General features: G+C 43.5%; 4 protein-coding genes across 5 annotated transcripts in view; 3 read left to right on the forward strand and 1 right to left on the reverse strand.

Moving 5' to 3' along the window:
* Positions 1–9455: 9455 nt before the first annotated feature.
* Positions 9456–19637, forward strand: LOC311108204 (fermitin family homolog 1-like). Its single transcript, XM_084150826.1, has 15 exons — positions 9456–9873; positions 12235–12393; positions 13319–13552; positions 13907–14044; positions 15045–15231; positions 15414–15516; positions 15648–15755; positions 16503–16634; positions 16861–16910; positions 17208–17439; positions 17550–17626; positions 17721–17868; positions 18124–18248; positions 18439–18580; positions 18738–19637. The coding sequence occupies exons 2-15, from the start codon at positions 12243–12245 to the stop codon at positions 18909–18911; spliced, it is 2001 nt and encodes a 666-aa protein (XP_084006952.1). The 5' UTR covers positions 9456–9873; positions 12235–12242; the 3' UTR covers positions 18912–19637.
* Positions 19638–20103: 466 nt separating this feature from the next.
* On the forward strand, positions 20104–39552 carry LOC311108206 (tRNA (adenine(58)-N(1))-methyltransferase non-catalytic subunit TRM6-like). The gene is made up of 12 exons (XM_084150827.1): positions 20104–20389; positions 20755–20885; positions 20996–21105; positions 22519–22610; positions 22713–22796; positions 22971–23095; positions 36978–37148; positions 37252–37424; positions 37564–37649; positions 38387–38489; positions 38892–38978; positions 39085–39552. Exons 1-12 carry the CDS (start codon positions 20283–20285, stop codon positions 39244–39246), a joined length of 1431 nt encoding a protein of 476 aa, XP_084006953.1. The 5' UTR covers positions 20104–20282; the 3' UTR covers positions 39247–39552.
* Positions 39553–43437: 3885 nt separating this feature from the next.
* Positions 43438–48220, reverse strand: LOC311108411 (uncharacterized protein; the record flags this gene model as incomplete). Its single annotated transcript, XM_084151036.1, has 3 exons — positions 43438–43461; positions 44972–45950; positions 48204–48220. 3 exons carry the CDS (start codon positions 48218–48220, stop codon positions 43438–43440), a joined length of 1020 nt encoding a protein of 339 aa, XP_084007162.1.
* A 23687-nt stretch (positions 48221–71907) lies between these two features.
* The window catches only part of LOC311108203 (glycerophosphocholine phosphodiesterase GPCPD1-like), a 21631-nt gene continuing 21449 nt past the window's right edge, over positions 71908–72089 (forward strand). The window contains exon 1 of one of the 2 annotated variants that reach the window (XM_084150824.1): positions 71908–72008. The gene's annotated coding sequence lies outside the window, so the exon portion shown is untranslated. The remainder of the gene's footprint in view (positions 72009–72089) is intronic. The other variant, XM_084150825.1, reaches the window with a different exon arrangement.

The following is a 72089-nucleotide window of genomic DNA, read 5'->3' on the forward strand; positions in this document are numbered from 1 at the left end:
TGGTGTTCTTTGGATGCAACTCAGCATTCTTTGTCCTCCAAACACGACGAGTTGAGTTTTTACCAAAAAGTTCTATTTTGGTTTCATCTGACCATATGACATTCTCCCAATCCTCTTCTGGATCATCCAAATGCACTCTAGCAAACTTCAGACGGGCCTGGACATGTACTGGCTTAAGCAGGGGGACACGTCTGGCACTGCAGGATTTGAGTCCCTGGCGGCGTAGTGTGTTACTGATGGTAGGCTTTGTTACTTTGGTCCCAGCTCTCTGCAGGTCATTCACTAGGTCCCCCCGTGTGGTTCTGGGATTTTTGCTCACCGTTCTTGTGATCATTTTGACCCCACGGGGTGAGATCTTGCGTGGAGCCCCAGATCGAGGGAGATTATCAGTGGTCTTGTATGTCTTCCATTTCCTAATAATTGCTCCCACAGTTGATTTCTTCAAACCAAGCTGCTTACCTATTGCAGATTCAGTCTTCCCAGCCTGGTGCAGGTCTACAATTTTGTTTCTAGTGTCCTTTGACAGCTCTTTGGTCTTGGCCATAGTGGAGTTTGGAGTGTGACTGTTTGAGGTTGTGGACAGGTGTCTTTTATACTGATAACAAGTTCAAACAGGTGCCATTAATACAGGTAACGAGTGGAGGACAGAGGAGCCTCTTAAAGTAGAAGTTACAGGTCTGTGAGAGCCAGAAATATTGCTTGTTTGTAGGTGACCAAATACTTATTTTCCACCATAATTTGCAAATAAATTCATAAAAAATCCTACAATGTGATTTTCTGGATTTTTTTCCCTCAATTTGTCTGTCATAGTTGACGTGTACCTATGATGAAAATTACAGGCCTCTCTCATCTTTTTAAGTGGGAGAACTTGCACAATTGGTGGCTGACTAAATACTTTTTTCCCCCACTGTACCCAAATCTAACTGCCTGTAGCTCAGGACCTGAAGCAAGGATATGCATATTCTTGATATCATTTGAAAGGAAACACTTCGAAGTTTGTGGAAATGTGAAATTAATGTAGGAGAATATAACACATTAGATCTGGTAAAAGATAATACAAACAAAAAAACATGCGTTTTCTATTATTTGTTTTGTTGCATCATCTTTGAAATGCAAGAGAAAGGCCAGACAGTGATGTACGATTCTATATGTAATTTAGATGTTGTCCACCAGAAGGCAGGAGTGTGTGTGCAAAGTTTCAGACTGATCCAGTGAAGAATTACATCACTACACAATATTTTGTATAATGTCCGCCAGGAGTTTTCCCAAATGTGCCGAATTGGTTTTCAAGTACATAACTATAGAGAACATACAAAAATGCTATGTTAATACAACATTTAAGTTTGCACACTCCCAGGAATGTCATAAATGATGGATCATTAGCTTCCCTACAGAAAATACACTAACCGTCACACATCTAGAGGGCCAGGCGGGGTGGTTGTGGAGTCATAGGTCAAACTGTAGAACCCAGTTCCTACATTTGAATATAAACATTTATTTTTCAAACTACACTACATTTTATCTCTGGGACCCTCAGGATGACAAATCAGAGGGGAATGTACCAAACCAGTTGCCGTGATAAAAGTGTTTTGTTGTTGTGCAATAGCATGGTATTTCTTAGCTGTAATAGCTACTGTAAATTGGGCACTGCAGTTAGATTAACAAGAATTTAAGCTTTCTGCCCATATAAGACAAGTTGGCTGTTGTTTACAACCCCATTCTAGTCACATATCGCATATTGAGCAACAACTGTCCCGTATAAGGGACACCGATCCCGTAGAGGTTAATGGAAGTATACAGTATGTGGAGACCGTTTAGTGACAAAAAATAAGGGGTTACATACATGTAAAAAATAAATAAAAAATGTTTCCTAATCTTTCGTATATCTCTCAGATATAGGATTGACACTTCAGGACAAACTTCCTTTAGATTATTTTGGGGGGGACTATCTGTTGTTCCATGTAGTGAATCTGTTATTCAATGCGTTTGTATGGGCTAATCGCAGTAAGACCCAACATTATTTTTCATCAAATTATTATTACTATTATTTGTTTATACTTCAAGGGGTCTTAAAATGTAAAATCAGATAGCTAAATGATCCTTGGTATGACCTTCTTAAAACAATTCCATATAGCTTAGTAGTACCCCATCCCCCTCACTCAGCTTAGACAGGGCTTAGACTGTTTAGTGCCAAAAATAAGAGGTTAAATACATGTAAAAAATAAAATAAATATTTTTCCCTAATCTTTTGTATATCGCTGAGATATAAGATAGACAGTTCAGAACAAACTTCCTTTAGATTTTTTGGTGAGGGACTATCTGTTGTTCCATGTGTTTGTAAGGGCTAATAGCAGTAAGGCCAAAAATAATTTTTCATCAAATCTTTTTTAAATATATTTTGTTGATACTTCAAGGGGTCTTAAAATTTTTAATCAAATAGCTAAATTATCCTTGGTATGACCTTCTTAAAACAATTCCATATAGCTTAGTAGTACCCCATCCCCCCACCCCTCCCCCCTCCCCCGGCTTAGACAGGGGCTTAGACTCTTATGGGTTAACACCCTCTCTGGAACAGGGCCATGGCAGGGAGTGGACAATAGAGCCTTTGTGACTTCCTGATTGGACTATCTGATCATAACAAACACACTAAGGGTTAAGTCAATGTGGGGGTTAAAGAAAAAGGCTCTCAGTTCCAACTGAAAGTTTTTTTGGCTTCATGTCGAGCTGTCGGTTTTCAGAATTTAAAGTAGATGTTGTTTGAGTTTAAAACAGGGTTTAGTATTGTACAAGCAAGTTACAACTCTGTAACAGTTGATTAATCCTTAATTTAGTCAGATAAATCATTGAGAACAAGTTCTCTTTTACATTTACCACCTGGTAAAAGTTAGATGATTGTCAGTATTGTTGTAATGACCATGGAACTTTGGCTCCAGTGGGTCCGGGATCCTTCAGGGTCGTATTCAATAGGCACTAAACAGCTAAATAAAAAATTAAGCAGTGTGAAACGGGGAGGTATTACCTGATCTTGTCCAATAAAAAATCATATTTTTTGTTTTCCTTTGGAAAGATTTTGCTACATTGTGCCGTACTGAACAATGATCCTGTTGACATGATTTGAACCAACCAGACATACAGACCCTAGTCATCTTGGGAGGGTTAGTAATGATGCAGATATAGTTATTTTCTGACAAGGCCCTGACACTTGATATGTTGGTCAACTCCCCGATCGCTCCGTGTTAGGTTTACCAAACCATAAACATTGTGTCCGTAGGGACTTGTTGCACTATGAGAAAGCCCAGGACATAGACTGGCAGCCAGGCTGCTGGTATACTGCTATGGACCTTCAGCTACAGGTTTTCACGGGTCCGGCTGAACCCGATATATCTGAGACGCAACACGGGCCCGATTGCGTTGAGGTCTGAAATTCTAACCTGTCCCTGGGTCTGAGTCTGGTCCTGTTTGATTGTCATCAGGTCTCAGGTCTATGTAACTACAGCTGATAGATGCGAGTGGACCCAAATGGATCCGACCACGGCTCTACATAGCCTATAGCATATTTATTTTACGCTAATAAGGTGCATTTATTTACTAATTGAAGGCCTAGCCAACAGATACATTCTTAAACATTAATCAGAAGAGCAACATGGCTGATAAACATAATTTGTAGGTCACTCTGGTCCATTCGGGTCAGGTCTGATTATTCTTGGGTCCGTCCGGGTCCAACTTTTTGGACCCATGAAGACCTCTAGTTTAGCCCCATCAACTGTTGTACTACACACTACCGGGTAGAGGCTGGACTTAAGCACAGATCTAGGATTAGGTCATGATCCAGAAATCTAACCTGAAACCATAAGGTAAGGAAACAACAAACTGACCTTAGATCAATGTGTAGGATCAACTGTTTTAAACCAGAGCAGAATGTGTTTATTGAGAGGCATCATGCAGCAGAGCAGCAGAGCACCATTTCCGTGAGCCACGCGACGTCACCATAGTTGTGCTAACCAGGGTTGGGGTCAATATCATTTCAATTCCAGTTAATTCAGACACTAATTCCAACCAAGCAGCCAGCCAAACAACTAACTAACCAACTAACCAACCAACCAACCAAGCAGCCAGCCAACCAACTGAGCCAAACAACCAACCAAGCAGCCAGCCAGCCAGCCAACCAGCCAATGAAGCAGCCAGCCAGCCAGCCAACCAGCCAATGAAGCAGCCAGCCAGCCAACCAGCCAATCAAGCAGCCAGCCAGCCAGCCAATTAGGCCACATATAAGCCTTCCTTCCACTGGCCTAGGTGGGAAAATACAACCCATAACCATGTGGCTAACTGGGTCCTCTCTGACGTAAAGGGCAATCTGGGATTCAAACAATAACAAAATGGGTGTACCAATCTCAGATTTACCCTGTACGTAGAGGAACGAAACCAATCTGCATGAAAAAAGTCCTCCACACAACAACCAGACACATTCTTCTAGGTTACAATTCTATGCTACTATTTGTAAAGTGAAATAAGTAAGTGGCGCTGTTTTATTCTCCTATTATGAGATTGTTGATTACGTCAGAAAGCAGAGAGTGAAACTCCCACAGCTGCGGCTGTCCCAGGCCAGGAGAGTGTCTCCAGGACAGGTATGTACTGTATCGTACTCTGGCTAGAGGTCTGTCTGTTTGCGTCAGGATGTAGCCGTGAAAGACCTCTGTGTGATCTGAGAGTTTCACTACCTCAGGGGCACTTCCTATCTTTAGATACATGTGCGTATCTTGGGACTTCAGGGCAAATTATTTACTCATTGAAGTCAATTGAAGATCTTACAGCTGCTAAGATGTGTGAAAATGTGCATGTGTAACATAGCAGGAAGTTGAATACTGTGAGTATGCCCCCCCAAAAGCCTAAATACTTGATTACTTGAATGCATGATTGACTTTATGCCCTAACATTCTATTGAAATTACACACACAGATTTCAGCTTGGATTGGTCCCTCATAGAGTTGAACAGTAACAGTCCCAGCTCCCTGTACCTATGAGCTGAGCAGTGTAACCTGAGTTAGTCACAGGTCAGAGGTCAGTTATGGAACTTGAAATATAGGGATCGGCCCTCTGCCTTCCTTCCACTACGCTGTAGGATTGTTTGTTTTCTCTCTCTCAAAGTGGTGTTCAGGCCCTCTTAATGACTACTAATAATACACACCCTCACACATCTCCCTCTGTTTATACGGCCTGTAACAGCATGGACTGACTGAATGAGACCTGTGTGTGTGTGTGTATGTGTGTGTTCTCCATGTGTTCCCTTTCATTCCTTCTCACATCCCCTATTTTCTTCTGTTCTGAAGTCTATAGCCTGAAGGTAAGAACACCTGCCTGTTTTTTTCTCTGTAAATCCGAGATAAGACAATAGGATCTGTAGAGGTGTCTTGTTACAGAGGCACAGCAGGGATCCAGACACTGTAAAACCTCTACAGGTCGCCTCCGCACTCCAGGTGTGAAAAAGGTCGCCTCCACACTCCAGGTGCGAAAAACGCTACAAAAACATTCAGTCTTTCATGCCAGCAGAATTGGGGGCCTGAAAAGTTTCAGCATTTGCCTCGAACTCATAATTTCACTTGAACTGTGGCGGGTTGGTTGCAGCTCTGCAAGCTGTTAAGTTTTCGACATATCGTTTTCAAGTGCACATGTTCCATGTTATGCTAGTCACTGTGGAGGAATGTGGAGTGAATGGACAATGAAGTTATTGAACTGAGAGAGAGAAAGAAAAAGAGGAAGAAAGAAAGAAAGAGAGAGATGAGGCATAATATTAAGCAGGGGGCTTTCCCAGTTTGTTTCAGAGTGATACAATAGCTCCCTCTGCTGGTTCCACCACCACATTGTCACACACATGACAAGACACGGAACTCCTCACTTGAAAGCCTTGTTCTTTTTATAGGCTCAACCACATCCCTCATGGCTTTGAACTGCACATATTCACTAAGTAGTAGTTTGGCCTACCCGGGCCTGCCCGGCCTGGCCCTACCCGGGTTGACAGACTGATTGACTGACTGACTCACTTCTTTATATGTATGAGGGGGAGAGAAACTCTTTGATCCACACCCATTGAGGATCCTCCGACACACTGACGGCTTTATAATACAGTAGTAACTAGTACATGGATTCCATCTGAGTGACTGTAGATTCTCCACCTGGGTGAACAGGCTTTTGCTCCAGCCCTGCTCTAACACATTTGACTCAGCTAATCACGGTCTAGATGTGCAATCATAAGAAGTATCAGGTGTATTTTTATTTTTATTTTATTTAACCTTTATTTAACCAGGTAAGCCAGTTGAGAACAAGTTCTCATTTACAACTGCGACCTGGCCAAGATAAAGCAAAGCAGTGCGATAAACAACAACAACAACACAGAGTTACATATGGGATAAACAAAACGTACAGTCAACAAAATAACACAATAGAAAATCTATATACAGTGTGTGCAAATGTAGTAAGTTATGGAGGTAAGGCAATAAATAGGCCATAGTGCAAAATAATTACAATTATAATTTAGTATTAACACTGGAGTGATAGATGTGCAGAAGATGATGTGCAAATAGAGATAAAAACTGGGGTGCAAATGAGCAAAATAAATAACAATGTAAATAATAATATGGGGATGAGGTAGTTGGGTGGGCTAATTACAGATGGGCTGTGTACAGGTGCAGTGATCGGTAAGCTGCTCTGACAACTGATGCTTAAAGATAGTGAGGGAGATAAGTGTCTCCAGCTTCAGAGATTTTTGCAGTTCGTTCCAGTCATTTGCAGCAGAGAACTGGAAGGAATGGCGACCAAAGGAGGTGTTGGCTTTGGGGATGACCAGTGAGATATACCTGCTGGAACGCATACTACGGGTGGGTGTTGCTATGGTGACCAATGAGCTAAGATAAGGCGGGGATTTGCCTAGAAGGGATTTATAGATTACCTGGAGCCAGTGGGTTTGGCGACAAATATGTAGTGAGGGCCAGCCAATGAGAGCGTACAGGTCACAATGGTGGGTAGTATATGGGGCTTTGGTGACAAAACGGATGGCACTGTGATAGACTACATCCAATTTGCTGAGTAGAGTGTTGGAAGCTATTTTGTAAATGACATCGCCGAAGTCAAGGATCGGTAGGATAGTCAGATTTACGAGGGCATGTTTAGCAGCATGAGTGAAGGAGGCTTTGTTGCGAAATAGGAAGCCGATTCTAGATTTAACTTTGGATTGGAGATGCTTAATGTGAGTCTGGAAGGAGAGTTTACAGTCTAACCAGACACCTAGGTATTTGTAGTTGTCCACATATTCTAAATCAGAGCCGCCGAGAGTAGTGATTCTAGTCGGGCAGGCGGGTGCAAGCAGCGTTCGATTGAAGAGCATGCATTTAGTTTTACTAGCGTTTAAGAGCAGTTGGAGGCCACGGAAGGAGTGTTGTATGACATTGAAGCTCGTTTGGAGGTTTGTTAACACAGTGTCCAATGAAGGGCAAGATGTATACAAAATGGTGTCGTCTGCGTAGAGGTGGATCTGAGAGTCACCAGCAGCAAGAGCAACATCATTGATATACACAGAGAATAGAGTTGGCCCGAGAATTGAACCCTGTGGCACCCCCATAGAGACTGCCAGAGGTCCAGACAACATGCCCTCCGATTTGACACATTGAACTCTATCTGAGAAGTAGTTGGTGAACCAGGCGAGGCAGTCATTTGAGAAACCAAGGCTATTTAGTCTGCCAATAAGAATGCGGTGATTGACAGAGTCAAAAGCCTTGGCCAGGTCAATGAAGACGGCTGCACAGTACTGTCTTTTATCGATCGCGGTTATTATATCCTTTAGGACCTTGAGCGTGGCTGAGGTACACCCATGACCAGCTCGGAAACCAGAGAAGGTACGGTGGGATTCTAAATGGTCGGTGATCTGTTTGTTAACTTGGCTTTCAAATACTTTCGAAAGGCAGGGCAGGATGGATATAGGTCTGTAACAGTTTGGATCTAGAGTGTCACCCCCTTTGAAGAGGGGGATGACCGCGGCAGCTTTCCAATCTTGGGGATAGGGCTTGCGACAATTTTGGCGGCTAATTTTAGAAAGAAAGGGTCCAGATTGTCTAGCCCAGCTGATTTGTAGGGGTCCAGAATTTTTTTTTGGGGGGGGCATGGGCAAGTTGCAGCGGAGGGTGTATAAGAGCATGGCTGGAGCAAAAGCATGCATTCCCCATTAGTTCTGTAGGAGGAGGGTTGGCCTTGCCTGGCTACCCAAACTCCTTGCTCCGGCCAAACGCTACACCACGCTATGCCCACGGACGTTTGTTTCTTACATTTTACATTTTAGTCATTTAGCAGACACTCTTATCCAGAGCGACTTACAGTTAGTGAATGCATACATGTTTTTTTTCGTTTTTTTTTTTCATACTGGCCCCCCGTGGGAAACGAACCCACATCCCTGCCGGCCAAACCCTCCCCTACCTTGGACGACGCTGGACCAATTGTGCACTGCCCATGGGTCTCCCAGTCGTGGCCGGCTGCGACAGAGCCTGGACTCGAACCAGGATCTCTAGTGGCACTGCGATGCAGTGCCTTAGATCACTGCACCACTCGGGAGTTCTTCTCTGCAATGAGTTGGGATCTGAGTACTTCCCTGACGATTTCTAGAACACAAACACATTCTAACGGTTCTGATTGGTTCCAGAAACCGATGGGTTTGGCCAGAGCCAGAACACGCGTGGTTAAAGTGGCGTTTTGAAAATGCCTCAATACTCTGATTGGTTAGAGATGATCCAATCGCTGAGGACTTTGTTTTGTACAACACCTCTCATTTGCCTAGTCACTTTACCCCTACCTATATGTACATAGCTACCTCAATTACCTCATACCCCTGCACATCGACTCGGTACTGGTACTCCCTGTATATAGCCATGCTATATTTACTTGTTATGGTTATTCGTTATTTCTGTGTATTTATTCCTCTTGTCACTATTTCTATTTTTTATTGTATTTTTTATCTTTATCTTTAACTCTGCATTGTTGGAAAATGACCCATAAGTAGCCTAAGCAGTTCACTGTTGTTTACAAGGCATTTTGACATCACCACAAGACTTAAATGATGGCAGTCTCAGACTGAACTCTTATATGCTCTGTCCACCACTAGTATCCAGTGGGTGGCAGGCTTGAGTCATTGTTGCCTCTGTAGGTCTATATTCAATTACTATTCTGTGTTTCAATTAATGGAGTTTCTAAATGTTTAATTTCCTATGTAGCCTAACATGTTGAAAAGTAACTCAAATTATATTTGATCTTTAGTTTTATGAATGCATGTGTAATGCCACTACATCAATAAATACACAAATAGGCCACATTACATAAGTGCAACTTTCGTGACTACACATTGAATCAGTGTTATGATTCATACGGACTTACACATGGAGACAGGATGTTTGTGGGTATGACGGTGTTAAAATTAAAGTAAGGAAGGTGCGCTGACTGACTGGTTCATAAAACTCAAGACTAGCCTAAATAGGAAGGTTACCTGTTCTTCTCCCTCACACCCATTCCAAATTATAGTTAGCCTTCTATAAGTAAACAAGACTATAAAATACGTGTACAGTCTACACCACATGATAGTTTCGTGAGTAGGCTAATACAGGCAGGAGAACTTCATGCTACTGAGACATTTTACAAGGCAAGGCTGAAACTTCAGTTGCCGTTAATAAGTAGGGTTATTTTGTGAACGTGGACTGGACAAAGCTATTTCCTTACCTGTGTGAACGGGGCGGGTACCTGAGCGAACGGGACAGCAGACCGCACCACACACAACAGAAGAAGAAGAAAAAAGAAACTCGATTTCAGAGAAGGAATATTAATAAAAATACTTTGATCAAGGTGAGTTTTCTATCTTACATGTGTTCTGTTAAAGTCAATATGGGTTTAGCGTGCTACCTGCGATGAAAGCGTGAGAATAGAAATTGTAGCCTATACACCTGGCTGAGGTTCGGGTTTTATCCGCGATGGGTTGCGGCTCTATTTGCAGTTGGTAAAGTTGTAGCTTTGTAGGCCTACATGCAGTGGGCTAGTATACAGTCAATACTGTAGCTCTACATAACACATTTGCTATGGCATATGCTAATCTACTAGGGGGCTCTCATTATGGTCTAAAAAGTGGGGTAATTTGAGACATTTTTACATTCAGCATCACTCCCTCAAGGGAAATTTGACTTGGTAAAAATCTTTTTTTTGGACCTAACTTGTTGACAACTTTTTCCATGAAATGATGACCTCTTCCTAAATATTTGGTCAAATTAAAATTTGATGTATGGTTTCCTAGAAACAAGGGTGGCTCAACTTACCCCTTTGGTTCAACTTACCTCACTCTCCTCTAACTTATAAATCTATATTATAGTCATGTTTTTTTAAATTAATATTTCACCATAGAGGAGTCTCAGAACATTTTTATGAGAGCTAGAGATGGTTATTTTCTTCCAGATTTCCTCATGTGAATAAAAATAATAATAATTTATAGCAGCAAAAACAAACATGGAATCTTGGTTCTCTACTGCCCTTGATTTGTGTTTTCATGTGTGAAGTAGTCTACACTGTATCTCATTCGGTGTTTTGAATACTGTAGGATACTGTAGCCTAGAGCGTCTGCTAAATGATGTTAATAAATAAATAAAAAACTATTGATTGACTTTCCCAAGTCCTGGCTATAAATGCAAACAGTGTTTTTCCATCACGCTTTGCTCTGTGTTTATGCTCCATATTTTTGTCCTGGTGGTCTATTTATTAATGCGTGCTGCACAGTAGGCCTATGATGGCTGTCTCTCTGTGAGGGTATGAATGTACACCACACCCTCTCTGTACCCTGCAGACACTAGTATTGACAGGTTCAGACCCCACATCTATGTGAAGTGGGTGAGAGGATCCCGATGACACATTGTGAACACTATTAACTCTATAATAAATATCCACAATAACTTTTGTAGTATCAACGCTTTAACAAGTATCAACCATAAAACCATAGGCTATTTTTAAACTTTAAATACATTTTTCAAAACACTTAGCAAAAGTCCCTCTCTATAGCTGTCAAGCCGGCATACTTTAGGTATTCATACCATCTAAAGATAAATAATGGGACAGGTATTTCTACTTAGCCCTGGGCGACATAATCTGACTGAGAATCTGAGTGGCTCGGTATGTTTCTGCCATTGTTCTGTGTGTGTGTGTCCCATTGTTTACCAGGAATTAAGACAGGGATGAGAGAGAGAGAGAGAGAGAGAGAGAGAGAGAGAGAGAGAGAGGGACGGATCTAGGTTGTGTGGTTATTTTGCATGCTCTCTCCTGCGCCAGATTCGTGTCCCTGCTCGTCACACATTCCATGGATGGAACCCATAGTCCTCCCTCCTTCCCTATCTCCTCTTCTTCTCCCTTGGTTCCTCTCTACCACTCGTTCATGGAGTGGGAGATATGTGTGTGTGGATGGGGGGTGGCTTACTTTAGTCTTAGAAAACGTCTACATTTTACATTTTACATTTTTAGTCATTTAGCAGACGCTCTTATCCAGAGCGACTTACAGGAGCAATTACGGTTAAGTGCCTTGCTCAAGGGCACATCGACAGATTTTTCACCTAGTCGGCTCGGGGATTAGAACCAGCGACTTTTCGGTTACTGGCACTACGCTCTTAACCACTAAGCTACCTGCCGCCCCGTCTAACTTGCAGAGTCTCTCTCTCCCGCCTCTCTTTCTTCATTACTCTCTGTCCAAGAAGTGTATTTTGCTCTATCCCTCTCTCTCTAACCTCCTCTCTTTCTTTCTTCCTCTTTGATCTCATCTGTTTGCAGAAGCCCTTCAGAACAACTTTAATTACATGTAGTGCAGTAGTGTTTTTTTTTCCTCCAGACCAGCTGTGGCAGACATTCTACTAGGAAACCAAAGTGTTTTACTGTAGGTAACGCTGTTTTGCTTTACCTCTGGCAGTAGCCGAATGGTTTCTACACATGGATCTATGTGTGAATGGATGTTTTATTCATAAATGTAGAACCACCTCAGACACTGCTTTCAGTCAGCCAGTACAGCAGATGACATGTCCTTTCATTCACTGACCTGTCTTCAGTCAGTGTTTTGGGGAAGCCACAGCAGGATCAGTCGCTCAATCATATTTTCATTCATTCAGCACTTTTCACCAATACATTTGCTATTAAGTCCTTTATCTCTCTCCTAACCTCCCTCTCTCCCCTCCTCTCCAGGCAGGGCCATGTTATCCACGGCGGAGTATGGCAAAACGTCGTGGGAGCTGTCAGTCCAGGTGAACCAGAGAGATGGAGATGAGGGCATGAGGTTTAAACTCAGAGTCAAGGGAGACCTGCACATCGGAGGACTCATGCTCAAACTGGTGGAGAAGATCAGTGAGTCTCTCTCTCTCTCGCTCTCTCTCTCTCTCTCTCTCTCTCTCTCTCTCTTTCGCTCTCTTTCGCTCTCTCTCTCTCTCTCTCTCTCTCTCTCTCTCTCTCTCTCTCTCTCTCTCTCTCTCTCTCTCTCTCTCTCTCTCTCTCTCTCTCTCTCTCTCTCTCTCTCAGCCACAATACTAGACTGGAGAACACACCCTGGTTTTCCCTACATTCCTCTAGACTGCTGAGTAGTATTATTTTCACAAAATGCTCCAGCACCACAGCCTGAAAGGCTGAAGTTCACCACTTTATCTCATATTTATTCACCTGGGAGGAATCTCCAAAGACCCTATTCCCTGTGTATTGCACTACCTTTGACGGTTATTATGTTTACAAAATAAGTGCACTCTATGGGGAATAGGGTGTGATTAAAGACACAGCCTGTGTTCATCCAGGAGGATTAGACATTAGGGACTTCCCCAATGGAAGACAGTATGAAAGTGGCAAGGTGTGTTGTGTTTGTTACAGCAGAGTTAAGTAACCGTATGACTACATGTATATAAATAAGCCATATATGACTCAGTGGCCAGTCATCAGATTGGACTAACAGTGGTCTGGGTTTAGCCATAACGCCACAACATGATATCTTACAGAATCACGCCACACCCATCTGCTTCCTGTGGGGACTTTTATGCCTGCTGCAGGTGGTTTGTTTGGAGAGAACTTATGGGCAGAAGCTTTCTCATATAGTCAGAAACCTACACATGCTCCATGCTGAAATTGTCAAGTTCTTAGACAGTTGAATATCAATTTTAATTGTGGATGAAAGATAAAATGATACATGTTTAATGGCAATGTTTGTACTTTGAGAAAATTCTGTCCTTTTATCCAACCATAACCCCTCTCTTTCTCTTTCTTTCCCTCCTCTCCCTCTCTCCGCCAGAGGCCCCTCAGGACTGGTCAGACCATGCTCTGTGGTGGGAGCAGAGGAGCTGTTGGCTGCTGAAGACCCACTGGACCCTGGACAAGTATGGTGTCCAGGCAGATGCTGACCTGAGCTACACCCCCCAGCACAAACCCCTGTGCCTGCAACTGCCCAACATGAAAACGGTCAAACTCACTGTCAGCTACTCTGCCGTCGTCTTCAAGACCGTCGCTGAGATCTGCAGAGCGCTCAGTGAGTACCCTACCCGGGCAATAGTGCAGATCTGAAAGGATTAGATCAGTGTCTAATATGGTGAAGTTCCCAATACGGGAAATGTTCGCCATATTGTTCATACTTCTCCAGTCCTCTCACATCTTCACCAGGGCTGAGGGGGTTAGGGGCTAGGGGAAAGGACCTATGGGGTGGGGGTTTAAATCTAGATATAAGGATATAGAGGTCTAGGATCTAGGAGTCAGATAGGGTGCAGTGCCTCTCCTTGACCTGGTCTTCCTTTTTCCAGGCATCAGGAGGCCATAGGAGAGGGTAGGGGTTAGGGTGTAGAGTCTAGTGGTAGGATCTCTCCTTGATGTCCTCACTCTCCTCCAGACATCAGGAGGCCAGAGGAGCTGTCCCTGCTGAAGCCTCCAGATGACCCGTCCAAGAAGAAGAAGAAGAAAGACAAGAACCCAGCACTGGACGACATCTTAGACATGGACATCATCAGCGGAGGCTCTGGGGGAACAGGTGAGAGTCACAGTGTTATTAGCGTGTTATAAGCATATTAATACAATGTTAATGATATGTTATTAGATATACTGTATCTTCAATGGTCAGATTCTTCCAATCTGTTTTCATGTGACGATTTTTCAACTAAGTTAGCCAGTTAGCCATATCCTGGTGACAGCCTGTTTCTTCTTTAGCCAACCCCTTTGTTGTCGTCTCTCTGTCAATATAGCTTTGTTGAATCATAGAAACCATCAGGCGCTCAGGCTAAGTTATCCTCATTGAGAAGTTAGCCTGGCTCGAACTCTACTCATATTGCGATGGTCAGCTTCAATCACGCTGTGAAGGGATTTAATATATCACCATGGCAACACAGTCAAGGTTTCAAACCTCTGGCTAATTCAATGTGGCTAGTTACTGACACCACTACCAGATTCCGCCCACATGGTGGCTTCTGTAGACTTCTGAAACAATCCAAGAAGGAATGGAGAATGGAGAATTCTATAGTGCTTCTGAAGATCTAAAAGAATACAGCAATCATTAAGGAAATCTGAAAGAATAGTAGCTATAGTGCGCTGCTATGTTCTCAAGGCTTTCATTAACGCATACTTTGAAATGCAGACACACACACTTTCTGAGTCTGTGTGAGTGTACAGTAGCTACAGTATAGGGCAGCTGAGGATTCCACACCAACTCATAAAACCAGCCTCATTTTGACAGTTGCTCTGAACCGTTTCAAATGAATTATTTCTGAGTTGAAGGCTCTGCTGCTTTTAAACAAATGAAGACAGGGCCATTTCGCCCATAATCCTCTCATTTCCCATGAGGCCTCACTCATGGGGCCGTATTTGTTCATAAAGTGTGTCAGAGTAGGAGTGCTGGTCTAGGATCAGGTCCCACTGATATAATCTTATTCATTATGGTCTAAAAGGCTAAACTGATTCTAGGTCAGCGTTCTCACTCAGAGCCTTTATGAATATGGGCCCTGAGTTGTATCTCCTCCTCCACCTGACCCCTCCAGGCAGTCCCCTGTACAGTAAGACCATGGTGCCCACCTACGACCCAGAGAACGGGACTCCTGCCTCGGCCACCAGCCTGTGGTTTGGGGACAACCCCCTGACCTCCAGCCAGCCCAACCTGCCCCCTGCGGAGCTGGCCAAGATGTACCAGCAGCTGTCCATGGTGGATAAAGCCATCATTAATGCAGGGTGAGAGTTACTCAGAAACAAAAACTCCATTGGAAGGAAGAAACCTTGAGAGGAACCAGACTCTATGGCTGGACAGGTAGAAAATATGCTAGTTGTTGCGACGCTGGAGGGCAGTACTCTGTCTCTCCCCTGAGCACATAACTTCCTGGTTAACTGTGACATGCTGCTGATGTGATTGACAGGTGGCTGGACTCCTCCCGCTCCTTGATGGAACAGGGCATCGGAGAAGATGACAGACTGCAGCTACGCTTCAAATACCACTGCTTCTTCGACCTCAACCCAAAGGTTACTCTAACCCCTGACCCTAACCCTAAGTGGGAGTTTGAATACCACTGAACCTCAACCCTGTGGTGAGACAAACTGTAACCATAACCCCACGCCTAACCCTAACATTGACTGATTTGTGTGTGTTTCAGTATGATGCTGTGAGGATAACCCAGCTGTATGAGCAGGCTCGCTGGTCCATCCTACTGGAGGAGATCGACTGCACTGAGGAGGAGATGCTAATGTTCGCCTCCTTACAGGTAGACAAACACATGCACACACTCACACACATACAAGCTCACATCTGCCCACACGCACGTCGCACATTCAAACACACACACACACACACTCACACACTGTTATCCATCTGGGAGAACCAGTTTGGTGTCTCATTCCCAGAGGAGGCATGTTGGGACAGGAGGACAATCCCATAGGAGAGAGTGAGGAAAGGAGGGGCCTGAACTCCTCTGGGTGAGAAAATATGAGAAAATATAAATAACAAAGAACGATGAAGCGAAAAACTTATGACTACTTACATTTCAAATGTTCTTCATCTCTGACTTTGAAATCATTTAAAAATGTTTTACATTTTAGTCATTTAGCAGATGCTCTTATCCAGAGCGACTTACAGTAGTGAGTGCATACATTTTCATACGTTTCTTTTCTCCATATTCTAAGCTGATCTATAAAAACTGTTGTGAAATCCCTGAGATGGTTATTGCTCTCACCTGCATAATTACTGGAATCACATGGCTCTCTCTGTCTCCTCCCAGTCTTGTGTCATCATCTGGCCTCAAGTGTTGAACTAAAATCTGTTTTAGGGTTCATACCTGCAATTGAAACAGTTAAAGGCTGGGTATATTTAGTTTTTCAAAGTGGTCTGTTAGTTTTGTACCCTTCTTATCTATTGTGTATTGTAAAATCTCCTGTTGCTCTTAGTATGATATATCCCCCAATTCCCATCATTCACTGATTATTATTAATGATTATGTCAATTTTTGTTTCAGTATCACATATGCAAGATGACCATGTCCACGGAACCTCTGGACTTCTCCAATGAACCAGAAATGGATGAAGTAGAGGCTGCCCTATCCAATCTAGAGGTCACACTTGAAGGAGGAAATGCAGACAGAATACTGGTAAGTGTAGTTTTTATACATATAAAGGATTCATATTCTTTACATATAAATGATAAAGAAGTGTGTATGTAATTTGTTTGCTACAGTTTGTTTTCAACAGTTTCAGAGGGTTCAACAACTGTATTTAAGCAGGGGTTGATGGGTAGTCTGCTTAGATTGCATGTTTCAACATGATGATGTCACTAAGTCACAGGATAATTGACAGTTGTTTGTTCCCGCCCCCCAGGAAGACATCACAGACGTTCCGAAACTGGCAGACTCCCTCAAGCTGTTCAGGTAAATCCTGAGGGCCCCTGTATTCGCCCAGAAACACACAATGTATTGTTTACTGTACCTCTATATCTGTGTAACAGATGGAAACATAAGTCAAAGAGACCTTGAATGATAAGTAGTAGAAATAAAATGCCATTTCACTTTCGATAAGGAAAGGTTCATGCCCTACACTGTATATAGCCTGGAGTCCATGGCACAGACAGTTCACACAGCAACATTGAATGTGCAACAGTGTGACTGTGTGGGGACACAACCTGTATATGTTTTTCCTCACAGAGCTTATTATTTTTTTGTAACCAGGCCTAAAAGACTGACGTTGCGTCCGTATAAGGAGTACTGGTTCGTGTTTAAAGATACCACCATCTCCTACTACAAGAACAAAGAGACAGCTAGTGGAGAGCCCATAGAACAGTTGCATCTCCGAGGATGTGAGGTGGTCCCTGACGTCAACGTGATGGACAAGAAGTTTGGAATCAAACTGTTGCTCCCAGTGGCTGATGGGATGAACGAGGTCTACATCCGTTGTGACAACGTAAGATGCTATTTCTTATTTAATCTTTTAGTTTATTAAAGTTGGGGCACCACCAACATGACTCAGTTGTTCCCGCTACATATTGTATTAACATTTTTGTTTTTATCCAGGAGACGCAGTATTCCAAGTGGAAGGCAGCCTGTACCCTGGCCTCCAAGGGCAAGACCATGGCTTACAGCTCCTACAGGTCAGACTTGTTTTACCTAATACTTCACATGCCTTGGACCACATTAGTAGGGTTGTGACTGTAAACTGACCAGGAGAAACTGTGATTGGTCCAGGTCGGAGGTGAAGAACATCCAGTCGTTCCTGCAGATGAAAAGTCTGGCGCCCCCTCCTGGTCAGGCTGCTCCAGACTTGGATGCCATGGAGATGAACGCTGAGTGCTTTGTCTCCCCCAGATACGCCAAGAAGTACAAGACCAAACAGGTGGGTGTCTATCTGCAATATAGAGGGATCAATCATGATTCAGTGTTTGTGACAGAGAGAGGATGTCACCAGAGCTCTCCAGAGAAAGAGTTTATGATCTCTGACAGGACTCAAGTGACACAATAATACGCATCTGTTGACACCCAAACCATTCTATTCCATTCACTCACCCTTTCAGTATTTGTTAGATGACTGACATAATGTCTGTGTAAAGTAGCCTAAATGTCCCTTTTCTGTCTCCTGTCTCCTGTCCAGCTGACAGCGAGGATCCTAGAGGCCCATCAGAACATCGCCAGGCTCTCCCTCAATGAAGCTAAAATGCGCTTTATCCAGGCTTGGCAGTCCCTGCCTGAGTTTGGTATCAAATACTACATTGTCAGGTACGTAAATGTGACCGGCCAGGTTCAAACAGCTCAAGACTGTGTTCGCGAGATAAAGCCTAGGAGTTAGCTCAGGGAGGTAATGCAAGTCTTCAGGTCCCAGGCAAAGTTACTCATCACACAATCATGGTTCACAAAACCACCATGGTTACATAAAGACACTATGAATGTCTGTGTTTGTGTGTTCCAGGTTCCGAGGCAGTAAGAAGGATGAGCTGATGGGTATCTCCTATAACCGTCTGATCCGTATTGACATGTCCACTGGCCTGCCTGTCACCACCTGGAGGTTCGCCAACATGAGACAGTGGAATGTCAACTGGGAGATCAAACAGGTAAATGGCTCTAGATTGATTGATTGGTTCATTGATTAATTTAATTGATTGATTACTTTTTACAGATTGGAATGTAAAGGATAATAGTTGCCTTTGTAATAAGAGAAACCAGCTTCTCCTGAAATCAGTAATAATCCATGTCGTTTCATGTCTCCAGGTGGCCATAGAGTTTGACCAGAATGTGTCGATAGCCTTCTCCTGTGTGAGCTGTGACTGTAAGGTGGTCCATGAGTACATCGGAGGATACATCTTCCTCTCAACACGCTCCAAAGACCAGAATGAGACACTGGACGAGGAACTCTTCCACAAACTTACTGGAGGGCAGGAATGAACCCGGGACATCAGCTTTCATTTAGTGCCGTGGCGGTCAAACATGAGGATTTGTTACAAGCTGTGACTATCCATGCAGTCCAATGCAGTCAATCATTCATGTACTGAAGGCCTGTAAGAGCCAATCCAGTGTCAAGAAAGAATTTACATTTATTGTCGATATGGTTTTGTATGTTACATAAATTATATGTTCGTATTGTAAATGCAGAGACAAGTAGACGTCTTGGTCACACTACACTACATTTGATTCTGAGACCATCTCTACAAAATGTGTGGACAATCTCTACAAGGCTTATTTGTCTGATGGTTAGGCCTGGCCTACTGCTTTGGATGTGTAGTGTATTGGTCCATCTGCAGAGACTGCAATTCATTCGGCACATGGGCTGTACATCTTGTCACCTGTTTACCTTGGTGTAGCCCAAAACAAATCTCAGTGACAACCAGCAGACAGTGGTTGAAGAGGAGTATTTAGGTAGTTTTATCAACACCAAGTCTTTGAATTCAATGTTGTATGCTACTTTCACAATCACTCTATCGGGCTGTTCATTGCCCTATTTTATACATATTACTTTTATGATGTTTTATAATGTAACATTTGTCCAAGTCCAACAGAATTTCTAAGATATTTCTGGTGGTGGGTTATTATCACGTTGAACGAAACATTTGTTTACACTGGAATTTCTCTTGACTGAACTGCATTGAAATAAACTTGAGAAACATGTTTTGTATCTTGCATTGTCAAGTTAGTATCTCGAAATTTCGAGTTAGTCTCTTGAAAAGTCAAGTTAGTTTCTTGGAATGTTTAGTTAGTATCTCGACATTTGTAGATAGTATCGACATTTTTATTTAAATTCGTGGCGGGAATGAGCCTCCATATTATTCTAGAATTGATGGTTCTGACTAGGTGAAATACAGCTACGACTTTTTCGTAGCAGGTTAGGAGAATGAGGTTAAGGTTAGGGAAAATGATCTCCTAATCTGCCATGAAAGCCACACTTCCGCTAGTAGCTATATTCCATCAAGTCACGAACAAAATTGACACCTATCGATATTTCTGAAGTCGATTTTCGCAATGTTTTCTCGACAACCTATCGGAAGCTAGAAAAACCTCGTACTCCTCTACCATTGGAGGATACGCTCTACGAACAGCAATGAGCCAATCAGAGTCGAGTACGGTGAGAGCGTGATACAGCATCGACAAATCGTCCTGAATGCTAAGGAAATGCAGGCTAGCACGTGGGTAAATTCAATAGGCGATCTCTCCCAAAAATACTTGATTTCAGTACATTACTATTCTCTTTGGTGATTTAAAACTCATATTCTAGTGGGAGAAAAGTCGACTGTACTACTAAACTGGCTATTACGCTTTCTAATGGCGGATAATGGAGATAATGACTCTCAGCACAGAGTGAATGAAGGTGACTACGTAGTACTGAAACGGGGAGACATCTACAAAGCTGTGCAGATTCAAAAGAAAAAGTGAGTCCTTACATAACTGTGCACAAGCACAATCACATTATCTGTTGATTTGCGTTACCTAACAATGCTTCACAGTCAGGTCAAACCTTTGCCTGTACTATTGTTACTAGTTTGCAAGCTATGCTTTGTTCATTAGCATTGTCCAATTGCCATCGTTGCTTTCTAGCTAGCTAGCTAACTAGAAGTAGGATACTCAGCCAGGTAACTTGAACATTCATTTTGACATTTGTAGAAGATAATGGAATGTTGCCAACTTCAAGCTGGATCACATATTGGCAGTACTGCAGTTGTGTAGTCAGTATTGTGTATCATAGTGGACATTGTACGTTTATTGAGATGATCTGATGTCTTCTTCCCAACCCCAGGAAAACGGTATTTGAAAAGCAGTGGTTCTTCCTGGACAATGCAGTGGGGGAGTTTTACGGGACCACCTTTGAAGTTGTTACTGGTGGGACACTGCAGCCACGGAAACCTAAACATGTTGAGAGCTCTGCAGGTAGCTACATACCAACAACAACAATCTCCATTATTCTCTAATTCAGGTATGGATTCAGTTGTCCAGGTGCAGAGTTGATGTCTGTGTATTGTTTCTGTGTGTCTCTATAGATGCCAAGGAAGCAGGAACAGACAACAGGAACATTCTGGATGATGGGAAATCACAGAAACTCACCAGAGACGATATTGAGACCCTCAAAGAGCAAGGCTTGAAGGGACAGGTACATGCACCTCTAGATATACAGTACCAGTCAAAAGTTTGGACACACGTACTCATTCAAGGGTTTTTCTTAATGTTTTACTATTTTCTACATTGTGGAATAATAGTGAAGACATCAACTATGAAATAACACATATGGAATCATGTAGTAACCAAAAAAGGGTTAAACAAATCAAAATATATTTTAGATTCTTAAAAGTAGCCACCCTTTGCCTTTGACAGCTTTGCACACTCTTGGCATTCTCTCAGCTTTGCACACTCTTGGCATTCTCTCAACCAGCTTAATGAGGAATGCTTTTCCAACAGTCTTGAAGGAGTTCCCACATATGCTGAGCACTTGTTGGCTGCTTTTCCATCTCAATTTGGTTGAGGTTGGGTGATTGTGGAGGCCAGGTCATCTGATGCAGCACTCCATCACTCTCCTTCTTGGTCAAAGAGCCCTTACACAGCCTGGATTTGTTTTTGGGTCATTGTCCTGTTGAAAAACAAATGATAGTCCCACTAAGTGCAAATGAGATGGGATGGCGTATCGCTGCAGAATGCTGTGGTAGCCATGCTGGTTAAATGTGCCTTGAATTCTAAATAAATCACAGACAGTGTCACCAGCAAAGCACACCCACACCATCACACCACCTCCTCCATGCTTCACAGTGGGAAGCACACATGCGGAGATCATCCGTTCACCTACTCTGCGTCTCACAAATTTGGACTCATCAGACCAAAGGACAGATTTCCACCGGTCTAATGTCCATTGCTCGTGTTTCTTGGCCCAAGCAAGTCTCTTCTTCTTATTGGTGTTTTTTAGTAGTAGACGATCGCGCAGGTGAAGAAGCCGGAAGTGGAGATCCTGGGCTTGCGTGGTTACATGTGGTCTGCGGTTGTGAGGCCGGTTGGACATACTGCCAAATTCTCTAAAATGACGTTGGTAGAGAAAATAACATTCAATTCTCTGGCAACAGCTCTGGTGGACATTCCTGCAGTCAGCATGCCAATTGCACGCTCCCTCAACTTGAGACATCTGTGGCATTGTGTTGTGACAAAACTGCACATTTTAGAATGGCCTTTTATTGTCCCCAGCACAAGGTGCACCTGTGTAATGATCATGCCGTTTAATCAGCTTCTTAATATGCCACACCTGTCAGGTGGATGGATTATCTTGGCAAAGGAGAAATGCTCACTAACAGGGATATAAACAAATTTGTGTGCACAGAATTTGAGCGAAATAAGCTTTTTGTGCATATGGACAATTTCTGTGGTCTTTTATTTCAGCTAATGAAACATGGGACCAACACTTTACATGTTGCATTTATATTTTTGTTCAGTATAAGTTGAAGTTATTGTGAAAGTTTTCATTGGTTTTGTTTATGTTGAAGATGCTCCACTGACTTCACTTTCCCATCTCTCCTCTCCCTAGGAAATAGTCCAGCAGCTGATAGAGAACAGTACAACATTCAGGGATAAGACTGAGTTTGCACAGGAGAAATACATTAAGAAAAAAAAGAAAAAGTGAGTCAGCGGAATATAGGCCTGCACACTCCAGGACCAGGGTTAGTGATGAATGAAATAGTCTTGGTGAGTTCTGAATTTCTTGTGTTCTGTTCCCTCCAGGTATGAGAACAGTGTGACGGTTCTAAAGCCCTCCTGTCGTGTCTTGGCTATGATGTACCACAGCAGAGAACCAGGGAAGATATGGTGAGTGTAGCCACCATGCCAGCTAAGTCAAACCTAGGCCTATTTGTAGGGCCTGATGTTTTTCCTGGTGGTCAGATAAACCTCTGGGCCCAAATTAAGTTTTTATTGAGATAAGTTCCTTACTGTATTGTATGTTGTTGTAACCAAGACTGTGTCTCTGCCTCCCTCCTCCAGTCACATGCGGTATGACACCCTGGCCCAGATGTTGACTCTGGGGAACATCCATGCAGGCAGCAAGGTGCTGGTGTTTGAGACCTGCGCTGGACTGGTGCTGGGGGCCGTCATGGAGAGGATGGGAGGTAACTGGACTATAGAAATGTCTGGAAGTATCATGGATAGACCTGGCATGACCTGCATCTAAAATGGCACCATATTCCCTATATAGTGTAGTAGGTTTGAACAGAGCCTCAAAGGTAGTGGACTATATAGGGAATATGGTGCCATTTCGGACGCACACATGATGGCTTAGTTCTGCTTGATTTATGAATCATGTCTGCTCTGTGGCAAGCCGGTCTGTTCCCTGTCCCATGTTTACCATGCTCTGACTGCCATGTCAGCATTCAACATTTTATGTAGTACATTTCAATCGCAACGTCCTGTAACAAATGACATTTACATTACATTTTAGTCATTTAGCAGACGCTCTTATCCAGAGCAACTTACAGTTAGTGCATTCATCTTAAGATAGCTAGGTGGGACTAGAACTGTTGTGGTGACCGAATGCCACACCGGCAGTCATGAGTCATGACCGCAGTAAAATGCAGAAGAAATATTAGCCCACGGAGAGAAGCACGAGATTGAACTTCACTCAACTCAAGAGTTTTCCCTGTTAGTTAACACTATCAACGTTTCCCTTTACTGTGGCAATTGTGATCGAATCAACGCAATATTAGCCACTTTCAATGCAACATAACAAAACGAACTATGCAAGAAATGTTGTTGTAGGCAGAACGCATCAGAGTAGGATTCTACTTAGCCCGTACTCTACACAGACCAATCAGAGCTGCAGTAGGCCTACATGCAAATAGACCATTGCCATATATATTTACTTTGAACTGGACTGTTTACATTGAACTGGCCCCGTGTAGCTCAGTTGGTAGAGCATGGCGCTTGCAACGCCAGGGTTGTGGGTTCGATTCCCACGGGTGGCCAGTATGAAAATTTATGCACTCACTAACTGTAAGTCGCTCTGGATAAGAGCGTCTGCTAAATCACGTAAATGTTTACACAGCTGTGGTCGTGAGTAGATGCGCTTGTGTTGAGATCAAAGCAAGAGCTGCATGTAGCCATGTGTGCACATTTTGTTCATATCCTTTGCTAGTTAGTGAGTTATTAGTCCAGGTATAGATAATTTGTAGTCAGCAATAGGGAAGTGGTTGCTTCCTACAAGAACACACAATGTGTGAAAAGCTTTTGTCTTAAAGGGGCAGTGTTGTATTTTGAAGCAGGCTTGAATAAGGTGAGTGGCCAATAGGCAGAGGGTAGCATAATTTGTCTAATTCTCTGTAATAATGGTATGGGAATAATTATTCCTTTTTATTTTGTAAAGTGGTTTCTTCCATCAAACAACACAACAACATTTTCAGTCACCTCCTTGTCTGAAGGACAAGTGGAGAAACAGGTTAATGTCAAGCCACTGTTAAAACTGTAACTTAAAGTGGGTACAGCCTCCGTGTTCACAGTGCACTCGCACTGGAAGTTGCACAGAATTTTCACAATGTTCAAGTTTGCGCTCAGCAGACCTGAAATTTGCTCAGTGCCAACATTTTTTTGAGGGAACATTGCTCTGAACATGTTGATGGTACCCAACTCTCTAACGATCATCAGGTCACTAATGACCTGGTACTCAGCGCTCTATTGTCCCTCTAACCACTCTAACAATCAATGCAAATGCTATTGAAAATCACATCAAACACTTATCATCAAAACAGTATCATGCTTTTAAAACTCACCTCACTGTGATGATCAATTTGAAGAAAGAAGTTCAACGGGTTGAAACTGAGTGGAAAACATGTTTGTTGTAGATGGTGTCTCAAAGCCTAACACAACGAAATGGACAGCGCTTTCATTTTTTACATTTTTGTCATTTAGCAGACGCCCTTTTTTTGTTTTTGTTTAATGCTTTCTAAGGTGATGATTAATTCAAAACACCCATACACATATTAGAGCTTATGCATACGCATTGGACTATACAGTACCAGTCAAAAGTTTGGACACACCTATTCATTCAAGGGTTTTTCTTTATTTTTTACTATTTTCTACCTTGTGGAATAATAGTGAAGACATCAAAACAATGAAATAACATATATGGAATCATGTAGTAACCAAAAAAGTGTTTGAAGAATCTAAAATATATAGATTTTTTAAAGTAGCCACCCTTTGCCATGATGACAGATTTGCACACTCTTGGCATTCTCTCAACCAGCTTCACCTGGAATAATTTTTTCAACAGTTTTGAAGGAGTTCCCACATATGCTGAGCACTTGTTGGCTGCTTTTCCTTCACTCTGCTGTCCAACTCATCCCAAACTATCTGAATTGGTTAGAGGTCAGGTGATTGTGGAAGCCAGGTCATCTGATGCAGCACTCCATCACTCTCCTTGGTAAAATAGCCCTTACACAGCCTGGAGGCTGTTGGGTCATTGTCCTGTTGAAAAATAAATGATTGTCCCACTAAGCCCAAACCAGATGGGATGGCGTATTCCTGCAGAATGCTGTGTTAGCCATGCTGGTTAAGTGTGCCTTGAATTCTAAATAAATCACAGACAGTGTCACCAGCAAAGCACCCCCACACCATCACACCTGCTTCATGGTGGGAACTACACATGCAGAGATCATCCATTAACCTACTCTGCATCTCACAAAGACACGGTGGTTGGAACCAAAAATCTCAAATTTGGACTCCAGACCAAAGGACAGATTTCCACCGGTCTAATGTGCATTGCTTGTGTTTCTTGGCCCAAGCAAGTCTCTTCTTATTATTGGTGTCCGTTAGTAGTGGTTTCTTTGCAGCAATTCGACCATGAAGGCCTGATTCACGCAGTCTCCTCTGAACAGTTGATTTTGAGATGTGTCTGTTACTTGAACTCTGTGAAGCATTTATTTGGGCTGCAATTTCTGAGGCTGGTAACTCTAATGAACTTATCCTCTGCAGCGGAGGTAACTCTGGGTCTTCCTTTCCTGTGCCGGTCCTCATGAGAGCCAGTTTCATCATAGCGCTTGATGGTTTCTGCGACTGCACTTGAAGAAACTTTCAAAGTTCTTGAACTTTTCTGTATTGACTGACCTTCATGTCTTAAAGTAATGGACTGTCATTTCTCTTTGCTTATTTGAGGTGTTCTTGCCATAGTATGGACTTGGTCTTTTACCAAATAGGGCTTTCTTCTGTATACCACCCCTAAAATTCCACAAATTAAGAAGGCACACACACAAATGACTACCTCATGAAGCTGGTTGAGAGAATGCCAAGAGTGTGCAAAGCTGTCATCAAGGCAAAGGGTGGCTACTTTGAAGAAACTCAAATATAAAATATATTTTGATTTGTTTTAACACTTTCTTTGTTACTACAGTCGTGGTCAAAAGTTTTTTGAGAATGACACAAATATAAATTTTCACAAAGTCTGTTGCCTCAGTTTTTATAATGGCAATTTGCATATACTCCAGAATGTTATGAAGTGATCAGATGAATTACAATTAATTGCAAAGTCCCTCTTTGCCATGAAAATGAACTTAATCCCCCAAAAACATTTCCACTGCATTTCAGCCCTGCCACTAAAGGACCAGCTGACATCATGTCAGTGATTCTCTCGTTAACACAGATGAGAGTGTTGACGAGGACAAGGCTGGAGATCACTATGTCATGCTGATTGAGTTAGAATAACAGACTGGAAGCTTTAAAAGGAGGGTGGTGCTTGAAATCATTGTTCTTCCTCTGTTAACCATGGTTACCTGCAACGAAACACGTGCTGGCATCATTGCTTTGCACAAAAAAGGGCTTCACAGGCAAGGATATTGCTGCTAGTAAGATTGCACCTAAATCAACCATTTATCGGATCATCAAGAACTTCAAGGAGAGAGGTTAAATTGTTGTGAAGAAGGCTTCAGAACGCCCAAGAAAGTCCAGCAAGCGCCAGGACCGTCTCCTAAAGTTGATTCAGCTGCGGGATCGGGGCACCACCAGTGCAGAGCTTGCTCAGGAATGGCAGCAGGCAGGTGTGAGTGCATCTGCATGCACAGTGATGCGAAGACTTTTGGAGGATGGCCTGGTGTCAAGAAGGGCAGCAAGGAAGCCACTTCTCTCCAGGAAAAACATCAGGGACAGACTGATATTCTGCAAAAGGTACAGGGATTGGACTGCTGAGGACTGGGGTAAAGTCATTTTCTCTGATGAATCCCCTTTCCGATTGTTTAGGGCATCCGGAAAAAAGCTTGTCCGGAGAAGACAAAGTGAGCGCTACCATCAGTCCTGTGTCATGCCAACAGTAAAGCATCCTGAGACCATTCATGTGTGGGGTTGCTTCTCAGCCAATGGAGTGGGCTCACTCACAATTTTGCTTAAGAACACAGCCATGAATAAAGAATGGTACCAACACATCCTCAGAGAGCAACTTCTCCCAACCATCCAAGAACAGTTTGGTGACGAACAATGCCTTTTCCAGCATGATGGAGCACCTTGCCATAAGGCAAAAGTGATAACTAAGTGGCTCGGGGAACAAAACATCGACATTTTGGGTCCATGGCCAGGAAACTCCCCAGACCTTAATCCCATTGAGAACTTGTGGTCAATCCTCAAGAGGCAGGTGGACAAACAAAAACCCACAGATTCTGACAAACTCCAAGCATTGATTATGCAAGAATGGGCTGCAATCAGTCAGGATGTGGCCCAGAACTTAATTGACAGCATGCCAGGACGAATTGCAGAGGTCTTGAAAAATAAGGGTCAACACAGCAAATATTGACTATTTGCACAAACTTAATGTAATTGTCAATAGAAGCCTTTGACACTTATGGAATGCTTGTAATTATACTTCAGTATACCATAGTAACATCTGACAAAAATATCTAAAAACACTGAAGCAGCAAACTTTGTGAAGACTAATACTTGTGTCATTCTCAAAACTTTTGACCACGACTGTACATGATTCCATATGTGTTATTTCATAGTTTTGATGTCTTAACTACTGTTCTACAAAGAAAAATCTTTGAATGTCCAAACTTTTGACTGGTACTGTAAATGAGCCCAAGGCTGAAAAAATACCTGAATTAAAATAATTATTAACCTGATTTTAAATAATGGTTGAGCCTACTGCATATTACGCACAGCATAAAAACCTCAAACAAAACTGATTTCAGATGTCTTTGGTCCATAATTGGTCTATACTCCAAAATTAAACTAATTCTAATAATCGCCTTTAAGTGTGGACTGTATTATGCAAAGGCTACTGGATGGACTGGTTACCTTATGCTACGCTCCAAACTTTTCTATCCACGAGTCTGGGAGGGAAATTATAGCCCTAGGCGATGCAGTTGGTTCATTTGAATGTGCAGGGTGGCTTACAGTTGGCCTACAATTATAGTGAATTTGATTTTGAAAGGCCTAGTAATAGGGCATTTGTTATATTTTCATAATTAATAGGCTGACACATTATGTTTAGCTATACAGAATATCTTACCACCGTGCTTTTCCATCTCCTCTCTCTCCTTCATTCCTTTCTCGAGCGCTCAGAGCAGTGGAGGCTGCTGCGGCTCATAATAATGTCCGGAATAGAGCAAATGGAATGGCATCAAACACCTGGAAACCATGTGTTTGATTTATTTGATACCATTCCACTGATTCCACTCCAGTCATTACCACAAGCCCGTTCTCCCCAATTAAGGTGCCACCAACCTCATGTGGCGCAGAGGAGCTGTCAACAGTTTAATGAAATATGTTTAGTTGTGAAAACGTGTTACTATTGATGTTCCCGAATAGATTTCACTTGGTTTCCCAAATTAAGCATTGGGTAGCTGCAGGAACAGGGTTGGAGAGCCCATGGCATACAGAGTTTGGGCGGAATATCATTTGTCGCGCAGCGAGAATATACTCCTCAAACAGTGGTTGATGCATGGAGTGAAATACAGTGCCGTGAAAAAGTATTTGCCCCCTTTCTGATTTTCTCTATTTTTGCATGTTTTTTTCTGATCTTCAACCAAAACCCAATATTAGATAAAGGGAACCTGAGTTTACAAATGACAAAACAATTTGATACTTATTTTATTTAATTAATGAAGTTATACAATACCCAATTCCCCTGTGTGAAAAAGTAATTGCTCCCTTACACTCAATAACTGGTTGTGTCACCTTTAGCTGCAATGACTGCAACCAAATGCTTCCTGTAGTTGTTGATCAGTCTCTGACGTCACTGTGGAGGAATTTTGGCGCACTCTTGCATGCAGAACTGCTTTAACTCAGTGACATTTGTGGGTTTTCAAGCATGAACTGCTCGTTTCAAGTCCTGCCACATCTCAATTGGGATTAGGTCTGGACTTTGACTAGGCCATCCCAAAACATCAAATGTGTTGCTTTTTCTGTGTGTTTTGGATCATTGTCTTGCTGCATGACCTAGCTGCGCTTCAGCTTCAGCTCACAGACGGATGGCCTGACATTGTCCTGTAGAATTCTCTGATACAGAGCAGAATTCATGGTTCCTTCTAAGGCAAGTCATCCAGGTCCTGAGGCAGCAAAGCACCCCCAAACCATCACACTGCTACCAACATGCTTGACTGTTGGTATGAGGTTCTTACTATAAAATGCAGTGTTTGGTTTTCGCCAGGCATAATGGGACCCTTGTCGTCCAAAACGTTGACTCAAGTTTCCCAAAAAACACCTGGAAGCACCTGGATGATCATCAAGGATCTTGGAAGAATGTTCTATGGACAGATGATTCAAAAGTATAACTTTTTGGACGACATGGGTCCCATTGTAGTCGCATCGTGCAGCCCATATGTTTTGATTTCTACGACATTCTAAGGTTTGTATCATTCACAACTTCAGTTGCCAAATAACTCTAAATCTAGCGTATAGGACTTGTTTCAAATGATCACTTTTATGCTCAACATATCCACTTCATATGCACACTCGCTGAGGAATGGGAAAAATATCCTTTCTATTTTATTCAGCTAAGTTAAATGATATTCTTCTTACTATAAAATCATATAATATAAAATAATGGTACTGTACTTGTAAGCGTATCTTGTCTTCTAAATGAACAAGGATACAGCCTATGGCATAGCCAGATATCATACAGTAGGCCAACTCATATTCTGTTCTTCTGACATTTCTTTAGACCTGCCTAAAATAAATAATGGATTTCTTGTGATATTTTCCCAAGGCATCAGCGGCTTGTATGCATGGAGGCCTGGAGATGCTAAAAGTGGTTATGTTAATTAACGGTAAATTACCGTGAGACCGGCAGTCTTTTGCATGACAATAACCAGCTGACAAGATTTCATGACCGCCACAGCCCTAGGTAGGACAACCACATACAGTGCATTTGGAAAGTATTCAGACCCCTTTACTTTTTCCACACGGAGCTGTGAGGGGAACGGCACCTCCTTACCTTCTGGCTCTGATCAGTCCCTACACCCAAACGAGGGCATTGCGTTCTTCCACCTCTGGCCTGCTAGTCCCCCTACCTCTGCGGAAGCACAGTTCCCACTCAGCCCAGTCAAAACTGTTCGCTGCTCTGGCACCCCAATGGTGGAACAAGCTCCCTCATGACGCCAGGACAGCAGAGTCACTGACCACCTTCCGGAGACACTTGAAACCCTACCTCTTTAAGGAATACCTGGGATAGTATAAAAGTAATCCTTCTACCCCCCCCACCCCAGTGGTAAAAAGTAAAAAGAGGAGGATCAGCTTTCTATAGGCTAGGCCTACTATATTTATTTCTCAACTTTCCTAATATTAAGCACATTGCTTATATTTACAACAGGAGTATAGCCTACCTGGCTGGCATGAAAATAAACCACGGGGAAAAGCGTCGTCCATTCGCTATTTAAGTGCATAGATGATGTATTTTTTCCCGCTGCCCCTACGCTTATAATGCATGGTAATGGTCCATTCTAAATCAAAACAAATTTCACACATTATTTAGTATATGTAAATACAATATTAGCCTATCACTTGTGAATGATGCCCAGCATAAAAAACAAGGCCTGTTTTTGGCTACTTTTTCAAATCATAGTCACACACCTCATGTAGCCTAGCCCATAGGCCTATATGTTTTAATAAGGTTTGTATCACAACTTAAGTAGCCAAATAACTTCTTAAAATTAAGCACATTAATCCGCTTTACAAGGGGTGTATTGCCTACTGGCATACGTAAGCAGCACGTGAGTTTCAAGTTTGGGGAATATAATTTTCACCATAAAAATGCACCTTTATAATAAAAGCATTACATGCATAATTGCATTTACGGTCACTTTTGATAATGGTGTTTTCCGCTAATGGAACATTTGCGCTTACAGCCTACTACCATGTGTGCATTGCTACGCTTATAATGTGATGAAATAGCCTAATAGTTTATCAACATTTTAAGCTAAACGTTCTGATCTGTTGCGTCAGCCACATTGCGTAAAAAATGTTTTTTGAACGCTAGTGGTTATATTAATTTGGGATCTATCGCATCCCACAACTGTCCCAGACTATGTTTGGAATATTTATGTCTCGCACAGAATAGAATAGGTCAACCTTGGTACTCTGGGGGATAGTAGATTGACATAGGCTAGTGTTCTTTAGGCCTACTCATCTTGTGGACAGTTCTTCCAATATCTTCAACATGCACCTCGAATTGGATAAGGATGCGCGCAGTTACGTCCATGATGTCTGTCTTCACTTGTAGCCTGTGAGAAAGACCCGATCACGTGATGGAGCACGCTGCACTCAGGAAAAAGGGCACAACGGCCACGGGCCGCAAAAGGCATGGATTTTTTTAGGGTGCATTACGGCCACACAAAGGGGATGCCGCCTTGAAATTATATGCATTATCAAGTGCTTGTCAAGTTGTGAATGAGTGACTGATGTAGTGTGTACAGCCTGCGCAGAAAACAAAGCAGAGCTCATGCATTTCAAGCGACTTTTCTCAAATCATCATTAGTCGCATCATGCAGCCTTACAATGTATTAAAAATCTAAACATATAGCCCAACATTTGTAGAACAACTAAAGTTACATTAACAACTCTAAATTAAGCATATAGGAATACCTATTTCTTTGTTAACCGCTCAACACAGAATAGCCGCATGTGCGCACTCCCTCATCATTTGGAGAAAATATCCTTTCTATTCTATTCAGCTTTGTTCAATTGTATTCTTCATACTATAAAATAATGCCACGGAATTCTAAGCAAATCCTGTCTGCTAAATGAACTAGTGTAGCCCACAGCCATTTGGCATAGCCAGAACAGTACCTACCATAAGGACTACTCAGAGTATGCTATTCTGTTCTTCTGAAATAGACTACATTTTCTTCATATCATGCTTCTTTAGACCTGTCTAAAATAAATAATGGATTTAATGTGGTGTAGGCTATATTACATGGATTTAAATATTACACACTTTTTAAAATGTAGCTTGTTGACTGTGTGGAAGCCAGGAGACGCTAAATGTGTTTATATTAATTAACAGCCAATTACCGTGAGACCACAGCCCTAGCAATGAGGTCAAAGGAATTGTCCATAGAGCGCCGAGACAGGATAGTGTCGAGGCACCGATCAGGGGTAGGGTACCAAAAAAATGTCTGCAGCATTTAAGGTCTCCAAGAACACTGTGTCCTCCATCATTCTTAAATGGAAGAAGTTTGGAACCACCAAGACTCTTCCTAGAGCTGGCCGCCCGGCCAAACTGAGCAATCGGGGAGAAGGGCCTTGGTCAGGGAGGTGACCAAGAACCTGATGGTCACTCTGATAGAGCTCTGTGGAGATGGGAGAACCTTCCAGAAGGACAACCATCTCTGCAGCACTCTGCCAATCAGGCCTTTATGATAGTGGCCAGATGGAAGCCACTCCTCAGTAAAAGGCACATGACAGCCCGCTTGGAGTTTGCCAAAAGGCACCTAAATGACTCAGACCATGAGAAACAAGATTCTCTTGTCTGATGAAACCAAGATCGAACTCTTTGACCTGAATGCCAAGCGTCACATTTGGAGGAAACCTACGGTGAAGCATGGTGGTTGCAGCATCATGCTGTGGGGATGTTTTTCAGTGGCATGGACTGGGAGACTAGTCAGCATCGAGGGAAAGATGAACGGAGCAAAGTACAGAGAGATCCTTGATGAAAACCTGCTCAGGACCTCAGACTGGGGCAAAGGTTCACCTTCCAACAGGACAACGACTCTAAGCACACATCCAGGAGAACGCAGGAGTGGCTTCGGGACAAGTCTTTCAATGTCCTTGAGTGGCCCAGCCAGAGCCCGGACTTGAACCCGATTTGAACATCTCTGGAGAGACCTGAAAATAGCTGTGCAGCGACGCTCCACATCCAACCTGACAGAGCTTGAGAGGATCTGCAAAGAAGAATGGGAGAAACTCCCCAAATACAGGTGTGCCAAGCTTGTAGCGTCATACCCAAGAAGACTTGAGGCTGTAATCGCTGCCAAAGGTGCTTCAACAAAGTACTGAGTAAAGGGTCTGAATACTTATGTAAATGTAATATTTCAGTTTTTGCTTTGTCATTATGGGTTATTGTGTGTAGATGTGGAAAAAAAACTATTTAATCCATTTCAGAATAAGGCTATAACGTAACAAAATGTGGAGAAAGTCAAGGGGTCTGAATACTTTCAGAATGCACTGTATCACTGTCATAGTAAGTACATTTTCCCTCAAAGTAGCTATCAGAAAAGTCAGAGCTAGTAAGGGGGGAGAAAGTCAAGTGCGAGTGTTAGTTCATGAAAGGCATTCTTTTTTTGTGGAGGGGGGCTGTGGGATTGTTTAAGATACTCTTTGAAGAGGTAGGGTTTTAGATGTTTTCGGAAGATGGCAGGGACCAGTGTTGCCAACTTAGCGACTTTGTCGCTATATTTAGCGAGTTTTCATACCCCTCTAGCGACACATTTTCAAAAAAGAGAGTAGCGACAAATCTAGCGACTTTTTCTGGTGTTATTGGAGACTTTTGGAGACTCTGACGTGAAAGCACGTATCGTTCTTACTCTTCTCAACGAGCAGCGGGTGCTGCCGTGGGCCCCACCCCCGTCCCAAAGCACTCACAGGCGGCCCAGTCCTCGCGCATCAGTCCCTCCCAGCTGCAGTCAGAGCAGGAGATGTTCACACCTCCGCGTCCAGACTACAAATGAATCGCGCATGCGGGAAGCCGCCGCTGGCTGATCCCGCCCTGGCTTACATTCAGGGCGGAATGTAAATGGAGGGTGTTTTTTTACTCACTTTTTTGTCTCTCCCACGACATTATTCCTCTCTCCTACAGCGTACATCACAATTACATGCACATGGCAAATTATGCAAATTAGGTGACTTCTAGTGACTGTTAGGACAGCCAATAGCTACTTTCCTTACTGAGGAGTTGGCAACACTGATGCAAACTGCCACTTACCGCCTGAGCCACGAGCACTGCACATTGCTAAGGAATTTCTATCTGGGAAAATCAGCAGACAGCAAGCTAGCTCTTTCTTCAACAGAAAGGTGCAGTATTGATGGATGAATTGAGACCGTGACCAAAATCGAACTCCTGTTACAAATATTAGTTGTTAATTCACTAATAATAAGGCTTGTGTCGACGTGGCCAGACATGCATGCAATAAGCAAGCTTGCTAGCGAAGCAGATAGCTATGTGACCTGTTCGGAACGATTACGATAACTAACCCTTTTCATCTGTGGTGTTGGCTAGCTAGCTATATTAGCTGGTTAGATAAACATGGTGCTAAGATATCAGATAGAAGCTATTAGCCAACATAGCTAGCTAACGTTAGCTGGTTATCCTTTTGAACATGCACCAAGTGAAATGAGCGATGGAGGGAGATGTGAAAGGGAGAGGAGTTAAGGCATACGCACGCTTCCCAACAGTTGGAAGAGTTTGTGCATATATTATGACGACATTTTGTGACGTTTTGGAATTCGGTGAGGGTTTTTTCCGGCTGTTTGGGCAAACATTTATTCTGTAGGCAAGCCGAAGTTCGGAGCCAAAGTCTACGCCCCTTCATTGGTGAATGGTCAACAGTAGGGATTCTTCAATAAAGTCTTTGCTGTCATTCAACGAGAGACGACTCATTTTCATGCACATGTTTTCATTGAGAAATACTGCACATCTTAGTTAGATGTACATTTGCATGACTAAACTCTCCTCGGCTAAAACGTCAAAATTAATGACAGATTTCTTTAGTTATCTTAGATTAATTGTGACTACTGGCTACGGCGTCTCAAAATGGACAAACCGTAATATTGCTGCTTTTTTCTCGATTTTCAAGTGAAGGTCTTTAAAGGGAGGATGCGAGCACACTCGTTCAGCTAGCCGACTGGCTAGGCGCCAGCCGACTGAAGCATGCTGACGCCTTTACAGCCTCACTCTATTCAGGCGTAGCAGAAGGATCAAGTCACAGCCTGCCTATTTCTTGACAGATAGTTGAACTACCCAATTGAGTTGTTTAGAGTTTCGTCCTGGCAGCTGAGTTGTTTAGTGATGCGTCTTGACAGCAGATCACGGAAATTGACTAATACTAGTTTCATAAGCATCCGTGATCACAAATCATGACGTTATGTTGAACCCATTTGGATTGAATAGATGTTCTTTTAAATTCTCAAACAGCAGTGACTATATGATGTCCTTCCATACGGGCGTGACGTGCTGGAGTGATGCTTATATGCAAATGTTGTTGATCAGTAGGCTAATATAAGTCCCAAATGGAAGGCAAACTGATTGTTTGTTTGTCATCAGACTCCACTGATCAGCCAAAACAAGCTCAATAACTCAATGTATGCACACACTGCTATTGAATATGCATTCACCTGTATTGTGGATAGGCCTATGCTACATCTTGATTTACCCAGTTTATCAAGAGATTTACCATTTAAATAAAATTATTACCATTATTGTTATGTAGTTAGATTGGTAAAAACAAAGTCAAATGTATTGTTAGATTTTTTAAATGTATGCATTAATGCAGGGATCATCAACTAGATTCAGCTGCAAGCCGATTTTGTCTTGAGATGATGGTCAGGGGGCCGGAACATAATTACAAGTAATTTGTAGACTGCAAATTGACCGCAAGAAGCCCGAACAGATATGTTTGACTAAAACATAATAATTTCAAACCTTGCTTACATTTGTATACGATCACGTGTCTCTATGTTATGCGTGGGAATACTTGGAACAGATTTCTTAGATTAAAATCACTTGGAACTGATTTACTGGAGTTTCTACAGTCTTATGTCCAATAATGAAAATTCAAACAAATGTAATATGTTTTTGCTCAGAACTTGGGGGCCTAAATAAAACCACCCGCGGGCTGCCAGTTGGGGAACCCTGCATTAATGCATACATGGCTGTCTCTCTGAAATGTTGTCATAAAAATGTTCTAATTTAATAATATTGAATATCGGCCTAAAATATTGGCCATCGGCTTCCTTGACCCCCAAAAATCTGCATCTGCCCTAGGAAAATCCATATTGGTCATTCTCTAGTTCCTTGAGATTTGTCGAAGTTTAGACTGACAAAGTAGCTAACCGCTTTCGCGTGTCTCTTCATTGAGCAGAGAGCAGCCCAAGCGGAGCCGTTGCTATGGATACTCACACCGCCATGAGCAGAGCGCGTTCAGAGTGAGCTGCGCGCAGGGAGCGAGTGGCTGACAGAAAGGAGCAGCTAATAGATTTACTAACGGAGGACGTTTTTTCTGATTTCGGCTTTCGGGCAGGGCCTTAAATTTGACAGACACAATCGGGGTAGGGTAGGGCCTGAACGTTGCGGGCATGGGTAGGACTCTGCTTAAAATGTATTCCTGTGCGGTACTCTATGGATTAGGACCTGTGCCGCTTCACGTGTGAAGAAAGGTCGTACATAACGGATGTTCTAGTGCATGAACCTGCAGAAACGAGTCACTGCTTTGATGTTAGCAGAAAATGACAGGGTGTTGTCCAGGGTCACGCCAAGTTTCTTTGCACTGGGATCTTCATATTCTGTCTCTCTCCTCTCTCATCCAGGCTATGGGTCAGTGGTGCAGATGTACCCAGGAGGAGGATCTGTGAGAGCGGGGGTGGAGAGCTTTGGGTTCCCCTCCCACTTCCACGACACGCTCCATGAGTTCCCCATCTGTCACGTCAACGCACTGCTGGCGGGGGCACTGGACACGGAGGCCAAAGACATAGACGCAGGTGTGCGTTTGTGTTTTATACTAGGAATGTAATAATTTAATAGACCAACAAATGCCATACTGTCTTATCTATTGAATTGATTGATTTATTGTCACAACTGCAGATGCCGGACAGGCCAATGGGGACAAGTCCAACCTGACCCAGACTGACCCAGGGAAGGCAGAAAGCAAGGAGGGCAGCCCAGACAAAGAGGACCAGAGCATGGAGACTAGTACCAGTACAGACCCTGCCGAGGACAAGGAGAGAGAGGAGAGGGAGAAACTTAGAGAGATCAGAGTATGACAACGCATAGTAAAGCAGCCATTAGTCACTGTTATTTTTCACACCTGTTCGTGCTTGTGTGTTCCAAAGATTTGTTCGACTTAGTCCGATCAACGGTGCACAAATTGAAGAGCAACTGTATGTTGTGTTTTAGGGCCAGGAGAAGAAGGTGAAGATGGAGGCGAAGAGGAAGAAACTAGCTGCTGCTGCCGCCGTGCTGGAGGGGAGGAACGCTGACGGGTCAGTCTGATCTCTGATCTCGCTCACCCCCCTCCGCCATTTTTCTGTTTTAGTAACACTGGGCAACAGAGTGAACTCTAGACCTGTTTATAAACCATTAATAAGAGGTAATAAACATGTATGGGCACTAATAACGAGTATAACAGCTCTGTGGCACTAAGTTTACACCTCCCTGACACGTGAGTTGAGCTGTGTAAATAGTCACCGTGACAGTTTCTGCTCTGTCGGCATTTTGGTGTTGTCTTGCACTGTCTGAAATCAGTAAAACATGTCCATGTTAACATCTTTGTGTCCGCACAAGACGAACAAAAGAGGATTGCTCAGCAGTTATCTTGATCAGAAGTGAGAGAGGTGTGACATGTCTAGTTAAAAATGATTGATGTTTGGGCTTACAGCACGTCATCTCATCCTGTTTTTTATTGATTTAGTTTGTTGGGGAAGCTTGTGTTTGTCCAGGTCACCTTGAACACATCGCTAGTCTGGACAAAGCACACCTTAGTGCCACAGGGGCCCCGTTCCAATACTTTAAACAGGCCTTCTTCATTCCATCCTCCCTTTTTTGAAGTACTCACTAATCTTACCCAATTGGTTAGGCAAGGGCTTTCGTCTGTCAAGTTTTGTCAGCTCAGTTTTCACCGGGAGGGACAATGGAAAGGAGAAAACATGTTCATAGTGTTTGAACAGGGCCCCACACTGGTAGTAAAATATGTGTTTATATCTCTGGTTCTCCTCCTCAGGTTGGTGATTGCCAGTCGGTTCCACCCCTGTCCAGTTCTACTGGGCCTTATCAAGTTCCTCGCCCCCTCCAGACCCTTTGTAGTGTACTCTCAATACAAAGAGGTATGATTCTGAGTGTTCTCTAGTATGCTTCCTAGTAGGGCTGTGACGATACCAGTATTGCAATATTTTTTCAATGGCAAAAATGAAAACATCTGCTTCGTGTTTTGTTTTCTTGCCACGATACTAACGAGTATTGCGATACTGGTATCGTCCAGGCCCTACTTTCTAGTGTGTGTAGTGTACTTAATAATGTAGTGTATTTAATGCGCTTGTTACTTTATTACAACCCAAAATGTGTGTATTACAGACCCTAGTGTACTGCCATTATACAGAGGTACATTTATTGTCTTTCTCCAGTGGGAAATCTCTCCTATCAAAACCACTGATATAACAGTCTGTAATCTAGTCTGTGTTAGGCGTTATCACCCCTGTCATGTTATTAAATCTCTCTCTCTCCTACAGCCTCTGATAGAGTGCTATACAAAGCTCAGGGAACAAGGTGGAGCAGTCAGCCTGCGACTCACCGAATCCTGGATCAGACATTACCAGGTATAGTCATATTAAAACTGAACTGTATCTCTGGAAAATCATCCATGTTTGTAGTACCAGCACTAGCTTTTACCTCTGACCTCACTTCCTGTCTCTGTGTATGTAGGTGTTGCCTAACAGGACGCACCCCATGCTGCTGATGAGTGGGAGCGGGGGCTACCTCCTCTCCGGGACGACCGTTGCTACAGATACGCCGAAGACTGGCTCAACGAGAGGAGAGGAGCCGGCCGCAAAGAGACTGAAACTCACAGAGACCACAGAGGGATAACACTTAAAGCTATTGAGGTCACCCGTTGTTTGTGTAATATATATCATTGATGACATCATTTAACTGTACTTGTGGGATAGAAGGATTATCTCCCACTCCTCCTGAGACCAGTTATAGAATATGTTGGCTGTTATTGACCCTGGAGCTGCTCTCCAAAGCTCTAAGCTTGATTTTCCAGCATTTTGTTTTCGTTTTAAAAACATGCAGAACGTGCCATGCAGTAAAGCAGCCATTTGCTATCGCAGCCTCATACTGTACTGCATCTGTGTATATGAATTTCAATAAAATACAGTGCTGTAAAGATACTATTACTGTTGATAAGCCCTGTGTTCATGCGGTATTAAAGTTCTTTGTATAATTGTTTTGAAGAAGGAAAAATCCTGAGATGTTAGGTTTGGTCCCAGAATAATTAATTTTATTAAATGCAGACTGAAGAAACAAACAGTCAAGAACAAACAGCCAATGAAAAGTTTGAATAAAACTGCAACGCATACTTTAAATATATATATATATATATATATATATATACACACACTACCGGTCAAAGGTTTTAGAACACCTACTCATTCAAGGGGTTTTCTTTATTTTTACTATTTTCTACATTGTAGAATAATAGTGAAGACATCAAAACTATGAAATAACATATGGAATCATGAAGTAACCAAAGAAGTGTTAAACAAATCAAAATATATTTTATATTTGAGATTCTTCAAATAGCCACCCTTTGCCTTGATGACAGCTTTGCACACTCTTGGCATTCTCTCAACCAGCTTCATGAGGTAGTCACCTGGAATGCATTTCAATTAACAGGTGTGCCTTGTTAAAAGTTAATTTGTGGAATTTATTTCCTTCTTAATGCGTTTGAGCCAATCAGTTCTGTTGTGACAAGGTATACAGAAGATAGCCCTATTTGGAAAAGACCAAGTCCATATTATGGCAAGAACAGCTCAAATAAGCAAAGAGAAACGACAGTCCATCATTACTTTAGGACATGAAGGGCAGTCAATCCGGAACATTTCAAGAACTTAGAAAGTTTATTCAAGTGCAGTCGCAAAAACCATCAAGCGCTATGATGAAACTGGCTCTCATGAGGACCGCCACAGGAATGGAAGACCCAGAGTTACCTCTGCTGCAGAGGATAAGTTCATTAGAGTTACCAGCCTCAGAAATTGCTGCCCAAATAAATGCTTCACCGAGTTCAAGTAACATACACATCTCAACATCAACTGTTCAGAGGAGACTGCGTGAATCAGGCCTTCATTGTCGAATTGCTGCCAAGAAACCACTACTAAAGGACACCAATAAGAAGAAGAGACTTGCTTGGGCCAAGAAACACGAGCAATGGACCGGTGGAAATGTGTCCTTTGGTCTGGAGTGCAAATTGGAGATTTTTGGTTCCAACCACCATGTCTTTGTGAGATGCGGTGTGGGTGAATGGATGATCTCCGCATGTGTATTTTCCACCGTAAAGCATGGAGGAGGAGGTGTTATGGTGTGGTGGTGCTTTGCTGGTGACACTGTCTGTGATTTATTTAGAATTCAAGGCACACTTAACCAGCATGGCTATCACAGCATTCTGCAGCGATACGCCATCCCATCTGGTTTGGGCTTAGTGGGACTATCATTTGTTTTTCAACAGGACAATGACCCAACACACCTCTAGGCTGTGTAAGGGCTATTTTACTAAGAAGGAGCGTGATGGAGTGCTGCATCAGATGACCTGGCCTCCACAATCTCGCGACCTCAACCAAATTGAGATGGTTTGGGATGAGTCAGACCGCAGAGTGAAGGAAAAGCAGCCAACAAGTGCTCAGCATATGTGGGAACTCCTTCAAGACTGTTGAAAAAGCATTCCAGGGGAAGCTGATTGAGAGAATGCCAAGAGTGTGCAAAGCTGTCATCAAGGCAAAGGGTGGCTATTTGAAGAATCTCAAATATAAAATATATTTTGATTTGTTTAACACTATTTTGGTTACTACATGATTCCATATGTGTTATTTCATAGTTTTGATGTCTTCACTATTATTCTACAATGTAGAAAATAGTAAAAATAGAGAAAAACCCTTGAATGAGTAGGTGTTCTAAAACTTTTGACCGGTAGTGTGTGTGTATATATATAAATCTGGACAAATAAGCAAAGCGTCTGTTTATCTTTATATTATACTTATATTATCTATAATAAACTAAACGGTCTCCATGCTGATTCTTTTGATAACATCAACATTTATATTTCACAGGTACAAAAGTTATCACAGCAGAATGTGTGGCAAGTCTCTTAGATTTTGTTCTCCCACCTCTAAATCTCTCTCTTTAGTATTTTCTTATACAAGGTTAGCACACTGAGCTAGTAGCTTAGCATCCCTGTCTGTCTGCCTCTGCCTGTCCACTATCTAATTGCTCCTGTTTTCATGCATCTTTTCAGCAATTTGCTGTAGCTCCATGTCCATAGCTGCTAGGTTTTGCAGCTCCTTCTCCTGAAAACACACACACACACACAGTGTTATTATTGCTTAATTACATAGCTTCATTTTGGCTACTATCCAAGGCAGAAAGAGCACTGATAACAATGTGAAACCTCACAAAACTGCATTTATTGTGTGCATTGATCCCTTCTGGAACAGCGCAATCCCTTCAATAAAACTCATTTTAAATGGCCATATTTCACACCATGTAACCGCTGCTCCTGGAATCTGACTCTCCCCTTAATTAGCCACTACTTTCCCTGGATCCTAATACAGTCAATAGTGTAGATATTCCCACTGCAGGAGTCCCAGTGTAGAGGACGCTACTGCAGTGTAGTCTGAAGACTGTCAGGATGAAAAAGAGTAGCCTGGAGTCATCCATTCTCTCCCCTCCACATTGTATTACATCGCTCCATCTCAGGCGGTAAGATTTATACCCGGGCCGCACCACTATCAGCTGTAATAGGGGTGGTTTGGCACGGCGGGTCGTGAGGGAGAGGGGATGTTCTGTAATTACGGAGGTTTTGGTGCAATCGCTACTGCAGCCATAAAAACCGCAGGTCAAGAGAGAGAGGGGAAAAAGAGATGCACTTTTCTCTACAGCTAGAAGCACAGTCATAGCCTATGGTTTTATTGCTTGCAGATGACTTCCACAGTGCAGAGGACACCATTCATTTCAGGGACACACATCTCTTGTTAAGCCTACTCCTTCTGATCCTTTTGAAGCCTGTCGGTGCCAAAGAACAATGAGTTGCAGAGGAATATATTAATAACCTTATTAATTTGCTTAGTGAGCCACAACCACTATCTAGGAGGACATGCTTGGAGTCAAAGGGGGCCTTTCTCTGCATGTGTTTGTACCTACGCTCACTCACACACAGGCTTTTTCCGTTCTAGAATATCGAGGCTCATTTTGAGTTGTGAAGCCTCAACCTGAGCCAAGTCTCCTAGAGATAAGCATATGGTTTCTGCTATCCAGCAGAGAGGGCAGTCTCTTCCCACAGCAGACTACAGAGAGGGAAACATCCAATATTGGACATTCATCATTTTCATGGCTTGCAATGTGTTTTCTCACTTCAATATAAAAACTGGATTTTGGTGTCTGTGTATAAGAGCATAAAACATCCAAAACCTGATATTTCATTTCAGTTATCTTTCAAGAGATCTTATCTGAGAAGTTCAAGATGATGCTTATGATAAAGCCTAGTAATTCTCCATTCATAAAGGTGAATGTTCTGTGTCATGTTACGTAAAGGTATTGTGTGATGTTGTTCAATGTTACCTCCTCTGGGGTTAGAGGTACGCTCTTCTTCCTCTCCTCTTCTGGCTCTGATTGGCTGGCCAGCTGGTGCCTCTTCAGCAGCTTTGCCAGTTCCTCCATCTTAGCCAATCAAATCACATCAAATCAAACTTTAGTGCATTAAAACATCTCTGTACAATAAACAATCAAAATAGAAACAGTTGAAGGAAATACAAGAAACCAAAGTGTTTAGAAACACTGCTAATAAAATCAATACAATCATACAAACTAAAAAAGCATTAAAATATTTGACCATAGGCCAGTCTAACAAGATATCTATTTTATCATAGGTGGTACATAGAAACCTTATGTGATGGTGTGAGTGGCTCTATGCTTCTCTTCCACCAGGTGGGGTGGTAGTATCCTCTGTACGCCCAGGGAGAACGTTTCTCATATATCTCCCCCTCCCCCAGGAGACGACTCTCCCCCTCACTCCTCTTCTCCGCCAGGTACCTGTCACAGAAACACCAGCAGAACCTATACTCAGGGTTGTTTCCCGGACACAGATTAAGCCTAGTTCTTGACTAAAAAGCATGTATTTGGCTGTGTCTAATATGACTACAGCCACATAGACATAGTGGCATTTGAGACATTAACTATTGGAGACAGGTTTTCATGTAAATATTCTAAAATCCACATAAAAACAATATGCGCATTTTCCCACCAGATATGTTTCCATCAAAATTGACTGGTTGCAGATACAAGGCTGTGCGTGATGACATAAAAATGCACATAAAAGTAACTTTTGCGGTTAAATTCCCATGCATTGCATTTTCAACTCTACTGATGGTTTTCTCACAAAAAGGTTTGCATTATATAGCAAGTGTACCCACTCTGGAATTGGCAAATGCGCTCTAGTCCAGGGTTTCCTAAACTGGGTCCTGGGCGTGCTGACATAAACCAGGTTTCCATACAACCTTTTTATGCTAGTGAAATGCATGTCGGATAAAAACTGTCATGACAGGCCTGATTGAAACATAACATCGGTATCTTTTTTTTTTTGTCTGTAAAATGAATTATGCGAGAAATGTCGGTGGGGGACCACCGCGAACCACTGCTGTAGGCAATCTGGAAAGGAGCATCAAACTCATCACCTTGCACTTTCACCACCCTGTAAAGTTCATCATAATTTATTTCATCTGCATGCTTTCCGGACGAGTAGTAGTGGGAGGATCACACAACATGTCATCGCGTGACTCCAAGTTTACTTTGATATGATGGTTATTATATCAATATTTGCTCATAAAAGCGTTTCCATCTACATTTCTCGCATAATACATTTTGTAGATGCATGTGATGTCCTTTTGTAACATTTTTATGGGTGAAGATTTATACCAGGCAGCCCGCGATTTTAGTTTTTATTTTAAAAATACAGTAAAATTACGAGGAATTCAGCTAAAAATGAGTTTAATGTAGGATTTCCCCCCCCCAAGTATTCCCACGAATAAAAAAAAGAGACATGCGATCGTGTCGCAATGTAATCAAGGTATGATATTATTGTTATTTTCAAATACAATTTCTTTTTGGGCTTAGTTGTGGTCAATTTACAGCAGGGACCATAAACTAGATTCAGCCACGGCCCGATTTTTTTTGAGCAGATGGTCAGGGGGCCGCAACATAATTTCAAATAATTTGTAGACTGCAAATAAATTAACCGCAAGAAACCCAAGCAGATATAATATTTGACTAAAACCTAATAATTTCAAACCTTGCTTACATTTGTATACGATACATGCGTGGGAATACTTGGGAACAGATTTCTTAAATTAAAATCACTTGGAGCTGATTTGCTGGTGTTTTTACAATATTTTATGTCCAGCAATGAATTATTATTATTATAAATTTTTTTTGCTTGTTTTGTTTTTTGCTCAGAAAACAAAAATCGTCCTGCGGCTGAATCTAGTTGACTACCCCTGATACACTCCTGAAAAACAGTTTCTGAAAGAAAATAAGATGAATAGACAGATAAATACCTCAGAGCCCCTTGCCTCTCTCTCGCTCTCTCCTCCTCGGCATCTCCATGCCTCTTCTCCTGTTCTTGTTCGTCAGAATCACTCCTTCGTTCCTCTTCTTCCTCCTCTGAGGAATCCCCACTGCGTTGGTGATGCTTGTTGTGATGGTATCTGTTTGTTGGTTTCCAGATTCTCTTCTCTCTATCCTCCTCTTCTTCTGACTCATCTGATCTCTTTTCCTCCGATTCCTCGTCTGATGAGTCAGCACCTCGTTTGTGGTGTTTCTTGTGGTGATATCTGTGTGTGGGTTTCCAAATTCTCTTCTCTCTTTCCTTCTCTTCCTCCTCTCTCTTTTCCTTCTCATCATTCAGATCCCAGGACTCCTGACTGCAATCTTCATTTTTGTCATCTCGTTTGTGTAATTTCTTTGGGGTGTACCGATAGGTAGGCCTATATCTCTTCGCCTTCTCATCGCCCACGCTCCAGGACTCTTGGCTGCGTTCCTCTTCTGGCTCTTCTCTCTCCTCATCTAAACCCTCTTCATCTCGTTTGTGGTGTTTCTTTGGGGTGTACCGATAGGTAGGCCTATATCTCTTCTCCTTCTCATCACCCAGGCTCCAGGATTCCTGACTATGTTCTTCATCTGGCTCTTCTCTCTTTTCCTCAGAAACCTCCTTATGATGATACCTGTGCGTTGGTTTCCAAATCCTCTTCTCCTTCTCGTCTTTGAGGTCCCATGACACCTGGCTGCGCTCTTCGTCCTCCGGTGTCTCTCTCTTCTCCTCCTCAGACTTCAGGCGGGCCTCGATGTCCTTCAAGTCAGCCCCTGGAACCTCAGGCTCAGGTCCGTGACCTTTGACCTCCTCTTCATGGGTCAGCACCTCCTCATCACTTTTCTTCTCCACAGGAGCAGCATGTTGGGCACCTGTAGAGGAGGTGGAAGGAGAAGGGACATTCAAAGGGCATTCAATATCCACAGTATCTACTATTCTGTCATTGTCTCATATTGTCCGATTCAAGCCCCGCTCTGCAAGTTCCCCATCAATCAAAACATAGACCCTTCGAGAGCTTATGACTATAAGGTTCTATCTGCATTTTTGTCAGAATTGAGTTATTGACATAGCCTTGTTCTGTTCAATGTTCTCTACCTCTAAATACCCCCAATTCATGTTGCTAAGTTCAAAAGAATACCATATAAAAATTGCTGACATTATTCAAACCAATAAGGGTTTGGAACTTTAAAGCCAATTATCTCCGAATCATCTTTTTACAGATAGAACCTTATGTTCCCAAGCTCTCACTTTGATTAGTGAATTTTGGTGACCATTGCGAAATGGCACTCAACAGTGTTTGGAGAAAGCTCAGTATCTGTCTCCCATAGTGGCATATATAAATTCAGCTAAGTAGAATTGACCATAAATACAGAAGCAAATCTAGGTTGCTCTATTCATATCTCCTCAGCTGGTTGCCAGGTTGCAGCTCCATATTTCTGGTCTCTGTGGTAGCAGAAGCCCACTGAGTCCCTATGACCTACAGTAAGAACTCTGTTTAACAATACTGTCTGCATCAGCAACAAACGGTGCCGTCCTCCAGCAGGAACAGTTCCTTCACCATCTCGGCCTCCAGTCAATAGTCTAAAGCGGCTTCCTCTGCTCTTCTCCTTTCCTTAATGTCCCTTACGAAAAAAAGATTGCAGTCTGAATGCAGTATAACTGCAGTTAGTTGCAAATACTGCGTCCAAAATAACACTGTTTATTTTTACTGCAATCATTTTGCAGTGTAACTGCAGTTACAGTGCAGTATACCTGCAATTACTGCGTCCAAAATACCACAGTCGATTGCAGTTACTGCACTTTTACATTTACATTTACATTTACATCATTTAGCAGACGCTCTTATCCAGAGCGACTTACAAATTGTACTTTTAATTAGAAGGGATTTCTACTGACATGACAGAGCAAGACACGCAAAAGGGATTTCTTGGTAGCATCATGCATCATGGCAGACAAACAAGGTTCATTAACCCCAGTCTTATAAACAAGCACTGACATCATATTGCTTTCACAGCAGGGGAAGCCACGCTGTACACTAATGAAATGCACCTTAGATTCAACTCTACAATAAAGAGCAATTTTCTCCTACAATATTTGTCAAGATTTCTTTCTCTCAATATGATGCTAGCTTTTTTTATGTGCTGCTTTTGAAATACAACAACTGATGATGTAAAGAGTACTTGCCTGCTTTGAGAATATCTTTGCATTCCTGATCCAGAGGGTAAGAGTGAGGTTTGGTGAGTGCCTTGGACAGGACCTCAACCAAGCACCGTGTTACCTAAAATACAGTAACAAGCAACCTGTCACGATTCTCTCATTAAAGCATAGAGTGTAATTTCCATTGTATAAAAATGCTATTTCTTTGCAATCTGAGTTGTCCAGAGATGAAAAACATGTTCCTTACCACATCTTCGCTCTGTCGTTCTTTTCCAACGGGAAGTAATAGATTTTCTGTAAATTCATAAGAAAATTGGTCAGAATGTGGTTCTGTGTTGAAAATAACTTACTTCTCCAAAACAATCGTGTATGAGGTTCCATTTTGTTTTGCTAAATGAACATGTGATATACACAGAGTATACAAAACATTAAGAACACCTGCTCTTTCCATGACATAGTCTGACCAGGTGAATCCAGTTGAAAGCTATGATCCCTTATTGATGTCACTTGTTAAATCCACTTCAATCAGTGTAGATGAAGGGGAGGAGACAGGTTCAAGAAGGATTTTTAAGCCTTGAGACAATTGAGACATGGATTGTGTATATGTGCCGTTCAGAGAGTGAATGGGCAAAACAAACGATTTAAGTGCCTTTGAACGGAGTATGGTAGTAGGTGCCAGGCGCACCGGTTTGTGTCAACAACTGCAACCCTGCTGGGTTTTTCACACTCAACAGTGTCCTGTGTGTATCAAGAATGGTCCACCACCCAAAGGACATCCAGCCAACTTAACACAACTGTGGGAAGCATTGGAGTCAACATGGGACAGCATCCCTGTGGAACGCTTTCGAAACCTTTTAGAGTCCATGCCCCTACGAATTGAGACTTTTCTGAGTGCAAAAAGAGGGGGGAAGGTGTTCTTAATGTTTGGTATACTCAGTGTAGATGAGCAATTATAAAAACTTTACTCAAGATAAACAGTCAAGTAGAGAAAATCCGCCATACAATGCAAAAAAGGCATGCAACACTCTCTCACGCAGAGGCGCTCTCCATGGTGCTGGAATACGGCTACTATGCTACATGCACCATTGAAAACAAAACGAATTCACCCATAGCTTACCTGCAAAGAAAGACGCAACCAAAGCAAAAACAAGCACAAGTTTCATCATGGAAGAATTAGATTATCTCCCCGTAGAAACAACATAGAAAAGAGCTGATAACTAGAAGCAAAAACTCTAAAGACAGCACTGCCAAGCCAGCTCCCCAGCTCCCGCTCTCCCTCTGTGTGTATTGGAATGGTTGTGTGGGTTCTTCTGCAGTAGCTGGACGCTTCTTGTCTGAGAAGTAGGGGAAGGCACACCATATATGGTGTGGAAGAGGCGTAGGAGGGCTGTGGACGACACCTGCGTCATCATTAGATTAGATCCTAATCAGCATGTGTCCTGGGTCCATCCAAATTAATATCACATGAGACAATAACCTACAGCAAGATGTCAACAGTCTTTTGAATACATTTGTTTGAGGAATGCAACAACCGGCACCAAAATTCTAAGCTGTGTCAGTGTGTTTACATCAGACTAGTGGTCAGTAACAGAGAATTGGGTGCAAAACAAGACGTTTCATTTTGATAGATCAAAGTTCAGTCCAGGGATTAAAGAAAATATGTCATCTCTCCAGAACCCTTCATCTAATATATATTTCTCCTTTGAGTCCCCCAGTTACCGTTGTTTTCATCAGTCTCTGAGAACAGTTATGCAATGCTTCTATGATCTCTCTTTTGCTTAGGGAATGTTTCATTATTTTAACATAACCATCGCAGCCCCCTGCCGAAAAATAGCATATCTGTCTTAATATCTTTCGGGGATATCTAGGGATTGAGAGATAGATAGAGCGAGAGAGCGGGTGGGGGGAGAAAGGGAAAAAAATAATGAGGGAGATGTACTGTGTAAGAGTGTGAATGAAGCCTATTGCTATGCCTCTGGAGGTTCCCACAAGGGAATCTTAAAAGCTCAGATGCGATGAATTATAAAGGCATTCTCCCCAAAGGTGTGGGAACGTGAGTGTGTGTGTGTGTGCGCATGTGCATGTGTACATGCATCCGTTCCGTGTGTGCGTGTGCTCCCAGTGCTCAAGCCCTCATTAATATTGAATAGATCCATAAAGAGTGGAGGCTGTGGAGGGGGATTGGGACATGATCCCCCAAAGCATTCAGACAGGTATTGTGAACAAGCTTCTAAACCATCCCTGTGTATGGCAACCAACGCTGGCCTTTCATCCCAGTCAGGCATTAACATGCAAGAACAAAAAGCAACAGGTTGGAGCTTTGACCGACGACTCCCCGACTCAAGAGGGATACAGCTACAAGCACATCTCCATTTATCTGGAAGTAACCATAGAAGCACCACATTGTGCCTGCGAGGGGGTGAAACTTTAATTAGTACTCTGATCAAATGAGTACTTAGATAACCTATAATTAATCCCTCTTTTAAACTAGGATCTCTTCTCAGATACAGTTGAATTGACAGTTGCTAGAGAGGGATGTGGGAGGAGGAGACACATTGGAAGTAGGGTCATTATGACCTGTGCAGCTGTGATTTCAAAGCTCTCTGATTACTTATGCATTCAGGAAACAGACGACTGGATCAGGCTGCTTTGTCTTTGTGTCTTTGTAGTGCTCACCGCTATTGTCTCTTCACTCTCACAACAGATGACTACAATCCCCACGCTTCTAGAATCACCGTTGTAATTTAGGATGCCTTATCAATATACTCCACATAAGGACCTGTCTGTATGCTACCAATGGGCAGTGGCCATCAGCAGGGACCAACATGGCCTACAGTTACCTCAGGGAGAAGCTTCAGAGAAGTACCATTGTAAAGCAGTTGGGTAATGCTCAATAAATATGTAGATTAGACTATCCAATGCCTGATTACAATATTTTCTCTTAACTACTAGCGGATGCATCCATCTCATCTCAGTGTCATTCAGTTCTGCTAATGAGAATTTAGCATTACTCTCATTCCCATTTAATATATTATGGACAGACACAGAGTTGAATGACTCATATAAATGAGACTGCAGAAACCTGGTCCCATTTTTCATGCTCACATGCTCTCTTTCTCTAAATAAAAGAACTATTGGAAAATTATATGTACTCTGTGACACACAGTCCTATAGGTCTGTGTGTACCAGAGAAAGTGAGAAGTGGGCATGGTGAGTGAATATGCTTCATCACTCATTGACAGGGGTGATTTAATGCACAGCAACTTAGTCAGAAAGCCCGGGTCTTGGCAAGAATCATGAGAGCCAACTGAAGAAACTCATCTTCTTTAGGGAGATGAGAATGTGGGGGAAGAAATATCAGAATATCAAATTAACAGAACACAAGAGTTCCCTGCAGTCCTGAAAGTCTTTTCTGGGTGAATAACAAATAGAAAATGTTAAAAAGGTAAAATAATGTAGGAAATACACAGTAGATACAACACATAATAACATATTTGGTTGCATTCTCCTAATAATGTTATATACCTTGTCTCTCTCATATGCTGTATTTTTTTAACTTATGACATGATTGCAATAGTCATAAGACTAAAAACATAATTTGTCTCCCTGTTAGCTGGTGAAATGGGGTTCATCTTTAAAGGGGCAATCTGCAGTTCAAACAATAACAAAGCGACACCCCGCCACTGTTGTCACGGAGACCGCCGAGGCTGCTCCTCCTCCTTGCTCGGGCAGGCTTCGGCGTTCGTCGTCCCCGGAGTACTAGCTACTACCGCTTGATGTTTTCGATGTTTGTTTGGTTATGTCTAGTTGGTGCACCTGTCTCGTATTCTGTCTTGATTATGTCTCCTATAAGTTCCCCTGTGTTAGGTTTGCATTTTGTGTGTTATTGTCGCCTGTCGTGTATGTATAGGTTCTGTGACCTTGGCTTTTGTGGGTTTTACGCACTCGCGTATTTTGTTACGCCTCTTGTGTTTTTGGAGGCTGTTTATTTGTGTGTACCTTGAGAGGTATTAGTAAAGTCGTCTTGACTATTCCTCTGTGTCCTGCGCTTGACTCCACCACCACATCCACATCAGACCTTGACAGAATAACACACCACCTATGGAGTCAGCAGGAGCAGCAGCGGCGGTGACCGAGTCACTGGAGGAGCGGGTCAGCAGCCAGGACGCCATGATCCACCGACTCAGCACCGCCATGCAAGAAGTCATGAACACCCTGCGCCGATTGGAGAGAGGAGGCTTGCCCTCACCTCCTCCTACCGTACCACCACCATCGGCCAGCCCCATCATACCAGCTCCGGAGTCCAGTGGGATTCGGCTCTCGCTCCCGAGGGCATATGATGGCACCGCAGCCGGGTGTCAGGGGTTCCTCCTTCAGGTGGAGCTCTACCTGGCAACCATACACCCGGCGCCCTCGGGATACGAGAGCGTTTCCGCCCTCATCTCCTGTCTCTCCGGCAAGGCTTGCCAATGCCGAATGGAGGGGAATAGACGCCGCCACCATCAGCTACGCGGAGTTCTCCCGCCGCTTCAGGGCTGTTTTCGATCATCCTCCAGAGGGTAAAGCGGCGGGGGAGCGTCTGTTCCACCTCCGACAGGGGAAGAGGAGCGCACAGGAGTTCGCCCTGGACTTCCGGACTCTAGCGGCAGATGCGGGGTGGAATGAGAGGGCCCTCATCGACCACTATCGGTGCAGCCTGCGAGAGGACGTTCGACGAGAGTTGGACTGCAGGGACACCAATTTAACCTTCGACCAGTTGGTGGACATGTCAATCCGTCTGCATACCCTGCTGGCTACCCGCGGACGTCTGGAGTTGGGGCCGTCCATTCCATCCCCCAGCACCTCCGAGCCGAGCCCTATGGAGCTCGGGGGTGCTGGCGCTAGAGAGAGGAGGAGAGAGATCTGGAGGGAGGCCGTCCCCTGCACCAACTGTGGCCGTAGAGGACACACTGCGGTTCGGTGCTGGGGAGGGTCTCCAGGGGATCGAGGCAACAGGTCACGCACTGGGGAGTCATTCCAGGTGAGTAGGCGCCCAACTCACCCAGAGCTCTCTGTTGGTCACATGTAGTATTCCCCCAGGTTGCATCTCATTCCCAGCATAAGGCGCTAGTCGATTCAGGCGCAGCTGGGAATTTTATTGATCGTAATTTTTGTGTTAAGTTAGGGATTCCCCTCCGACCAGTAGATGTGCCTTTCCCGATTCATGCCTTAGATAGCCGTCCGTTGGGATCTGGGTTGATTAGGGAGGTCACAGCGCCACTAAGGATGAAGGCGCAGGAGGGTCATGAGGAGATCATTCAGTTATATCTGATTGACTCTCCTGCGTATCCCGTGGTGCTGGGGCTTCCTTGGTTAATCGCCCAAGACCCCACCATTTCGTGGCAACAGAGGGCTCTCAAGGAGTGGTCTGCCCAGTGTGTTGGGCGATGTCTAGGTGTTTCCGTAGGGGCGACCACGGTGGAGAGTCCGAACCAATTGCCCGCACTGCACATTCCTCCTGAGTATGATGATTTGGCACTAGTGTTTAGCAAGACTAGGGCGACGCGATTGCCACCTCATAGACAGGGGGATTGTGCGATAGACCTCCAGGCAGGTGCTGCACTTCCGCGTAGTCATGTGTATCCTCTGTCTCAAGAGGAGAAGGTGGCTATGGAGACATACATAGCCGAATCTCTGAGACAGGGATACATACGGCCCTCCACTTCCCCTGCGTCCTCAAGTTTATTTTTTGTGAAGAAGAAGGATGGAGGGTTGCGCCCGTGTATTGATTACCGTAGTCTCAATCAGATCACTGTGAAATACAGTTATCCACTCCCTCTGATTGCGAGTATGACGGAATCATTACACGGAGCGCGTTTCTTCACAAAACTGGATCTCAGGAGCGCCTACAATTTGGTGCGCATTAGGGAGGGAGATGAATGGAAGACAGCATTTAGTACCACCTCGGGTCACTACGAGTATCTCGTCATGCCATACGGGTTAATGAATGCTCCTTCAGTCTTTCCTTTGTGGACGAGATCTTCCGGGATTTGCATGGGCAGGGTGTAGTAGTGTATATTGATGACATACTAGTTTACTCTTCTACACGAGCCGAGCATGTAGCCCTGGTGCGTCGAGTGTTGGGTAGGCTGTTGGAGCATGACTTGTATGTCAAGGCAGAGAAATGTCTGTTTTTCCAGGAGTCCATCTCCTTCCTGGGCCATCGATTGTCTGCGTCAGGGGTGGAGATGGAGATTGACCGCGTTTCAGCCATGCGTAATTGGCCGACTCCAACCACGGTTAAGGAAGTGGTGCAGCGGTTTTGGGGTTTTGCCAATTACTACCGGAGGTTTATCCGGGGTTTTGGACAGGTGGCAGCTCCCATCACCTCCCTGCTGAAGGGGGGCCCGGTGCGTTTGCAGTTGTCAGCTGAGGCGGACAGGGCGTTTGGTAAACTGAAGGACCTGTTCACCTCTGCTCCGGTGCTGGCGCATCCGGATCCCGCTTTAGCGTTCCAGGTGGAGGTGGACGCGTCAGAGGCCGGTATTGGTGCTGTACTGTCTCAACGCTCAGGCACCCTCCCCTAAACTCCGGCCCTGCGCTTTTTACTCTAAGAAGCTCAGCCCGGCGGAACGTAATTATGACGTGGGGGACAGGGAGCTGCTTGCCGTGGTTCAAGCCCTAAAGGTGTGGAGGCATTGGCTTGAGGGGGCTCAACACCCTTTTCTCATTCTGACTGACCATCGTAACCTGGAGTACATCCGGGCAGCTAGGAGACTGAACCCTCGTCAGGCTAGGTGGACCATGTTTCTGGCCCGGTTTGCGTTTAAGCTCACTTACATCCCAGGGTCCCAGAAAGGTAAGGCAGACGCCCTGTCCCGGAGATATGATGCAGAGGAGAGGTCCATTGAGCCCACGCCCATACTGCCGGAGTCTTGTCTGGTGTGGGAGGTCGATGCGGAGATCGAGCGGGCGTTGCGCACCGACCCTACTCCTCCAGATTGTCCGGTGGGGCGGACGTACGTTCCGCTCGAGATTCGTGATCGTCTCATATATTGGGCTCATACGTCACCCTCCTCTGGACACCCTGGTATCGGCCGGACAGTGCACTGCCTTAGTGACAAGTACTGGTGGCCAACATTGGCTAAGGACGTGAGGGTTTATGTCTCCTCCTGCTCGGTGTGCGCTCAGTGTAAGGCGCCTAGACACCTGCCCAGGGGGAAGTTACAACCCCTACCCGTTCCACAACGGCCGTGGTCTCACCTCTCGGTAGACTTTGTCACGGACCTTCCCCCCTCCCAGGGGAATACCACTATTCTGGTCGTTGTGGATCGGTTCTCTAAGGCCTGTCGTCTCATCCCAATGCCAGGTCTCCCTACTGCCCTACAGACTGCTGAGGCTTTGTTTACCCACGTCTTCCGGCACTACGGGGTACCCGAGGATATAGTGTCTGATCGGGGTCCCCAATTCACCTCTAGAGTCTGGAGGGCGTTCATGGAATGCTTGGGGGTCTCGGTTAGCCTTACCTCGGGTTTCCACCCTGAGAGTAATGGGCAGGTGGAGAGAGTGAACCAGGATGTGGGTAGGTTTCTGAGATCATATTGCCAGGACCGGCAGGGGGAGTGGTCGGGATATATTCCCTGGGCAGAGATAGCCCAGAACTCCCTCCGTCATTCATCTACTAACCTGACACCTTTCCAGTGTGTTAGGTTACCAGCCGGTTCTTGCACCTTGGCATCAGAGCAAGATCGAGGCCCCTGCGGTGGACGAGTGGTTCCGGCGCTCGGAGGAGACGTGGAATGCTGCGCACGTTCATTTGCAGCGTGCCATCAGGTGGCAAAAGGCGAGCGCCGATCGCCACCGCAGTGAGGCTCCGGTGTATGCACCAGGAGACCGGGTCTGGCTCTCGACTCGAAACCTGCCCCTTCGCCTGCCCTGCCGGAAGCTGGGTCGGCGGTTTGTGGGGCCATTTAAAGTCCTGAGGAGATTGAACGAGGTTTGTTACAGGTTACAACTGCCTAATGATTATCGCATTAACCCCTCGTTCCATGTGTCTCTCCTCAGGCCGGTGGTAGCTGGTCCACTCCAGGACAGTGAGATACGGGAGACTCCTCCGCCCCCACTGGACATCGAGGGGGCTCCGGCGTACTCAGTCCGGTCCATCGTGGATTCGAGACGTCGGATGGGGGGTCTGCAGTATCTCGTGGAGTGGGAGGGGTACGGACCGGAGGAACGGTGCTGGGTGCCTAGGAGGGACATTTTAGATCCCTCCCTCCTGACGGAGTTCCACCGGAGTCATCCTACGCGTCCTGCTCCGCGTCCTCCTGGCCGTCCCCGAGGCCGGGGTCGGCGCACGGCTGGAGCCGCGGATCAAGGGGGGGGTACTGTCACGGAGACCGCCGAGGCTGCTCCTCCTCCTTGCTCGGGCAGGCTTCGGCGTTCGTCGTCCCCGGAGTACTAGCTACTACCGCTTGATGTTTTTGATGTTTGTTTGGTTATGTCTAGTTGGTGCACCTGTCTCGTATTCTGTCTTGATTATGTCTCCTATAAGTTCCCCTGTGTTAGGTTTGCATTTTGTGTGTTATTGTCGCCTGTCATGTATGTATAGGTTCTGTGACCTTGGCTTTTGTGGGTTTTACGCACTCGCGTATTTTGTTACGCCTCTTGTGTTTTTGGAGGCTGTTTATTTGTGTGTACCTTGAGAGGTATTAGTAAAGTCGTCTTGACTATTCCTCTGTGTCCTGCGCTTGACTCCACCACCGCATCCACATCAGACCTTGACAACTGTTTTGTATGGGACTGGAGAAATGTAACCACAAGAGCTATGGATGCAAGGACTGACCATCCATGATATAACAATTATAGCTTTAACCATGTTTTGAGGCTATACAGTGTTTGTTTATAATTACATTGTTTACAAACAAAGGAGTAAAACAAGGTTATATTTGGGGTTCTGATTGGGTAGACAGTTGAACTATGTTTTTTTCTGGGTTTTTTTTTTTGGGGGGGGGGGGGGGAGGTGTTATTGTTGTATTGTTTGCTGTTATTATCTGTCTGTTTGTAAAACTGATTAAAATATATATTTTTTGTATTTATACATTAAGTATTAAAAAGACAGTTGAACTAAACTCATGAGGCATTTATAAGGTATATTCATAAAGAACCAAGGGCCATAGGGCAGCCTGTCATCAGCATCTGGCTCCTTGGAGACCCAACTATTCAATAAAAATCCATGTTGCATTCTGTCTCTGTTGTCATTCAGTTAAGCCTGTACTCAATTGAATTGTATCAGTCATTTAGAAGTCCTCAAATGGATGTAGCAAAGTTCCCCCTTTAAGGTCTTTGTGAGAGGGTTTTAGATGGAGATACTAATTAATACTTGAAAAGAGTTGAAATGATAATATAATACAGTGACATAACTAGGACAAATATCAAAGGAAGTGAATTGCTTCATACTTTCCAGGAGATGATGTATCCTATTTCTATAATGTACTGTAAAGTGCCTTCGGAAAGTATTCAGACCCCTTGACCTTTTCCACATTTTGTTACGTTACAGCCTTATTCTAGATTGGATTAAATAAAACAATTTCCTCAGCAATCTACACACAGTACCCCATAATGACAATGCGAAAACAGGTTTTTGGAAATTTTTGGGAATTTATTAAAAACAAAAAAACAGAAATACAATTTTTACATAAGTATTCAGACCCTTTGCTATGAGACTCGAAATTGAGCTCAGGTGCATCCTATTTCCATTGATCATCCTTGAGATGTTTCTACAACTTGATTGGAGTCCACCTGTGGTAAATTCAATTGATTGGACATGATTTGGAAAGGCACACACCTGTCTATATAAGGTCCCACAGTTGACAGTGCATGTCAGAGCAAAAATCATGCCATGAGGTCAAAGGAATTGTTCTTGGAGCTCCGAGACAGGATTGCGTCGAGGCACAGGTCTGGGAAAGGGTACCAAAACATTTCTGCAGAATTGAAGGTTCCAAGAACACTGTGGCCTCCATCATTCTTAAATGGAAGAATTTTGGAACCACCAAGAATCTTCCTAGAGCTGGCCGCCCGGCCAAACTGAGCAATCGGGGGAGAAGGGCCTTGGTCAGGGTGGTGACCAAGAACCCGAAGGTCACTCTGACAGAGCTATAGAGTTCCTCTGTGGAGATACAGTGGCTTGCGAAAGTATTCACCCCCTTGGCATTTTTCCTATTTTGATGCCTTACAACCTGGATTTAAAATAGATTTTTTGGGGGTTTGTATCATTTGATTTACACAACATGCCTATCACTTTGAAGATGCAAAACATTTTTTATTGTGAAACAAACAAGAAATAAGACAAAAAAACAGAAAACTTGAGTGTGCATAACTATTCACCCCCCCCCCCCCCCCCCCCAAAGTCAATACTTTGTAGAGCCACCTTTTGCAGCAATTACAGCTTCAAGTCTCTTGGGGTAAGCTTGGCACTCTCTGTAAGCTTGGCACATCTAGCCACTGGGATTTTTGCCCATTCCTCAAGGCAAAACTGCTCCAGCTCCTTCAAGTTGGATGGGTTCCGCTGGTGTACAGCAATCTTTAAGTCATACCACAGATTCTCAATTGAATTGAGGTCTGGGCTTTGACTAGGCCATTCCAAGACATTTAAATGTTTCCCCTTAAACCACTCAAGTGTTGCTTTAGCAGTATGCTTAGGGTCATTGTCCTGCTGGAAGCTGAACCTCTGTCCCAGTCTCAAATCTCTGGAAGACTGAAACAGGTTTCCCTCAAGAATTTCCCTGTATTTAGCGCCATCCATCATTCCTTCAATTCTGACCAGTTTCCCAGTCCCTGGCGATGAAAAACATCCCAACAACATGATGCTGCCACCACCATACTTCACTGTGGGGATGGTGTTCTCAGGGTGATGAGAGGTGTTGGGTGTGCGGCAGACATAGCGTTCATAGTACCTTCTTCCATATGTTTGGGGAGTCTCCCACATGCCTTTTGGCAAACACCAAACGTGTTTGCTTATTTTTTTCTTTAAGCAATGGCTTTTTTCTGGCCACTCTTCCGTAAAGCCCAGCTCTGTGGAGTGTACGGCTTAAAGTGGTCCTATGGACAGATACTCCAATCTCCGCTGTGGAGCTTTGCAGCTCCTTCAGGATTATATTTGGTCTCTATGTTGCCTCTCTGATTAATGCCCTCCTTGCCTGGTCCATGGGTTTTGGTGGGCGGCCCTCTCTTGGCAGGTTTGTTGTGGTGCCATATTCTTTCCATTTTTTAATAATGGATTTAATGGTGCTCCGTGGGATGTTCAAAGTTTCTGATATTTTATTAAACACTACCCTGATCTGTACTTCTCCACAACTTTGTCCCTGACCTGTTTGGAGAGCTCCTTGGTCTTCATGGTGCCGCTTGCTTGGTGGTGCCCCTTGCTTAGTGGTGTTGCAGACTCTGGGGCCTTTCAGAACAGGTGTATATATACTGAGATCATGTGACAGATCATGTGACACTTAGATTGCACACAGGTGGACTTTATTTAACTAATTATGTGGCTTCTGAATGTAATTGGTTGCACCAGATCTTATTTAGGGGCTTCATAGCAACGTGGGTCAATACAAATGCACGCACCACCTTTCCATTATTAATTTTTTTGAATTTTGTGAAACAGGTAATTTTTTTCATTTCACCAATTTGGACTATTTTGTGTATGTCCATTACATGAAATCCAAATAAAAATCAATTTAAATTACAGGTTGTAATGCAACATAATAGGAAAAACGCCAAGGGGGATGAATACTTTTGCAAGGCACTGCAGGAGAACCTTCCAGAAGGACAACCATCTCTGCAGAACTCCACCAATCAGGCCTTTATGGTAGAGTGGCCTAATTGAAGCCACCAAAAGGCACCTAAAGACTCTCAGACCATGAGAAACAAGATTCTCTGGTCTGATGAAACCAAGATTGAACTCTTTGGCCTGAATGCCAAGCGTCATGTCTGTAGGAAACCTGGCACCATCCCTATGGTGAAGCATGGTGGTGGCAGCATCATGCTGTGGGGATGTTTTTCAGCGGCAGGGACTGGGAGACTAGTCAGGTTCGAGGCAAAGATGAACGCAGCAAAGTACAGAGAGATCCTTGATGAAAACCTGCTCCAGAGTTCTCAGGACCTCCGACTTGGGCGAAGGTTCACCTTCCAACAGGACAATGACCCTAAGCACACGGCCAAGACAACGCAGGAGTGGCTTCGGGACAAGTCTCTGAATGTCCTTGAGTGGCCCAGCCAGAGCCCGGACTTGAACCCGATCAAACATCTCTGGAGAGACCTGAAAATAGCTGTGAAGCAACGCTCCCCATCCAACCTGACAGAGTTTGAGAGGATCTGCGGAGAAGAATGGGAGAAACTGTGATGAGTGTGATGGAAGGTAATCACCGAATACAGAGTTTATTCCGTCTTTACACACAAATGCGCTGGAATAGCGACAAACGAAACAGGCACAGGGAAAACAATCATCCCTGGCAATACACTGTAACGGTAGATCCAACAATACATAGGCACAGGGGAAATATCTACCCTGGCAACAAAATGGTACGAGTAGCTCCACCAAGCTACACTACTCTCACAATTAAACAATCACCCACAAGGACAAGGGGGCAGAGGGAACACTTATACACTGACTAACGAGGGGATAAGAACCAGGTGTGTGTAATGACAAGACAAGACAAATGGAATGATGAATATAGGAGCGGCAGTGGTTAGTAAGCCGGTGACAACGAGCGCCGAAGCCTGCCCGAACAAGGTGGGGAGGCAGCCTCGGCGGAAGTCGTGACAGAAACACCCCAAATACAGGTTTGCCAAGCTTGTAGCGTCATACCCAACAAGACTTGAGGCTGTAATCACTGCCAAAGGTGCTTCAACAAAGTACTGAGTAAAGGGTCTGAATACTTATGTAAATCTGATATTTCCGTTGTTTTTTTTATTTATAAATTTGCTAAAATTTCTAAAAACCATTTTTTGCTTTGTCATTATGGGGTATTATGTGTAGATTGATGAGGGGAAAAAACAATCAATTTTATAATAATGATGTAACGTAACAAAATGTGGAAAAGGTCAAGTGGTCTGAATACTTTCCGTTGTTGTCTTTGTCGGAGCTTACAGTAATTATTTTTTATAAATTCTTCACATCAAATACAGCAAGTCTACTCTACACAATTATATTTCTATTTCCACTTATCTATATCTATCTGTGGCTCCACCTCTTCAAGACATACTGTACTGTATACTGCCATTTACTGTAATTACAGCGACATATCATTTTCCTAAGGCAGCATTATTACTATTATGCTGGCCCAATATGGCTGGACTCATCAGCAGACAATCAGAATAGAGAGAGTCTCTCCGTTGTAGTAAAAAATAGAAGAAAATAGCATACGATAGTGCCTTTAGGACAACAGAATTTATCATAAGAGGGAGTTCATTCATTCACCCAGTCCATATAGACATTCGCCCTGTGAACTGAGCATGTGTGGTGTGAAAGCCTAATAAACATTAATGGGGAATGTGTAGCCGTGTTACATCCAAACATGCTCTCCTCCCCTGGGCTTTCATAACACTAACATCAGCATTGATCTCAAAGTGTTAATGCAATATACTGTAGCAGCCTTATGAACACAATGCTGGCTGCTGGAAGAAGACCATCTGGCCAGCAGGAATCAATATCCACAGCCAATTTAACTGTCCCCTGATTGGTTTATCAACAACTGAAGCAGGGCCACAATTAGCTTAGTGAAAAGGACAGTTATAACCTCATAGGCTTGCGTTTTATCCGATATTGATCTTACGTATGGTTGGTTTTGGAGATAGAGAAGCAGATTCCCTGTGCTTTCACTGTACCACATTTTCACAGTAAAGACACAGAGAAACTTTGTTCCTCTGGTACTTTAGTGGGTCGTCGGAAAAGGAATGCCTCTCTTTCTTAAAACTAGTAGAATATCTGAATCCTACCTTAAATGTGGAAGACACAAACCGAAATGTGTCTTCTGCATTTAAACCAAGCCCTCTGAATCAGAACGGTGCAGGGGCTGCCTTAATCAACATCCAAAGAAGTTGTTGTTGGGGATTAACTGACTTGCATCAAGAGCAGAGAGGCAGAATTTTCCACCTTTGGGATTCAAACCAGCAGCCTTTCAATTACTGGCCCAACGCTCTTAACCGCTAGGCTACCTGCCACCCATGTAAGCTTACTTGATACACTTGTTTACCAGAAGCACAAGCTGGTAATATAAAATGACCCCAGACTCTCCTCGTAATATTGTTATTGCAGCACTAATTGCTAATGAAGAAATGGTACCGTACCGCTATCCAAACACATGAGAGCTATGTCCTTAATTTACAGGCAATTACTGCAATGGCTGTTGTTTGTTTGGCCCAGAGCAGGTTTCTCTATGTGACCATGGGGGAATATCTCAGTTTACCTTACCTTACATATCTCAGTTTACCTTACCTTACCTTCATAAAATAAAAGACAGCAGTTTGGGCTGCTTGCACATAAGACTATTGATCCTAGATCGTAATTTATCTCGTGTTGATCCTGGATTGTCATTTGATACTGTTGACAGTTCTCCGATTATGTTATGATTTGATATAAAAACAAATTCACAAAAAACAATACCTTGTAACTGATGACTGATTGATATTGGCACTGTCGTTCGCCCTTCTCTGTTCGAGGAACATTAACAATGACAGATGCTTTTTTAATCTGCCCATACCACTGGCAGCGACCTTTCAGCACATTGGGTTAAATTGAATGATTCTTGTTTTCTTTTCTCTGGGGCTGGTGGAGAGGTGAAGGAGACAGGAAAGACAGCAGACCTGTGTCTGTGACCCGGAGAGGGTGATGGAAAGCGAGTGAGGGGGGAGCGAGTGAGGGGGGAGCGAGAGAGAGAGAGAGAGAGAGAGAGAGAGAGAGAGAGAGAGAGAGAGAGAGAGAGAGAGAGAGAGAGAGAGAGAGAGAGAGAGAGAGAGAGAGAGAGAGAGAGAGAGAGAGAGAGAGAGAGAGAGAGAGAGAGAGAGAGAGAGAGAGAGAGAGAGAGAGAGAGAGAGAGAGAGAGAGAGAGAGAGAGAGAGAGAGAGAGAGAGAGAGAGAGAGAGAGAGAGAGAGAGAGAGAGAGAGAGAGAGAGAGAGAGAGAGAGAGAGAGAGAGGAGAGAGGAGAGAGAGAGAGAGAGAGAGAGAGAGAGAGAGAGAGAGAGAAGAGAGAAGAAGAGAGAAGAGAGAGAGAGAGAGAGAGAGAGAGAGAGAGAGAGAGAGAGAGAAGTAAATGATATTGTTTTGTTTAGAATCTTCTCCCCCCAGGCTGTAGATATTAATGCGGATGGAGGAAGAGGCTGCGGATGGAGGTAGAGACAGCACACAGCTCAACCTTCCTGACCTAAACAATTAGGACATGATGACGTAAAACCTGACTTTAACCTGACCTTAGATCAGCCGTTATGGGCATCTTCATTATATGTTGCCAATAATAGGCAATTTGATTATTAGGCCTAACCCAACTGTAATAATTATTCACCCATGTGTCTTAGTAATAGGCTTGGTGACTGTCTTACAACTCAGAGATTGACACTAACCACTGGAGTCAGGTCAATGGCAATTTCCAGGAATAATCCAGTTATTTTCCACCCTCACTAACCTTTGGAACAGATTGAAGTTGACATGGATTTGTTTTCCAGCTAGTCCTCTGATGCAGGACTTCAGGCAGGATACACGCTGGATGAAGATGGATCTCTGAAAAAATAGCTAGTTTATCCTGGGGGCAAGTCAATCAATATCCTCTCACCTGTCTGAGAGAAGCTCTCACAAGCCCTCGTCTCCTCCTGCTCAATGTCTTTGCTGCTTTTTGACTGTAACACCAGTGTTACACTAGTGTATACATCTTATGTTATACTATGGAAATTGTGTTTCCATATCTAGGGCTGACAGTGAGGACTTGTGAAGAGCAGAATCAACAACCTCTGCATAATTAATCAAAACAGTTGCTTTGTGAAGTGTTAAAGTTCAGTTAGCCATTGTTATCTAAATGTCAGCTGAAAAGTACCACTGGCCTGGCTTTGGCCCCAAGTGAGAGCAGGTCCGCCAGAGCCATGGCACAGCGAGACACGGTTTGCCGGCCCGTGTAGATGGAAACCGAAAATTCTGAGCATTTTGGGTGAAACACAACATTTCTCCACCTCCTCCCCTAATTTCTTTCCTCCTCCTCCTCCTCCTCCTCCTCAATTTTCTCTCTCATCCCCCCTTCCTTAACCTCTTTCCTTACCCCTCCTCCTCCCTCTCTTTCATCTCCTGTCTGTAACCAACTCTGACAGGCAGGTGGGATATTACATGGTCCTCTGGTCAGTGGAGGTCCCCAGGCAGGCCAGTCAGATCACCATCAGATCAGACAATCGGTCAGTAGAGACCTGGGTGATATCTTCCCTCTGTAATGCCTGCTCAAATACCTACCATTTATTTTCCATTAGAGGGTGGCTGCCCAGTGTGTCCCAGCCCAGGCCACTAGATGGGGCTGTGCAGTGGTGTAGTGGTGCCTGGAGAAGTTTGGGCCAAAATTTCCCAAATGGCCACCCGGCAAAGGAGCAATTCTATGAGAAACAGTGACATACACTCTGAATGACCTCAAATGATAAATCCCATATTGGCCTTTCACAGTTAGGCCAACCCAAACTGTACTGTACAAGTAGGATAATAGTAGGCCTACAATTGAAACAGATAAATGAGGCTGTCAACTGAGTCAGATTTCTCCCAGTTTTTTCAGTTTTTTGCTCTCAAAGACACTTTTCTTAAATAGAAAAAAAACAACATTGGATGTTCTAAGTCCACGACAATGCTTAAACCACATCAGGAGACCTCTTTTGAGGTCTGGGAAAAATCTAAGACATTTAGATTTTTGAGTGTAGTTACCCTTTAATTAAAGTGTGCAGGCACATAGCACTGTTGTTTGGTTAAGGGTGTTTCTGTGGCACATGAGATGGAGTTTGCAAAACAAATGGCCACAGGATTGATACAAATAATCATAATATCATTCTGCCAGGAAGGCTACTTTGTAGCTAGTTAACATTTAATTGAGAAGGTTTTTGGGAAAGCCTTTCCATCTACCAGAAGACCGTTAGGCCTATCATTAGCATTGCTATATTTTTCCTGTTCCTTAATTGTTACAAATGCATATCAGTCATAATCCATACAGTGTGGCATATATTATGAGAGTTTATGGTAATGATGACCTGTGAGGCGAGCCCTGATATGGTGGCCATTAAGAACCTCAGCACTGCTAAATGAGTCTGGGCTACAAACTAAACTAGAATGACAACATTATACAGAATCACTCAACCAAAGAAATCTGTTCACTCATGCCTACAGTACATCGACACAATGTGCATATTCCCCATAAATACTTGGAGTATACTTGAAACTCTAAGTGTCAGTTACCATGATTGTCAATAATGTGTCAGTTACCATGATTGTCAATAATCTGTCAGTTCCCATGATTGTCAATAAAGTGTCATTTACCAATGATTGTCATATTGCTGTGTGTACGTATCAATACAATTACTCTTCATCACATCAGCATGAGCAGTGTTTTATTGCTTGAGTCTGCGGCAGTGAGTTGTCTCAGAGAGGAGGAGAGAAACACTCTTTGCTCAGGGAGTGTTAAATATTTATAATGCTGCAGTTTCTCCCTTCATCATTTTCAATCTCTCCCTCCTTTCTCTCTCACCCCCTGCAGTAGCAGCCTCTGCCAGATGCGGTGTTGTGTAGCAAGACCTCGCTGTGAAGACGCAATCCCTCCTCTCTCTCTCTCTCTTCTCTCTCCCTGAAGTCTTCAGTATATTCTTCACACGTAACACCAACAACGAACGTTTGCAATTGCAGCAGAAATGCTATTCAACATAATGCCACTGGCATAGAATTATCTTTGTCCTGAAAATGAATCTGCCTCTGTCTCCCCAGGACCGTACCATGACTCATTATACAGGCAAGGAGGAACACAGTCCAGGGGGATACCGCCTGCTATGCAACATGCAATACACTTTGTGAACACTTGAAGGGGCTATAGTACCATTACATTTTTACATATGTCTACATTGTAAAATCACACTTGTCTGGTGTATGTATTTGTCATCATATCATATGAATACCACACATTTATGTTGTCATATGACAACACAAACTAATAAATGTAGCTACAGCAAAATATGGTTGCCACAGTATGCTTAACTTGGACATGGTGCTTCAGTGCTGACCCAAGGCTTTTCCAATAATTAAAAACAGGTCAAGGGTTAGGGTTAGGCCTATACTCTGTTACTCCCTAACCTAACACACAGTCAGTCATGGTTGTGTAAGTAGGAACTTGGTCATTTTGTACATATATATTACATTTTCTGTAACTACTACATGTGCCCATCTCATTGATATAAAATTATTAGAGGTACACAAGTTGTTTTAGGTCACTGTAATTATATCGACGCCACTGCGCGTCCTGCGCGTAATGGCCATATAGGTGGGTATTCCAACCGTTTCCAATGTAATCTTTATTTTATTTTTTTACTGTTGCCTAGGTTTTAACTTGGATCCATTTGTATGTATATACAGTGCATTCAGAAAGTATTCAGACCCCTTGACTTTTTCCACATTTTGTCACGTTACAGCCTTATTCTAAAATTGATTTAATAGTTTTTTTCCCTCATCAATCTAAACACAATACCCCAAAATGAGCTTGGCACACCTGTATTTGGGGAGTTTATCCAATTCATCTCTGCAGATCCTCTCAAGCTCTGTCAGGTTGGATGGGGAGCATCGCTGCACAACTATTTTCTGGTCTCTCCAGAGATGTTAGATCGGGTTCAAGTCAGGGCTCCTGAATGTCTTGGCTGTGTGCTTAGGGTCGTTGTCCTGTTGGAAGGTGAACCTTTGCCCCAGTCTGAGGTCCTGAGTGCTCTGGAGCAGGTTTTCATCAAGGAGCTCTCTGTAGTTTGCTACGTTCATCTTTCCCTCGATCCTGACTAGACTCCCAGTCCCTGCTGCTGAAAAACATCCCTACAGCATGATGTTGCCACCACCATGCTTCACTGTAGGGATGGTGCCAGGTTTCCTCCAGACGTGGCGCTTGTCATTCAGGCCAAAGAGTTCAATCTTGGTTTCATCAGACCACAGAATCTTGTTTCTCATGGACTGAGAGTCTTTAGGTGCCTTTTGGCAAACTCCAAGGCTGTCATGTGCCTTTTACTGAGGAGGGGCTTCCGTCTGGCCACTCTACCATAAAGGCCTGATTGGTGGAGTGCAGCAGAGATGGTTGTCCTTCTGGAAGGTTCTCCCATCTCCTCAGAAGAACTCTAGAGCTCTGTCAGAGTGACCATTGGGTTCTTGGTCACCTCCCTGACCAGGGCCCTTCTCCCCCGATTGCTCAGTTTGGCCGGGCGGCCAGCTCTAGGAAGAGCCTTGGTGATTCCAAACTTCTTCCATTTAAGAATGATGGAGGACACTGTATTCTTGGGGACCTTCAATTCTGCAGAAATGTTTTGGTACCCTTCCCCAAATCTGTGCCTCGACACAATCCTGTCTCGGAGTTCTACGGACAATTCCTTCGACCTCATGGCTTTGTTTTTGCTCTGACATGCACTGTCAACTGTGGAACCTTATATAGACAGGTGTGTGCCTTTTCAAATCAACTCCAATCAAGTTGTAGAAACATCTCAAGGATGGTCAATGGAAACAGGATGCACCTGAGCTCAATTTCAAGTCTCATAGCAAAGGGTCTGAATACTGTTTCTGTTTTGTTTTTTTATACATTTGCTACAATTTCAAAAACCCTGCTTTTGCTTTGTCTTTATGGGGTATTGTGTGTACATTGATGAGGAAAACATTTAATTGAATCCATTTTAGAATAAGGATGTAACGTAACAAAATGTGGAAATAGGGAAGGGGTCTGAATACTTTCCGAATGCACTGTAATCCTTTATGACCATATTTACCTCTGTGATTAAGTATGATTGACTATGAGCAAAAGTGAATTTAATTTTTATTAACCCAGCACCTACGTTTTTAAGGATGTGCGTATGACCCCAAACCTTTCTATAGTGTGTAAGTAGGAACCCCAGTAGGCCTATGACACATGATGCCGTAGTCCACTGTGGTTTTTAGGTTGAGTCTTTCTCTTGGCTTCTGTTGAGAAATAGGGTCAAGGGTTATGTAACTCTAGAAGGTCATTGTCTGCAGTCATTTTCTGCCTGTCCATGTGTCGCTGTAGGCCAAGATCCTTGTTCAACCTCATAAACAGAAAGAGACCTTACGAGGTCAGAAACACAGGCAATTGATTGATGGTTAGCAGGTGTGCTGAACTATGCAGTAGGTCTATACATATCAGTATATTCATATCCACTATATATACTAAAGTATGTGGACACCCCTTCAATTTAGTGGATTATACTATTTCAACGACACCCGTTGCTGACAGGTGTATAAAATCGAGCACACCGCCATGCAATCTCCATAGACAAACATTGGCAGTAGAATGACCTTACTGAAGAGCTCATGACTTTCAACATGGCACTGTCACAGGATGCCACCATTCCAACAAGTCAGTTCGTCAAATTTCTGCCCTACCAGAGCTGACCCGGTCAACTGTAAGTGCTGTTATTGTGAAGTGGAAACATCTAGGAGCACGGCTCAACAGTGAAGTGGTAGGGGACCATCGAGTACTGAAGCGCGTAACGCGTAATAATAGTCTGTCCTCGGTTGCAACACTCACTCAAAGTTCCAAACTGCCTCTGGAAGCAACGTCAGCACAAGAATGGTTTGTAGGGATCTTCATGAAATGGGTTTCTATGGCCGAGCAGCTGCACACAAGCCTAAGATCCCCATGAGCAATGCCAAGTGTCGGCTGGAGTGGTGTAAAGCTTGCCGCCATTGGACTCTGGAGCAGTGGAAACGCGTTCTCTGGAGTGATGAATCACGCTTCACCATCTGGCAGTCCGAATGACTAATCTGGGTTTGCAGATGCCAGGAGAACGCTACCTGCCCCAATGCATAGTACCAACTGTAATGTTTGGTGGAGGAGGAATAATGGTCTGGGGCTGTTTTTCATGGTTCGGGCTAGGCCCCTTAGTTCCAGTGAAGGGAAATCTTAACGCAACAGTATACAATTACATTCTAGACGATTCTGTGCTTCCAACTTTGTGGCGACAGTTTGGGGAAGGCCCTTTCCTGTTTCAGAATGACACTGCCCCCGTGCACAAAGTGAGGTCCATACAGAAATGGTTTGTCGAGATCGGTGTGGAAGAACTTGACTGGCCTGCACAGAGCCCTAACCTTAACCCCATCGAACACCTTTGGGATAAATAGGAACGCCGACTGCAAGCCAGGCCTAATTGCCCAACATCAGTGCCCGACCTCACTAATGCTCTTGTGGCTGAATGGAAGCAAGTCCCTGCAGCAATATTCCAACATCTAGTGGAAAGCCTTCCACTAGATGTTGGAATATTGCTGCAGGGGGGGACCAACTCCATGTTAATGCCCATGAATTTGGAATTAGATGTTCGATGAGCAGGTGTCCACATACTTTTGGTCATGTACTGTATTTTGACTTTGAACCATAAATAGCTGTTTTGTATTCCAGCAATGCAGGAGCTGAAATGCTAATGCACTACACTAGGCAAGTCAAGACAAGTTTCCATAACATCCTTAGGCTACACTCAATTTAGAAAACATGCTGAATGTTTTACTTAAACAATCATTATATGAACTCATATGGCTGGTACTGGTACATTATTTTTCTGACATGACATAGTGCTGTACAGTCATTTACCCACTTACAATCTAAATGGACAAACATAACAACAGGTAGCACAGTACAGGACATTTTAGTGAACATGAGATGCTTGTTTTGGTGATCCTGTAATAATCAGAGTAAACAGACACTTGAGCCCATAGGCTGTAGATAGGTTATAGCTGAAGCACCTGATCCCTCTCTCCTTCAGGCAGAGACAGGCACACTTTTATTAGTGGGACTGTAAATAAATAACTGCCTCATAGCTATTCACTAGGACATTTGATATACCCATTGGGCAACATTTGAGCGATACTGATCAGTAATACCTATCAGTAATATATTGAGTGGCCCAAGTAAAGCATGTCTTCATTTAATCTTTATTTAGTATTTCCTGCTTTCGCATTTGAATGATAGCTGAAATCAAATGGAAACTCAAGCAAAGCAAGCATATGATATCTTTGTTTTATTGATCTCTGTCTGATCATTATAGCAGGACAAATGGACGAGTTCGATTTGGCTGAACCGAGGACCACTAGGCTATGGTCCGTGATGTGACGAGGCAGCCACCGCGCAGCCATCTTGGCACTCCTCAATTGTAAAACATATTTTGGAAGCAATAGAAATGCATTTATTAATGTCTACATTCGTTTTTGACACGTTTATTCTATTACAGACACTTTAATGCATAATTCTAAATTATATTATGTGAGCTAAATACAGAAACAAATCCTTAACGTTTTTTTTTTTTTAGAGAGTACTAATGTGACTGTCCCCACTACAACAACAAAAATACTTAAATACATATAATTTTGTCCTTGAAACATTTAATTGAAATACTGCAGAATTCCATTAATTCCTATGGAGGACTGCTCCTACTAGGGAGTGCCAATATGGCCGACCGGTGGCTTCAAAGACCAATACCTAAGCATCAGCAATAAACGGTTTATATAAGTCATCGGGTGTAGCCCATCTGGCAATGACCGGTGGGTTGACGAGTATCATCCACGAGGAGACCAGTGAAATGAGCAGCATTAGCGATGACCAACAATAGTGGAATCAGCGATTTTGCCTTCAAAATTAAAGTCCCACATACGGATACAAATAGTAATATATTTAAGCAATAACGCTCGAGGGGGTGTGGTATATGGCCAATATACCATAGCGAAAGGCTGTTCTTAAGCACGACGCAACGCAGAGTGCCTAGATACAGCCCTTAGCTGTGGTATATTGGCCATATACCACAAACCCCCGAGGTGCCTCATTGCGATTATAAACTGATTACAAATGTAATTTGAACAGTAAAAATATTTTTTTTGTCATACCCGTGGTATACCGTCTCATCAGTGGAGGCTGCTGAGGGGAGAACGGCTCATAATAATGGCCGGAACGGAGCAAATGGAATGGCATCAAACACTTGGAAATAATGTGTTTGATGTATTTGATACCATTCCACTGATTCCACTCCAGTCATTACCACGAGCCCGTCCTCCCCAATTAAGGTGCCACCAACCTCCTGTGCCTCTCATATACCTAACCAATCAGCATTCAGGGATCAAACCACCCAGTTTATAAATTATAATATATTATGTTTAGCAGTGTTGCAAGCTCCATGCTCTACCAACTGAGCTACATAGGACACAAATAGTGGAATCATGCCATAATTGGACTAGATAATGTTAAACGAAGTTGGAAAGTTATTTCATAAATTCAACAAAATATAATCATTAATTAATTTGACACAAAAACATTGAAAATGTGTTGAAATCTCACTCTGGATGTACTGGACTGCATAATTGCATAGGGACATACAGTACTTATATGCACTGTACAGGATTACCTATACATCTTTGGTCCATGAAATTGGATATCAGCCTACTCAGCAACACCCACAGAACACAATTATGAAGATATATATATATACAAAACCACAGGAGGTTGGTGGCACCTTAATTGGGGAGAACGGGCTCGTGGTAATGACTGGAGTGGAGTCGGTGGAATGGTATCAAATACATCAAACACATGGTTTCCAGGTGTTTGATGCCATTCCATTTGCTCCATTTTGTTTTTGTTTGATGCTATTCCATTATTATGAGCCGTTCTCCCCTCAGCAGCATTTATACATATACACACACACATAACATCGTCGTAGCTCTTATTGTTTAACTTTGACAATCGGTCAGATTCTGACTCTGATATGTGTGTAGTACATACATATTGCACTGTATACCATTTTCTGTACATTATGTCCCAGTAAAAGTGGGGTCTATTCTACTCAGTAAAACCTCTGGTTAGGATTTTTACTGTTTACTGTTTATGTCAAATTAATATTGTATTTTGTTGATTTTATGAAACAACATTCCAACCTTGTTTAGCATTATCTAGTCCAGGGTATCCCCAACAGTTTTTTGCCCTAGCACTACACAGCCGATTCAAATAATCAAAGTTTGATGATGAGTTGATTCTTTGAATCAGCTGTGTAGTGCTAGGGTAGCGTGCACCCAAGGTGGGCCCCAGGACCGAGTTCGTGAAACCCTGATCTAGTCATGGGCTGTTCAATGTTGGTCCTGGAGGGCCTAAACACTTCTGGTTTTTGTTTCTACCTGGTAGTTAATAGCCCTCACCTGGTGTCCCAGGTCTGAATTAGTCACTTACAAGAAGAAGAACCAGAACCAGAAGTGTTTCGGCCCTCCAGTACCGACATCGAACAGCCCTAGTCACGGCCCTCCAGTACCGACATCGAACAGCCCTAGTCACGGCCCTCCAGTACCGACATCGAACAGCCCTAGTCACGGCCCTCCAGTACCGACATCGAACAGCCCTAGTCACGGCCCTCCAGTTCCGACATTGAACAGCCCTAGTCCAATTATGGCGTGATTCCAATATTTGGATCCGTTTGTCAAACTTTTATTTTGAAGGCCATTCCACGGTTGTTGCTCATCGCTAATGCTGCTCATGTCACACTGGCGACAAGAAGACTGCGTCGCAGTAGCTACAGACGTTGTCAATAAATATGCCAAATCTACCACATCGAGCAAGATCGGTCTGCTGATGGATTAAGGTAAATTGATACCGTCTGTGATTTACGCGACGATATTGTTCAGTTACAATGGTTATTTAAGTTTTGTAGCTAGAAAAATTA

The sequence above is a fragment of the Coregonus lavaretus genome (assembly GCF_964263955.1).
Source record: "Coregonus lavaretus genome assembly, chromosome: 33".
Classification (NCBI taxonomy): domain Eukaryota; kingdom Metazoa; phylum Chordata; class Actinopteri; order Salmoniformes; family Salmonidae; genus Coregonus; species Coregonus lavaretus.

Excerpts from the sequence above, each read along its gene's own strand:
- LOC311108204 (XM_084150826.1), top strand. The coding sequence starts at position 12,243 with ATGTTATCCACGGCGGAGTATGGCAAAACGTCGTGGGAGCTGTCAGTC. Across the intron at positions 13,553-13,906 it reads TGAGATCTGCAGAGCGCTCA|ACATCAGGAGGCCAGAGGAG; the intron begins GTGAGTACCCTA and ends ACTCTCCTCCAG. Across the intron at positions 17,869-18,123 it reads AGAAGTACAAGACCAAACAG|CTGACAGCGAGGATCCTAGA; the intron begins GTGGGTGTCTAT and ends TCTCCTGTCCAG.
- LOC311108206 (XM_084150827.1), top strand. The coding sequence starts at position 20,283 with ATGGCGGATAATGGAGATAATGACTCTCAGCACAGAGTGAATGAAGGT. Across the intron at positions 22,797-22,970 it reads AGAGAACCAGGGAAGATATG|TCACATGCGGTATGACACCC; the intron begins GTGAGTGTAGCC and ends TCCCTCCTCCAG. Across the intron at positions 37,650-38,386 it reads GAGGGGAGGAACGCTGACGG|GTTGGTGATTGCCAGTCGGT; the intron begins GTCAGTCTGATC and ends TCTCCTCCTCAG.